The 72,089-nt window shown below is 38.3% G+C and overlaps 1 protein-coding gene across 1 annotated transcript; it reads right to left on the bottom strand.

Annotated features, from left to right (window-relative positions):
* Positions 1–27,788: 27,788 nt before the first annotated feature.
* Positions 27,789–68,279, bottom strand: LOC139122385 (RYamide receptor-like). Its single transcript, XM_070687767.1, has 5 exons — positions 67,435–68,279; positions 43,917–44,318; positions 30,984–31,199; positions 30,182–30,428; positions 27,789–29,372 (listed from the first exon to the last, which is right to left on the bottom strand). Exons 1-3 carry the CDS (start codon positions 67,891–67,893, stop codon positions 31,068–31,070), a joined length of 993 nt encoding a protein of 330 aa, XP_070543868.1. The 5' UTR covers positions 67,894–68,279; the 3' UTR covers positions 27,789–29,372; positions 30,182–30,428; positions 30,984–31,067.
* Positions 68,280–72,089: the final 3,810 nt, after the last annotated feature.

Genomic DNA, 72,089 nt, shown 5'->3' with positions numbered 1-72,089 from the left:
CAAGCCGGGTATCTAAAACGCCGACCAGAGGGAAGTGTGTCTAACTCTGCTGATAAAATGTGATCACTAGACAAAAGAATTGAGCGGGCTTTCCTGAGTACTTGCTGATTATGAAACGTAGAAAGACTTCTCTGGGGTATACCAAATTAGTTTTGAGCTAAGTGAAACAATTCTATCAAGTAAAGTTCTGTTTTTAACAGACAGATTTTGATACCAACAAATGAATGAAAATGAGATAACGCTTTCAATGTAAGATTTATAAAAAAGAGATGAAATTTGTCTATCAACCATGAATGAACGCAGTTTCCTTAAAAAGTACAATCTTTGCTGCCCCTTCTTCAGTATAGCATCGGTGTTATGATCCCATTTCAATTTGTTGTCAAATATTGAACCAAGGTATGTATACTTTGAAACGATCTCGACTTCTTGATCGTGAACAATGGACGTAGGAGGGTTGCGTTCTTGCCTCCTAAAATCAATTATCATTTCCTTAGTTTTATTAACATTTAAGTTTAGATACGAATTATCATACCACTCATTCAACAAACTCACTAAGAGCGGGACCATGATGACATTCTGATCCCTGTAGAAGTGTAAGCAGAGCACTATCGTCAGCAAACTTAACAAGATGGCTACCTTCATGTGTACTTCTACAATCGTCAGTATAAAGGATGTACAACAGAGGAGACAGAACGCAACCCTGAGGAGAACCTGTATTTGTTTGAATGATACTGGACAAAATACCATTGACAAACACCCTTTGTGATCTATTTGTAAGAAAATCAATAATCCAAAGAACAAGTTGATTGCTATAATTAAATTTTAAGAGTTTTTCTGCAAGGAATATACATCACTTATTCATTGAAAAGGAATCAAAATGATTTGTCGCTAAAGAATTGAGAAAGCATTTGAACGCAAGAGTGCACACTGTCAGTTTTCTGTGCAGGTCGAAACAAATCGCCAGTTGGCGTGCTGAAGATCAAACTACCCGGTCAGGTCCATGTTACCAACGATGCCATAATGAACGTTGTCTGATGGATGTGGACTATAGCAGTGGTGAAATGTCATGAATGAAAAGAATCGCCCGATAACATATAACTTCTGAAAATAGTTGTAATTATACTTGTTCGCATGCGCCACGACGCAACATAGCAGTAATGTACAAACGTGAACCCTAACATTCGCGAAATTACAAGTAAAACTTGCACAAAGTGCATGAATACTTTGTTCCAACGCTTTCGGGAAAACACTTCGAAATGTTTTTATCATATTTTTGAAATATAAGAATGCGCTGCCACTTTAAGAATGCAACACGTACATGGAGGATTGTATTGTAATATCATATATATACTGTGACTCTTACGCCTAGCCGAGAGAAATGTAATGATGGCAACTTAACAAAGGCAAATAATGTTTTATTACAGGACTCGTAGAGGACGATATCTTTTACAAATAGTGAAAAAATAGACGTCTAGAATGCTAAGTGATGTATTGACGATATATGGGACACTTAGGGCAAAGTGCCTGTTGAAAATAGTCGAGACAAAGATGTGCAGAATGTTCAAAGATGTTGTATCGTTCGCCCAGTTAAAGCGATGTATTCATTGCTTCGCTTCGATAAAGTTTGTGTGTGTGATGTGTGATAGTGAGCGTACGTGCCTGAGTTCTTCACGAACTCTACAACGTGTGGAGCGGTCACAGTCAGAAAAATGTAACAACTTAGCCGGCTATTGAACCACTCTTTTTTGAGAGTGGGGATTTAGCCGAACGGTTCTCTCTTTTTCCTCTCCGCTAGGCGACTGATGCCGTATGTTGTGGGTTCGAACGTTCGAACCCGATTGAAAACTCGCCGTATTTCATACAATTTGTCTTTCAAGATACAAAGTATATCCGGACTAATTTGTCTTTCAAGGTTTAATGAAAGGGTTGGATGAAAAGTTTCGAGCCTAACTATGAAGTCTTCCTGGAATGAGTTTCTATGCTATTTATTTTTCAACATAGTCCCCCTTACGCTCCCAACACTTCTACCAGCGCTGCTGCAGCGCTTGGATCCCTGCTTTGTAAAAAGATTTCATTTTGGTAGTCAGAAAGCCCTGAACGACGAATATGACGTCTGTGTCATCGTCAAAATGCTTACTAGGTAACCTTTTCTTGATGTTTGGGAAGAGATGAAAGCCTGAGGGTGGTAGGTCAGGAGAGTATGGTGGATGAAGAACGAGTTTGAAGCCGCAGTAAGGCACTGTTGCCATGGCAATAACTCACTTGTTGGGTGGAACATTGTCCTGATGGAACAAAACACCTTTTCTCAACTTTCCTCGTTGTTTTTTTATAGCCTCCCGTAATTGCCTTGATCAGTAGTCAAATAAATACACAGCGAACTGAAAATAAACCAGTTAGCGAGTCATCAGAAGAGCTGAACTAAATGCAAACCAAACTTCATTGATCTGGCATCACTACTTCGTATAGCTAGGCTCAAAACTTTTCACCCAACCCTCGTATATTGGAAAAGTACCTTTGAGCAAACTTTGTCCGGTGATACTATGTCATATTTACTTTATGTGGTTCTTTTGAATTTTAATAGATGTAAAAAATGGTCAAAATTTAACTTTAATATGTACAAGCCTTTGAAAACTCAAGACCCATCAAAGTATTTTGTAGTTTTTGTCTTGCATTTTCAGTTGATCGCTTGCAAACAATAATACGTGAATAATGACCATTTATCAGCACAATATGTGTGTTACTCTGAAATTTAGTTTCTGAACACAAACCTCAAACGTGATCACATTCATTCTATCATTTATAAATATCATTTATAAATTAAGCGATATCGGCACCCTTTGAAAAAATCTGATCTTGATATAGCAAAACGGTTTCAAAGAATTTAAATAAAGAATTTAAAGCTAAATTTAAATTAAAGTTTAGCAACAAGCTTCCTACATTATTTACAAAAGACATACCATATACATATTCATTCATCCTTGCAAGACGGTACGCATGTCAAGATAACCTACCCTGTTTTCCGACCTGAAGAGATTCTTTATACTTCAGAAAGCAGAAGGTGACAATACATACTAATGCAGTTTATTGCTGTTATGTTTATTTGTAAGTGATTCGAGTAGCAGATACCGACAAACTTGCAATATACAGTGTATTCAGAATATTATCCTGATCAGTTAAGTGCTATCCAATGTGACGAGTAAAGCTAAACACAGTTCAAGTGATATCTTGAACAGTGCTATTTTCAAAGCTTTTTATTATGCAAGCTATATATCTATTGTCGATGAGAGCGTGTCTAGGGAAAGGGGATATTTCGTGACCTGAATTGATGGCAAGTCACTAACGTTATACACTTAGTGAGTACTAATGCATACGATTTACTTTAATAATAATTCCTGTCGTTTAAACTTCACACATAATCGCCACATATGACATTGTATTTTATGCCGAGGTGTGCATTTGTTTTTATTCTCCTTATATACGGACTCCATACTTTATTTAGGGCTCAGCTAAATAAAAGTCTGCTTAAAAATTGTTTTGGAACTTGATAAATGCTTTAACTTGTACACGATACTGCAACTGTATGATTCTTTTACCATATTCAGCGAATTCTATACAACACAGCTACGATAGATATAGAGCAATTTCCATACCTCACTCTCCGTTCCTAAAGCCTTCACACCTTCTGAAGAAACATAGTATGCAAGCTAAAAACAGTAGGATACGGATTCTTACGTGAAAATTCTGAACAACATTTAAAGAGTACGTAAACAAGCAATATTTTCAATCTATAATTGAGAGTATTCTTGTTGTAGATTGAACCTTAGCAAATTGCTTATAAGGCAAGTTCACTTTGTGTGAGAACCAGCACCTAAAGATGACACCAAATGAGTGATATTTTCATTTTTATAATGCAGATAGTTTGCATTATTCGAGATTCTGCATCCAGTTGGAAATGTGTTCAAGTATCTGCGGCTTGGTACTTATACTTCGTACGTGACTGTTTGAAGTAAACTTTTCTCCCTCTCCGTCGACGTCATTTACGAAAGTTACCACTGTGGCTTATAATTTTCACATTTAGGGATAACATACTTTTAGAAAGCAACAGGAATTAAGCTTAAGCATACGTGGTTTGCGATAAAATTGTCAGATGAAAGCGCTTATTTTGCCCCTTCTCTCTTAATCTTCGTGCCCAATTTTCTCGACAAATTTGTCGCCAAGACCATTAACGCGATCGAGTCGTTACACAAATTTGCCGCATTTACATAATTATAACCATATGATTTATTACAGATTTGCGATTTGACATTTAAATTTCCGACTTAGTGGTCATCCCCTTACAATAAGCAATGCAATTTATCCCTTTTAAGCTTTCGAGAGAGCATGCATAATGCCAATATTTATTTTCTTTTCCATGGTAACCTACTTTGAGTGAGGTTGTCCTTTCATTTTTTATTTTACCATCTATAATCAATAGCACTAAAGCAAATCCTACGCAAATTTGGAAAGAATTAGCCATTTTAGAATGTACCAATATTTGACGATGGCTAAATATGTTTAAATAAATAGTTTACCGCCAATATCAAGAAAAAAACACTGGTACTTTGCAAATAACGATACTTTGAGATGTTATCATCAATATTGAAGTTCGCTGTAGCCGATCACTTATAGTATTAAAAGTGTTAAATAGAAAAATACACATCAATTTTGAACAACTGTATATGTAAATCCATACAACTGAGAAAGAAATATTGTACTATTCAGATTCAGATAATAAGGTTATTTAAAATATAGGAAGTTTTGCAACTGAAGCACAAAGGAGGCTTGACGAGGTTCAGACGCCCTTTTAGTTTATTATATGGCCGTGGCTGAAAAACTTACTCGTACATTTCATCGGCAGCTTGTATTTTTACACAATTTCTGTCACCTTAGTCAATGATTTTTTTCTCAGACAAAATTCATTTATCGGCTTTGGCATTTGGTTGACGGGTACATAAGGATTACCCCATCCGATGTATTGAAATTTTGATTTGATTATGTACAACTTTGTAACAAGCACGCTCAGTTACTAAATCACCATCTTTTCATGTGTAGATTTGGCTGTTTGGCGTCCCTGCTCATTGAAGTGAAAGCGGCCAAGCACGATTGACAAGGCTATAACAACGTTGACTGCCTTCATGTTTTAGATGGTTTTTGTCTTGGTCTAACTGTAATTTACGTAAGGCACCATAATGTCTGTTGACTATCAGCGATGAACCAATCTTTTCTTTATCGTATTTAATTTAGGAATTTCTTTCCAAGACTATTAGTAATCTTAATCCACTAAATCGTTATTCAGTCCTTTGTCCAAGTGCGGCTCCTCGCTAAGAAAGGTCGAGTTACAAAGTGTACTGGCTCGCAATCGCGAGAGTTTAAGAGGCTTCGCAAATTACGCAGATCTTTAATCGCTTACGCAAAGCTTGATGAAATCGGAAAGCATCAAATCAAAATTCTCTCCACGGCTTGGTTGGTGATTGAAAACCAGAAAGAAAAAGAACTAAAAGCATGTTTCGTGTTACAATTTAAACATACTTCTGGCACATTACCTTGGTCAGTGCACAATGTAGTCATATCTTCACAGATTTGTTGGCGTATTTTATCGGAAAGCATTCAAACGTTAAAAGCCAAGCGAGTGACTTTTAACGAAAATGCCTACATTCACCAGCGGCGCGCTGTCATGGAGATTCACGAATGGGGTAGCTCACATTGCTTGCACATACGGTAAATTGAATAAATCCTGAAGGCATTTCCGACAGGATTGGAATGTTTTTAAGATTTAATTCACCTCTCTCTCACGATTCTTCTTCTTAGGCTTCACTTTCAGAGGGCGTTTCTGACAGAACACTATTCATTCGCTTTACGATATAACCAAGTGATTAAGAAAGTTATCACATGTTGTATCTTGTTCACTGTCTAAATAGAGGCACCCTTGTATTTCTTATCTTCTGCGGTGATATCTATATGTGCTAAGATCTTGAGTTGCCAGCTATTAGACACGCTTGTTGAATACCAGGGCTAGCTAAGCTTTGCTGAGTGTTTTTGATGTTAAGTACGAAAATTTCTCCCGGCGGTATGCATAGACGGAGATTATCACGGAATGGGTCAAGGGTGGTGAATATTGATACCGTTTTAAACTTTGTCAGCGTTGAAGCCCTGTCATTGAAGTCCTCAGGCTACATTAATTCATGAAGTTTTAATTTCTGCTGGATTGTTCTTTCGAAAACAATTCCCTCTCACTTTTAGATGTCATTATCTTTTTGAAGTGCTGTAATGTACTAAGTACTTATTTCCCATGTGCAACTGTAAAAACATTTAAGAGACTTAAGGGTAGGAGAAGAGCATGGTGTGGCCGAGGGACGAGACATTTTTCTCATAAACCTATTACATTTAATTTATCAAAGCTTCGGGGACTGGTGTCCGACGTTTTAACTAGGTAGAAGTAGATAACATTAAAATCAAAATATACTCCGTGGTGTGTTTTTTAATCAAAAACTAGAAGAAAAAGGTAAAAGATTGTTTTATGTTTCTTTGACAAAACGGGCACAATTCAAAAAATATCTATGCAACATAACCTTGCACAGTTAGATAACGGATTTTGTTAGAAAATGTTTGGACTTGTAAAGACAGAAAGTCACCTTGGTGAATATGTCTATATTCACCAACGATGTGTGCTTTCAAGGAGATTGTGGCGCATGATGTAGCCTACATGATGATTTCGCACATGAAAAGGTCCGTGAATAAAGGATGGTGTTTTAGATGGCGGCTAGGCTGTGATTTCATTGAAAGATTGAACAAAGAAACTGTCGGAAGATCTTCATTTGCCACAATACAAGGTGAGGCAAAACTTCTTCCCTTTGGTATGCACGAATGAACCAAATGAATGAAATAAACAAAAACATGACTGTTGATTAAACTTTAAGTTTCAAGGACATTTTCAAGGAAATCCTGTTTATAGTGATCCAAACAGATAGAAACTATTTCAGTGACGCGAGCGTAAATTTGCTTTCATGGCTTGAGGCGAGACATATATGCGTCAGACTCTGCCGGTCGCCATAGTTACCATAGCAGTATAAAATGACGCGGTCGTTTGTCTTTTTTTGCTTAACTTAGAACATCAGCAACTATAGAAGCTATTGGTCATTTAACAAAAGTATTAATAAACGATATTATATCTCTATGTCCTTTGTAAGACATCACACTAAAACTATAGACATTTATTATCCCCAATATCCTCCCTTATCCAGGTACAGTTCCTGTACCTGACTATTACCGACATTAGGGAATATTGCAATGGGCAAACATTTGTCAACAGCTCTCATATTAATCCAAAGCTTTGTCTCAACGGCTGGAAGGAAATGTACGAACCGTTAACTTGTGTGAAATGCTGTCCGATGTGTACATTTATCTTGTCCTACGAGATCAGCAGTCGGAACTACTTTTTCGAAATAAAGCTGATAAAGTACTTCCGGAAATCTCATGTGAAAAGACGAGAATAGGAAGACGACAGCAAATCACGAAATTTGGCATGGCTCGTTTTAACAGCTTTATAACATGACATTCATTTCACAGCAGTACCGGGCGCTGCTGCATAGCAATCAAACTGACGTCAACGGGAGCAAGAATGGCAAAATTAAACATTTGAGGCAACCATCAGACTTAAGGGCGCCATCGTTCTTTGAAGCAATCTTTCGAATGAACTTTGTAATTGAGCGAAAAAGCATTTTTGGTGTAAGATGTAGAAAGTGATCGCGCAGCAATTACAGTCGTGCCACATGTTTGGTCATGATTGCTTTCATAATTTTTTATAGAATCCATAATCATTCAAAATTGCAGAATAAGTTCTTGCAACTTGAAGGCAAATGTCTCATTACGCTGCACTTCCTATAAGCTATCGACGAAACATTCCGTACAATGGGCCATAAATAATATCGCAACGGAAAAGTAGCTTGACTATTTATTTAGGACTTATTACATGAGTTGTGACATCATTCGAACGATCAGTGGCATATATTCAGGCGTGCGTTTTGTTACACTGTTTTAATCAGTCCAAACACCGTCGGGCACCGCTTTCCATGTATTCGTCAAGTACCAACTTTCAGTCGAGATTGTATAAAATCGTCAAGTTCATGAGTGACAATGTTTTGTGTAATTGGTGCCAAAAGCCAGTCGAGTTGACCCTTTTTGCATTGGAATTAGCCTCCCTGTTATGTCATCGCTTCGATCCGTCGATCGTCTGCTCCTTCAACGTCGGCCATGATGGAAATTATTGACAGCTAAAAGTCGCTTAAAAATGGATGTGAAATATCTCTATGCGCCTAGCGGCAAAGGTATGCTTAAAACAAAACCACGTTATTTTTTTATTATTTGCTGTCATAAGCGGTAGACGGAAACGTATAATATTTTACTCCATGAATATCAAACTGTACTGGCCGATTAAAGGTATGAAATCAAAATATTATCGGCTGATACGTTAGTAGTAAAGAAAGCGTGGACAACTGGGATGAAGTAAGAATTTTACACCCCATTTTATTCATTTATCTACATGAAGCGAAGGAAAAATTAACCATCCATGTAACTAAAGTATAACCCTGACCTATATACGAACTCACGCGCAGCAGCTTGCGCAGCAGTGCATTGTCCTGAACTAAGCGGGGAAATTCCCTGCTGAGCATGTTTATACACGTTCCGAAGGTGTACGGGAAATTCCGTGTGAGTCATCACCATCAAACTAGCCTATATAAAGGAGCCCCGTTGTCAGTCCGGCCGGCCGGTCGCGGAGTCTAGCTGATGTTGAACACGAAGTTCCTATCGGTACGAACTAACTTTCATATCCATTCAATCCATAATATCGTAGATATCGCTCCAGAGGTGGACTAAATCCTTCTTGTTTTTGAATTTCTAGCGCCTGATGAAATATGTCCTGAATAAGTTCTGACCCCGGAGCCTCCTCGTTCCGAAGGGTTGCACCTTTTTCTTGTATTTGTGTAAGCAGCTGTTTATATTGAACATAATAATGTTTATATTTCTCTCGTCTCTTTGCTACACCCGTTTTCCCTTGTATTACATCAATAACGACGCCAGGTATAGGAGTTAAGGCTAACAGTACCGGAACTGTTGGAATTGCTGCTATTACAGCAGAGCTTACAAGAATTCCCTTAGTAATATTGAGAGCCATATCAATTCGACCCATTAATTTATAACTTCGTCGATATGCAGCACTTGTTCTTTCTATGTAATCAGCCAATTGTTCAACGCTTTCAACAACTGAGATGTGCATTTTTACTGTATATGTAAGGGATGATAAAAAATAATTGTAGTAATATAGAAATACAATATGGCAGAAGGAGGAGAAGATATACCACTCCAGGATTTCGATGATGCAAATTTAAATGATGATGACGCTACTGAAACATTCTATATAGACGATAATGCCCTTGCAGAAGCTGATCCTTTCCTTGCTAGCTCAAGCGCGCGGAGCCCGCAGGTAGATCCTTCGACTAGATATAGAGTAACAATTGAAATACAAATGGCTGAACAATTCTTAGATGAGAATAATATTACCGATGAAGCAGCACGAATTGAATTGATTACTAATGCAAAGATTAGGGACGGAAAGCTGTATTATAAAAACCTCAGGCTATCAAAAACTACAGGACGTGGATTTAGATCACTCGAGACAGTAAAAAGAGAAGAAGGAGGATATGAATTTGTAAGTAAAGTATACAGTTTGAGGGGGAGCAGCGCAGAGCCCGAATTTGTTAGTTCAACATTGTATTCTGAAGATGTGAAAAATGATAAAATACCGGCTGAGAAGATGACGCCAGAAGACATGGGTATATACAAAGATGAACTGACATTCTTACGACAAGATGCTTCCGGTAATGCAGACAAAATACAAGCTTTTGAAAATAAAATCGAACAATGGAACAATCTAAACCCTGAATATAGAGCTATTAATGATGAATTAGGATTGCAATATGCGTATTAGCGACCTTAACAATGAAAAAGTTAAAATAAGGCTAGAGAAAAGAGAAGTTGAAAAACAGTTAAAGGAAATTCCTAAAGATCACACCCAAGGAAAAGAAAAAGCTGAGAAACTACTAGCTGAACTCATAACAAGAGAAGCTAAAATTGTTGATCGAATTGAATACGAAAATGGTAAGATTAGCGGGGCACGTGAAAGTCTGGCTACGACTAGGTCTCTTCGTGATGTAATTTCCGATCCAGAATTGTCACTCAGGCTGAAGCTGACAGAGTTATTTAAACGAAATGGTATTACAATAGCTGCAATACTGACTGCCCTTGGAATGGCAATATCAACAATTGCCCTGGCTGTGACTAAAGTAGGAGGAGGAGGGGGAGCAGGAACTGGAGCAAACACAGGTGGTTCAGGTCCGCCCAAGTATATACAAAAGCGAAAGAAATTGTAAAGCAATTTGGCGAATGGTTAAAAACATTGGCTGCAAAAAGTGCTGCTGCAATACCAGGTTTAATCGGTTCACTCGTCAGTTTTCTATTAAAAACAGCAGGATCGGTGTTGGATTTGTTGGAGAACAGCTATGGATATTTTTAACTGGATTAACATTAGTCATTATAAATAAAATTATGTATTAATATATCACACCCCTACGGCATCGACATGTTTGGTGAAAAGAATATTGCAAAGTTTCTTTCTAAAAATAAAGACCTGTTTGGTTTCTCCGTCGAATTGGAATGGTGCAAACTCCGGCAGGTAAATCGACATATCCTTCGAGCAAATCCAGGTGTCCGACTCAAAGATGATAATCTATATCATAACATTTTAGCTTTCGTGAAGGAATGTCAAAAGACTAACTTCTTTAAGCGACTAGAATTCATAGCTGTATTCCAGGATACTGAGGATGACCAAGAGGCTCATCATCTCCAAGAATATTGGGTTCTTCGATTGATTCGCGACACAGGCAATCGATTTATCTTTCAGGCAGACGGAAATATTTACGTAAAGATGTGATTTGAATTTTTCTTCTAAGTCATTATATACACGAAGTGAAACTTAATTTTCTTTATAACATGTAATTTCTTTTTTTTCTTCTACTATATACATTACACGAAAAATGGGGTACGATAGAACATTATCACCGACTTTCACCAACCGAATACCGAATGGAACGAAGTCAGAAAGAACTCATCACGTGATTGCTCATAATCCAAGTGAGGCAGATCCAGGCCAGACACTTATCATACGATGTCCGAAGTTAGAAAGCGGAGTACTCTTAGTTCCAGATACTTTCGACCTGGTTTTTGATCTTGAAGTAATGGGAGGTGGAACTACCCGTGTAGTACAAAATGTTGCAAAAAATTTGGTGGAGAGTATGAAACTCACATTTGAGGGCCAGGCACTTTCCGATTTGAGTAAATATAACCTCATTGAATGCTATCGTGATCTCTTCAAACATAAAAAGGAGAGATCGAACATGACACTGTACGGAATTCAGAACGAAAATCTAAGAAAATTGAGAAGTGGCGCGGCCGATGCAGATGCCGCCGTCGTGGGCGATAATTTACTTTTTGACACATATAAAACAAAATATGCTATTCGTCTCACTCATCCCCTCATAACAGGCCATGGAGTTGCATATCCATCAGCGTTAGGGAGTCATATTGAATGGGAAATTACGTTGGCACCCGCCCCCCAATTACTTGTCAGTAATAAACTGATTACAACCAATTATAAATTAAAAAACATTCAAATGGAATACGAGACAATTTCTGACCTCAATCTCGCGAGGTCAACTGCTGGTTATTACAACGGTGGAAAAAGTTACCTTTACGAGCATATACATTATTTTAGAAAAATCCATTCAAAGAATCGGACACGGTTATCATGAAAATATAAATGTACCACGACGTAGCATTAGAGGTATCGCTATACTCTTCACTAAAAATCAGAATCAGTCAGAACTGAACAGTGAACTTTTCTTTAACCCATCCATTGAATCTGTGTCTGTAATGATTGAAGGCATTGCAAATAAAGTGTACGCTCAGAAGATGATACCAAGACAATTTTGGCGAGAGGTGCGACGGTATTTTGCTGAAGATAAAGATTGGTGTGAAATTGATATAGATGAGGCCGATTATTTGAAGAATAAATTCTGTCTGTTTATCGATCTGCGTAGCTTTAAAGATATTGAGTTTCATGGAAATGGTTAAAAGTAATGAACACAAAGGACGGAATTCAACTTGAGATCCTGAAGAAAGATACCGCGTGGGGTGGCGATGACGCTCACAATGATAATATATTTGCCCACATTTATGTTATCAGTGATGCCCTGGTCTCTATTGAAAATAGTAGATTAAAGTCTTTACAATTTTAAACCCGTCGTCCGTCCTATCGGCCATGTTTCTGCCAGCCATTCGCCTGTGTCTGGATTGTATAACTGCACACGTTTGATATCATTTGGCGCCATCATGATTTTACTACGCTTTTCACTACGGATTTCTCCAGCCTTTTTCCGTACAAACTGTACAAACTGTGCCGGCTCCGGCTTCTTCCCAGTTTCAAATAGATCTTTATAATCTTCAAAGTTCAAATGTTTTCTAACACAAACATCTTTCACCCCTTTATTTTTTTTCGTCTCCGAAGTTGAGTTCGAAAAGCATACACTTTCGAGCGTATGCCAACAAAATCAAGAATAGGTTCACCATTCAACTCATCTTTAAATTTACCTATCACTTTTTATTAATCTTCGGAAAGTTGGGTCCGGAACTCATCCCACTAGTATCATATATAGACTCATTACCATTCTTTTCAACATCTTCTCGGACTATATCATTGAAAGTTACGTCCGGTCCGGGGAGGGTATCGTACACTGTAAACAAAACTATCAGTATCCATGTAGGCTAATCGTATTCCAGGGAACTTGACCCGAAAGTAATTGTAATGCGTCTCATACATAAGCAGCTTAGAAAGTTCCAGTACTGCGGCGCCGATGAAAACTGGTTTTACATATCTATGCTCATCCGTTTTCAGTTCCAGTAGGGCACTGTCGCAGGAATCGCCATCCTCTTCGGAAGTTATGAAAGTTATATGTTTCATCTTTGGATTATACTTCTGAATCTTTTTACGTCCACTATCCGTGCCGTTCCAGTCCGAAACAAATTTAAAGTCTCTGTACTTTCGAACATCCTCTATTGTCTTACCGAACATTGCATTATTCATCAGCTTATAGAAATTCTTTTCGAAATCTGTCCTCCCCTTTGCCCTCATTTTAGTGTAAAGTCAATATATTTCGCGAGACATGGAGCTTCATCGAAAGCAAGCACCCGATAAATCTTTTTCAATCTCATTCCCATCCGAAGATAGAATTCCAGCAACTTGTAGTGTAAGACATAGGACTCTCTATCCATCACACTTGTAATCAGTCGACCGCCCTGCCTCGGAAATTCATAGTGATGCGGTGCTAATGGCAAATCGCTGTGTTCTTCATGTAATTCGGCTGGGTATTCTAAGTCTACTTCTAGAAAACTTGGTGGAAAGGTGGAACCAGGTCCCCACCCTCCGGCTCGGCCCCCCGCTCCGCCTCGGGCCCCTTCTTCCCATTCCTCCCACTCTTCCATCGTCATCCAATGAAGTCCGCCCGTAGGCATTGCCTGACTCATTGCCCAGCCGTAGAGATTGTTTGCATCGAGATATTTTATTTCGGTCACCGGCTTCTCTGGATCGTAATTCCCGTAAGCAGGATGATTTGTCTGTAAATAATGAATATTACACTGGCTGATACCTCCTCGTATTCCCCGTTGTACGAAAGTCATCTGCTCAGCATCTTGAATGAGTTTCAAACTTATTACCCATGTAAAGTAACATAGCATCCCATGTCAAGCCAGGCGCTGACATGTAATGGGCCGGATCTAACTTATATGCTTCTAAACATGTGTCGCGAAAATTTTCGAATATATTAGCAAGAAGTAGAACATCCGTCTCACAATAGAATTCCATATAATCACGAATCGTTTTACATCCAACTTCGTCCCATACTCTTAATGCATGTTCGTAATCGGACTCCGAAATCCCCTCTTCCGTTAATTCGCTATAAATTTGCCCCTCTCCGGGAGCTGGTTCTCTCCCAGTCTGTCAACCGAGTCTAAATATTCGTAGGGAAGAAACCTTTCGCCCTTTGAATGTCCGGGTACGTAAGTGGTACTGCCGTCCATCCGTGGTCCGGCACAGTCGTTGCCAACTTCGCCAATGACCCCATCATCACTGAGCACTGTCCATAAACTTTATAGAAAAGAAACGTCTCTTTATCTCCCTCTTCCCTCCGGAAACACATTGAGGCGTGAAAAATAAATGTTTTCGAGAGACCCATAATTCCTCCATTGCTCGTCTTAGCTATAATTTTAGGCTCTGGTCCCCCCTCCGGCGTCGATTTCATGTAATTCTTTCAAAATAAAAGAACCATCGTATCCCTTGAGGTTGTGAAAGTAGATAGGAATGGTTCTCGACGGCCGGCATCCTTCGCAATAGAAGGTCGCCTCCTCCTTCACTACTCGGTATCCTGCCGGCTCTCCACATGCAATACAGACTGGATCACATCCGTCGCGCCGGTAATTAGAAGGATCCCTCATCGGTATTATTTTCCAATAATACGATTTCGAATAATACTCGGCCCGTTCTTTCATATCCTTTAGAAAGTCTGTAACACAGGAGAGACCTGTGAATGTTCTTTTACCATAAACAGTGGGTCGGCCCGGGCCTCGTTCCGAAGGATTCGATCCTCCCCACCCCCGTTCCACCATAACATACGAAAGACAAATTGGAATGTGCCGGCCGGTCCCCTTCTCAATAATTGCCTCAGTATCTGCATAGACGACGTAGGGAGAAGGAACCTTCTTCCGATGTCCTTCAAATTGACACACTTCCTTAGGAAAATCTGGCTGGGCAGTGTCTGTTCCACAGTATACCTGATGTTTTTCTAATTCTTCTGTTGACTTAAAACCTCTTTTACAAACCATACAAATACACTTCCGTCTGCGCTCATTCTTTCGATTAGTACGAGAATTACGAAGGCGATTTTCCGCAGTAATTGGTACGAAGTGAGAACGGCCGCCGTCTTCGCCAACTATCAGTAAGATATTTGCTATTTGATTCCTATCACCTTCGGAACGGGCTTCACCTTCCCCTATCGGAACGGTTCCGTCAGGGGCTCCGCCAGGGGCACTATATAACACAGTTATGTCGGACGGGGGAGCGGGATCATTTCGTAGATCTGAAATACTTGAAGTTTGACGCTCGGATTTTGCTGCTCGAAGCGCCTGAATACAGTCATATCGGCGGGCGTGGGCGTGGGTATTCCCTCCCAACAGTAGTCAGCCATAAATGGGGCGTACGTATTCCATTTTCTCCTTACCTGACCACATTTCTTTTCACGAAACTCGGGGTCGGCCAACTTTAAACTTGCTACGATGGCGTATTGAAAACAGTTCTCGCTGCCCGAAGGTAGCACCAGATCGCTCACACAATGCTTATTTTTTAACCATCTGGGAAGTTGGACTGCGCCAGCCCCCGTCCGCAGCGAGTAAAACTTCTACTAGAATTACTTCAAAATTAAGTATCTCCTCGAGAACGAGACCAGAACCCTCAACATTTTCAATTGTATCAAGCATACGATCGTAGCGATCTATTAATTGTTGCCCCACATCCGATCCCGATCCTCTTACATCTTTTGTGTATGTATCTTTTAATTTAACAGGCAATGTACGATTTTGTGTATTACCAGTTTTCGGATCCGATAATTTGACTTCCATTTCAGTATAAACAGAGTACATCTTTCGTTCCGAATGGACCATACCTTCAATATCCACCAGCTCCCCGATATCCTTGACTCGCTTGACTTCAGGAAATTCTTTTCGTAAAACTGCTCCCTTGAATGCTGTATGTAATCGACGGGCCATAATAATCTTTATGATATATACTATCCTAAAATTTTTAAAATGAAAAATAATTATTCTATGATAGGTCATCAAAATCCACTATAATATTTTTTGTCAGCATTTATTTGTTTATATATCTCTCCTAATCTTTCTAAGTCGACTAGTTCTTCCACATCTTGAATTTCTGGTTTATTAGGCGCAGCACAAAATAAACTCTCAACAGTGAAAGAAAGGCCACGCTTACTTAAGCGCGGTTTAAATGCTAAGAATTCTATCTTACTACCTTTCCTGATATTACGAGGTACAATAGCAGGATTTTCTCGGACTGGTAGTAACGGACTCACTGTTTTAAAACGCAGTCAATTTCTTGAACCATATCAATACATGTAGCGAAATCGTGATTTCTCCCTCTTTTAAACTGAAATTTAAAATACCTCATGCCCGGCTGTGCCTCGCTCCCTCGCTTCTGATACACTTTAGATGGATAGTAAAATCCGCAGGAATTATTCTTGGAGTGAGCGGCCAGGCTTTCAGCATAACTTTTAGCAGTTCTTGCATCGAAACTTTCACCTAAGGTACGGAATACTATTAAATCGGTAAACTTTTGAAGACTCAGTTGCCAACTGACACACACCCCATCGCATGTAGCGGATCTCCTCCCGAACCGTACTTAAATCCGATGTTGAAAACTACTTCTAGCTCACTGTCTACGTATATGAAAGGATCTACATATTCACCAAATACTAATTTGCCTCCATCATCAATTTTGATGTTTTCTCCGGTTTCAAGTATTTTTATTGCATCTGAAATAGAAAGGATTGTCATTGTCTTATCGTATATATCTTAATAAAAAAAAAAAAAAAAAAAAATTTTAAAAAAATTTCTATGATATAGTATCCCAAAATGTCATACATATTCATAAATGGACCAACTGGAAGTGGTAAGAGTTACGATGCAATAAATTTGGATCCGTATCACGTACCAGAATTTGACACTAGTTTTTCCAGCAACATTGCCGACTTTTATAATGGGCGCCACGTTTCGATTGTCGATTTTCAGAACCAGTTTATAGAACATACGCTTAGTTTACAATGTCAGGCTGGAGGAGGAGGAGGGAGGAGGAAACCTCCCCCCTCCCTTCAGAACAATACATTATTTGTGACTCTTCCATAATTCAACATCTGACTTTTTCTCGAATCCGGGGCGTTTCCACGGAGTGGGAAGAAAAAAAGATTGTTTCTAGAGCATTTGACCATTTACCCAGTTTCATTATCATATTCAAAGATATGCCTTGGGATTATTGCAGGCGGAATGTGTTGACTCGAGCCAGGTCGTACGAAATCACCGGTACCGCCTTAGAAGAACTAGAAGAGATTCACAATAAGTTCAAACAGACTTTCTTAGAAATTTGCCACGACTACAGACTTCCATGTTTGGTAATTCGGAACGCTCTTACCCCCCTCGTTCTCAAGAATATACTTAATCCAACAATTGATACCGAGACAGTCGGACCAGTAGAATATCCACGAGCTTTTGACTTTGGAATTGCATGGAGCGGCGGCCCTTCGGCACGCGATAGCTGTAGCCAGGGATTTTTAATAGACGGTTTCAAGGAGGAGGAACTTGAAAAAGCGTACTTCCCACCTGGTCAAGAACACTAGAACAACCTCGAGTCTCACTAAAGAACCTACACAAACTTCTAACGCTTGTGAATCTGTGTGTGCTTATAATGCTTCGTTTGACCTACGAGCACTTGACATTATGAAACCCTACGGTTCTGTAACACCGGACTTTGAAGTTACTTGTCTATGGCTCATGTCAGTTGTGTACATTATACTTCAACCAGAACTTATAGATAAAGCTGAAAAAGGGGGACTCGAAAGAACGGACTGTGGTAACATGAGAAGTCGTTTTGAAGATCTTGCAAACTTAATATGTGCCTCCGGAGGAACTGAGGGGGTACCACCTCATCCACATACGGCCGAAAAAGATGCAGTAAGTGAACATTACTTACGACAGTACATGATAAATACTTGGCCAGGTGGGGGGTGGAAGTGGGGTGGTAAACTGACACTTTCGGCTTTCAAGAAATTAAGACTTTTTCCATGGTACTTATTGAATAACTTTCGTAAATACTTACGTTAGTACTTACGTAGTACTTGACAAGTACCATGGACAGGAACTTACGTAGTACCAGCACAGGAACTTACGAAGTACTTACGTAGTACTAATAACATTTTCCTCCGGCTCCCAACTATTGAAACTTTCTGGATAACCTTTCCATTTTATCAGATAATATTTCTTTCCTCTAATTTTTTTCGTCTTCAAAATTCGTTCTACTCTGTACAGCTCGTCGCGTTCTGAAGGTGCGCTCTGAAGTTCATCAGAATAGAAAGTGCCGAGTATTTCCTCTCCATTCAGATCTTTTATTTTGTAAACTGGTGGCGTTCCTAGTCCAGCTGCGTACACAACTTTTGAAACTACGAAAATCTCCTCTGTCCAATTTGGTAAATATCCTTTCTTAAAAGTGGTCTTGTATTTTGTAATTCGGACTCGTTCTCCCGGCTTGAATTCAGGGTTGGCTCCCCCGGCTGCCAACTCAGGACCGAATAGTGTATAAAATGCCTGCCAATCGTTCTCCTCTGTTACGTCCCTGGGTTTCATTTTGATACTTCCTGAACGGTGTTGTTGTAATTCTCGAGAAGTTGTGGTAGAATGGGGAGCCAGGAACGTGTCTGTTTATATGTAAAGTATTTCCACATCATCGTCTTGAGGGTCCGATTAAAACGTTCAACGACGCTAGCTTTTTTGTCACTGTAGGTGTGAAACCAGTGAATTCCTGCCTCCTGGAGCCACCCCTGCATTTTTCGATTAGTAAATTCCCGCCCCTCATCTGTCTGAAGTTTGTCGGGCCTTCTCCCAGATTTCTTAATCACGTCTTGTAGCGCCTGTAACGTATCATCAGCCGTTTTTGACTGTATCGGCCTGGCCCATGCATATTTACTGAGTACATCGATTACTGTTAGCATGTATCGAATGTTATGATTCTCTTTTGCGAACGGGGGAGGGAATTCCACGAGATCCGCTTGCCATTGAGAGTCTATCGATGTTACAAAAACGCGTCGGCCGCCCCGGAAGGCACCCCCACGAGAACGAGGTACCGGTTTATGTAGATTATAAGTTAGCTGAGTTTTTAACCAGTCCTGCACCTCTTTCTTAGTAACGTGTAGTCCGCTGGCCCGTGCTGCGTCATACAATTTTTGTACACCTCCAAAACCAGTTTTCGGGTTGTAATATAATTCTCTAAGAGTGCCTTCGGGGGTGCCTTCGGCTTCAGCTTCCATAATTGCTATATTATACGAATAATTTTATGTCGTACGGAGGGCATCTATATAGTACCAAAATCGGCGGCCACCGGACCCTCTATAAATCTCATACTATACGGATGCCGTAAACGAAATACTAGTTTAACTGAATGGCCTACTTTTCAATTGCTTGATTAGGCCCACGGCTTCCCGTTCTGACACTCCATTCCATATTCTTTTATAATAGTTTTGTTGTCTATCTTGTTCGGTGTGTAAAATAGTACTAACATCTGTATGTTTTCCCTGAATGGTTTACTAATACTAGTATATTGTTGAGTCAGAACCCAGACAGATAATCCGTCGTGCCTTGCGCTGAAACCAAGTTGGACTAAAACGTTACTGCGCTTCTTCATATCTTTGGACGAGGCGCAGTCGTCGAGGATTATTAAAGTGTTCGTTCCAGCCCATCTTTATGCACGTAGGTTAATGTATCATCCACTGCATCGAGTCCGACTGGAAATAAAACACATTATCATCGGTGAAAATGAATCTTCTATTATACGCTTATTATTCATGAATGTTGGGCAAATGAATATCACATATTCGAATTTCCTTAAGTACGGACCGGTGAGGAGGTCCAACATAAATTCTGTTTTGCCAGAATATGTCGGTCCAGTTATAATCATGTTGAATGGTGGGGTTACGTATATTGACATTTCCTCTGGATCTATATACTGTAAATTAATGAATCTCTTCTAGTTCTTTTAAGTTACTGGTTCGAGTTAGATGAAACAATCAGTCACATCGACAGCATCTGAATGAACTATATAGTTAGTGACTTTATTCCAGTACCTACAATAGTAATGAATATTGCTAAAGATAACAAACCAATTTTACCATATTCGTGAATAGGGTCTACGCTGGTCGTAGATGCTGCCCGTTCCGGGGAGGGGAGGGGAGGGGACCGAATCCGAGTCGTGTCATTGTGAGATGGTGGTGATCCTCCGGGCTCGTCCTGCCACTTCACAGGATCCGCCTCCCCCTCCATCTCGTGTACAGCACTTTCTCGAACTTCCGTGTTTATATCACCGTTCACCCCGAAGACCATAGATTCTGTTGCGTATTGCAATTCATTATTATAACCTGAGATTGCCGGGCCTGAAAGAATGACCATCTCAGACGGTAAGAGAAGTAAATTGGGCGAAACTGCCATATCAAGTTTGACACCAGTATTCATTATTGTGTCTTGATATCGCCTATAACTGATTACTTTGTCGGTATTGCGAATTTCATCTTCGAGGAGAACGCCGAATTCTTTTCGGACTTGCTGTGCACTGCCAGTATCGCCCACTATGGTACTACGAAATATTGCTTGTGCGCCAAGTATGCAATATACGTAGGCTTCAAGGCTTTCATTGAGGCGGGCGAGACCGGCCTTTGTTAGTCCCGAGTCTCCCTTCAGAGGAATGAAACTATTGTATTGTCCCTCCGATCCATCATTTCGGAAGAAATAATAGTGTGGTCTGTCTTTGTCGGGCAGTACATGTTTTTTCTTTCCAAAAATGGTATGTGTATAGAAAACGCCTCCGTCGGCGGAGAGGAAAAAGTCATGACCGTTGTATATCGCTTTTGGCTGTCGAACGGGACCACGATTAGTGTAATATTCATAACCATAACCAAGACCTTTATTTTGACCTTTTCGATAACGAAAGTCGGACTTCGTTGGACTTATATTTCCAAATTCTGTACATAGAAGTTCATATTGGACGAGATTGTACGGATTGTCGCCCGCTTTGAAGGTGGGGGTATCGTCTGGAAGTGCAACGCCCATTTCGTGAAGGATCCTACGTATTGTAAAATATACATGGAAACGGCAGAATGATCGTATTTGGGGCGGAAATTTCCCTTCGGAACCAAAGAGATGGGCGAATGATATACCACAACCAGTAGTGCTGCACCATACGGCGAAATTTAATTGCTGGTCCCAGTATTTCATGTGCGGGCCGCCCAGCCAGACATTACTTTCTTTCGCTGATCGATGAGTGATTACGTTATCTTTGAACACATCCCGAGGATGAAAAGTAAATTTATCTGTCGGCGTTACATATATTTCTAAGTCCATGAGAATAGGTTTTATTCCCCGGTTCGGTTTGGAAGGGGGGGTATCAGCATGCTGTACTGTCGGTACGCTCGTCTTATTCAATTGAAAAGCAACTGGGAATAAGTCTGTACTCATTATTCGTGTTTCTATATACATATAGATTTAAATGGAGGAGAATTTTCCCGGAATCCCTGTCGGAATCCCTAGTCGGTACGGTTCTGTTAGGGGTACTAACATTCCAGACTATGTTATATTATATTTCGGATTCAGGTTTAAACGAATTTTTTATTTTTTACTAAGAATAGATAACATACTGCAAACAATGGAGAATTTAATAAAGTCATCGGCAGCGGCAAATATGGCAGCGCATTCCGAAGGGCTTCGGCGCCTTCGGACAATAATCGATCCATAATAGAGACTAAACGTGAAAAAATACTCTGTGTCATCGCAAGTGGTCAAAGTAAGTTATTTTTTGGTAAGGAGATTTCAGTTAGAGAAGTGGAAACGTGGAACGATGAATTCATAACACGAGCCTTTAAAGTCTATGAAGCGAAATACAGTTCTCTTATAAGTGATACCATCACTCAAAGTTTCATAGATCTAGGAGCCCGCGCAATCAGTCAGGTAGTTCCAATCGATGATCGAGATAACTATGCCACTGATCTTAAAAGGATTTTATTCTAAACAGTGAAATAAAACGATTATCAGGACGGATAGCCTACACTGGGGGCCCCTGATTGCTCTAATTTCCACCGGTTTAATTACGGGTAAACATTTAAATTTTAAAAAAATCGGTTTTAATATAGTACCTGAAATAAATGGATTCAACTTCGCCGACTCAGCAAACGGCTCCGCCAGGACTCCGTCAGGGACGATCCTACCACCAACACCGGCACCTCCGACACAGCGCAACATAGAGAAAATGACGTTACCCGCCGAAGCATCCAGGGAGAGTTGCTTCAGGGAAGCGACTAGCGGAATGGAACAGGCAAAACAGGGAGAAGAAACTAAAAGCAATGGAGGGGGGGAGGAGGGGGGGAGGGGATGATGCGGTAGCGACAAACTGTATAAGCCTACCGCCTACAATGAAAGAACAGTGTGATAATAATTCACGCTGGTATAATAAATGTTATCTTGTTTTAGGAATTGTGGGAGTTTCATTGACTGCATTAGGGCTATATTGGGGGCGTGCTCGGCATATTTGTCCCGTTAATCGATCGAGTCCAGATCGGAAAGATCCTCCCCAAAATAAGAAAGCGAAAAAAACAGAGCACGTAGCAGCTCCCTCCAGAACAGTTCCGACGGGAGGGGAGGGGGAGGGGGAGGGAGGAGGTTTCCAGCTCCTCTACATTGTATGAGATGGATTAACTCCCCATATTTTTTATTTTTATTTTTTATTTTATATACTAGTCAGCAATCATGGATATTAAAACAGTTGTAAACACAATGTACGATGGTATTGTAATCGCAGGACTTGCGATGGGATATCTTATGATCTCCAGCAAATTTCTGAAAATAGAGGTTGGCGATCCAAGTCGACCAAATTTAACTCGATTGGCAAAATTAGGCGGTGCGACTGCTGCTGCGGTTGCGACCAAAGATCTCCTTGAACAGAAAATATTATTCCTGCAGAACCTTATACTGTAATGGGCACCTTCGGAATAATATAATATTCATCGAACATTTATACTTAGTAATATATACAGCGCACAACAATGATCATTTGGATTGAAAGCCAAACAGGTGAACCAGTCACTGTTAATTTTTACCCTTGCATTGACACGACACAGTTTACGAAGATAAGACTGCTAGAGTGCGGACTATATAATTCATGGCATAACATAACATCGACGAATAATGTAATAAAATATCAAGAAGGTGACCAACCGAAGAAGACTAAATCAATACGTCCAGGTAACTACAATATCGATACGTTAAACAAAGCAATCGGGTTGAAGCAAAAAATTAATTTTGAAAAACATCTGCCGACAAACCACGTTCTTCTAACTTTGGCTAAAGATGTTAAAGTTTATTTCAATGCTACAGGTAGCTTCGCCAACGTCGTTGGCTTTTCAGATAAGCCAGAGGACAACCCAGTTATAAAAAGTACTATGAGTCCGAAGAAAGTGGATTTCTTAACAGTCACTAAATATATAGTTCATTCAGATGTAGTCGATGTTACTGGAAATTATGTTTCATTTGGTTCGGGTGCCTCCGGAGGATACATACAGGGGAAAGTATCGAACTGTTACAAATACTTCCCATCCGGGATACGAGAGAAATAAGTGAAAAGGTTACTTACGATTTTAAAAACGGAGCAATTTCTATGCCATTGAGAAAAGGGGGAGATTACATGAATTCAATGCGTATCTGGATAACAGATCAGGATGGGAACATGATCGATTTCAATAACTGGCCAATTAGCTTTTGTATTGAATTGCTGTAGTAGTCCCGAAGCGGGGCCGGTGTAACCCTATCGGAAGATAAACCATCCCACGACCAATCCTCCAGCAATATAAATCATTTCATATTTCTTTTGCTCAGGACTGGGTGATAATAATCTGAGAATTGCGCTAACGCTTGCGCTGGACGTAGAGTTGCTTTGCACCGCTTCTGCTTCTTCCAGGATTTCTGCATCTGTATCTCTTAATTCTGCCGCAGCATGTGCGTCCTTTGCCTGATTTTCTCTTTCCCAGTCAGCCTGTAGTAATCTTTTTTCTGACCAGACGTTGCGATCATGTTCAAATTTTTCTAATGCTTTATCATGTCGGACTTTCTCTTCAATAAGAGCATCACCATTACCAGAAAGCTTTTGTCCGATAATATTTCCTCCTGTGAATGCCGTTGCATTTAATACAGCACCGAGAACTGTCATTCCTATAGCTGAAGCCATGACTGTGTATTGTATATTACAAGGTATTATTTAATTTTCACTGTATATAGGTCCCTACGGAGTATGTCTGATCCAAGTGGCTTCGGTCTAGGTACAATTCGTATGCAAAATCTTGAGCTTGAAGATCTGAGTGATGTTAAAGTTAACAATAATACTAAGATGGCTGCTAATCATAATAAGGATTACGTCCTTCGTTATAAAGACCGCGAAAATATTTCGTTTTAGCCAATGCCGCGGCGCCACCCCACGAGCATGCTGTAGAATTTTCCGAACTTAAAGACATTGATGAAACTGTAATTGACGCCACAAAGGCTTCGAATGATCCTACTCCTTTTGCTCTGACATGGGATTCGGATAGTCAGAAATTCATGCCTTATAATGTGCCGCGTAACATCTTAGATATATTGGATAGTGAAATTGCAGGAGGTGTTGCTGAACCACCAGGAACTCCGAATGTGATTTATTTTGATAGCAATGTAAACAAATATAAATTGTTAGATTTTCGTAGTTGGCTTACTCCTACGAATCCATACATTGCACTTCTTGGTATACCAGATTCATCTTAAAATTAGTCCTCTTAATACAATAATGAAGGCAGATAATACACTAAGAAGGTGGATAAACGAGGGGGGAGAATTATTGCTCGTATACAGCTAGCGGAGTTCCAGTAAGATTATTTTGGGACACAACTTTAAAGAAACTGGGTCTTAAAAGTGTCGGTGATGAGGCAGCTGTTCTCACTTTACAGACAGTAAATCAACAGATGACTGATAATATGAAAATACTTCAACATGGTACAGTTCTCATTAGATGTGTAAAGTTAGCTACTGGAGATGAATTTGACGATTTTGGTTGGATATTATGCTATGAAAACAGATAACAGAACAACTTGTGATATTATCATAAGTATTGATAAAGATCGGGGAGGGGAAATGAGTATTGAATGTTTTGTTGGTGGGAATAGAATAGAGAACGACTTAGGAACTACATTTGTACGTAGAGATAAAAGAGTGAACACTTTAGATATCAGTACCATTCATCTGAAACGTCTCATATTATTTGAAGTAATGGTCTTCCGTCACATTTTAAGTTCAGAGGAAATTACTAAAATTTTATCTATCAGGTGAACAAGTTCGCCCCGATAGGAACTTCGTGTTCAACATCAGCTAGACTCCGCGACCGGCCGGCCGGACTGACAACGGGGCTCCTTTATATAGGCTAGTTTGATGGTGATGACTCACACGGAATTTCCCGTACATGTTTATACATGTTATGTATTTAGGTCAGACAGAACGAGTTTCTACATGTCACGGATCACTACCAGCATCAGTGGTTCCCAGTGAGTGTATTGCGCAAGTCCACGCCTGACTCAGCAGGGAAATTCCCTGCTTAGTTCAGGACAATGCACTGCTGCGCAAGCTGCTGCGCGTGAGTTCATATATAGGTCAGGGTCATACTTTAGTTACATGGATGGTTAATTTTTCCTTCGCTTCATGTAGATAAATGAATAAAATGGGTGTAAAATTCTTACTTCATCCCAGTTGTCCACGCTTTCTTTACTACTTACGTTATAGACCCTCGCAGCAGAAGACGTCGGCCAAATGACCTTATATGCCAAATATATCATATACAGATATACATTCGTTTAGATAACACATCATGAATGTCATTATCGATGAAAGCCGTGACAAAAACTTTTGCTCTTCCCTGTTGTCACAAGTTAGAAATACGAGTATTATGGCCAAAAGTATATGGCATGTTATTAAAACACGTCGATGTGTTGATATGATTAGTGGAAGAAATTTGGGCAATAAAAAGGTATAAAATATCTGGAATGGGAGAATAATATAAGTTCTCTCACATATTGGCGAATGACAGCTCGAATTACACAATTATGCCAGTGGTGGCGCGCTACCATTTTCGTCCTTCACTGAAAAACTTGCTAAAACATTGATTCACAGAATTCCAGTGAAATAAGTAAGACTGCTCTGGTATTTTATAGCGTTGCAAACAATATTCCAGTATAAGTTGCCGACATCGAAGAGAAATCAAGAACATTATGTTTCAGGCAGTCATATGCCATTTTTCATTAAAAAATGTGGACCTACGTTTTTAGCTCGAGTATTTACAAACGTGAGCTAATGCCTCCGCGATGTCTGTCTGTCTGTGCGTCTCACTGCATGAAACTCAAAATACTTACTGTATTAGCATGTATAAGTGCCTTTATTTTAGCTGAATAGTGCATATACAGATGAAAACAGCCAATAATCCATTGCTTGTATTCAGCAAGCCTGTATTCATGTGGATTCACGTGAATTCACTCTTATTATTCTATGATACAGGCAACTCATTAACGTGAAAGTATCTGTATTATTGTGTTTTGATGCAGTGTCTGTCTGTCTGTCTGTCTGTCTGTCTGTCTGTGGGCAAAATATCTTAAGAACGGCTTATCGGATAAGAATCAAATCTGGTACATTGATTCTATTTGAGAATGGCAAGAACTGATAGGGTTTTGGTGGATGTGGCTTGCATGCCCATTAGCTTAAATAATTATTTCAGGAAAAAAGCAGACATAAAAAGAGCACAGCTGCACAGAATTGTATGAGATTTGCTACAAACATTGATCACACAAGAAATTTATCTGCCACGAAAGACATAAAGGGAGGACATGAAAGTTAATTGCTAATTTGCATATCTGATGGACTTTCCTAATTAGAGATATACATCTTGATTAACTTGATCAAAAATTGACGAAATTCGGTATGTATATTAAAGATACCATGATTTAATAATACTGAAATTCGCTACGCTTTTTGGTTCATACGATTCCTATTTTGCATGTCTAATGAACTTTCCTAATTAGGGTTATATATCTTGATTGACTTGACCGAACAATGAAACGTGCTATGTACATTGAAGATAGTATATATTATGATGTAACAGTATTGAAAGTTACATGGTATTTTTTATTTTTAGCCAATTCTTATTTTGCATATTGAATGGACTTTCCTAATTAGGGATATATATCTGAATGAACTTGACCAAACTTAATGAAACGTGCTATGTACATTGAAGATACTATGATATTACATGATGCAACATAATTAAAGGTTATTAAGCAGTTTTTACCTCAGCCAATTCCTTATTTGCATATTTAATGAACTTTCTTGTAAGGAATATACATTGATTGACTCCATCAAAGTTTAGAAAGTTGCTCCGTACATTGAATATACACTGATACAACATTATTGAAAGTCATAACGCGTTTTTACTGCAGCCAATTCCTAATTGGCATATTTAATGAACTTTCCTAATCAGGCATATATACCTGGATTTGCTTGATCAGAGTTGTACATTGATGGTATTAGGTGATAATAATATTGTAAGTCATTTCGCATTTTCATGTCAGCTTATCTATAATGTGCATATCTAATGAGCTTTCACAGTTTGGCATATATAGCTTGAAGGACTTGACCAAATTACACTTGCGATATAAAGTCGTGATACAATGACTGCAGTCAAAGATAATTTAATATTTTTATTTCAGCTAATTAAATATTTATATACTTAATGACTTTTGTAATAAATCTGTGGTGAATATTATTCATTATGTTGATCATAGCACTTTTAGTGAAGTTGCAAACTTGTGGCAAAAGTTTAAATTTACATACAACTGCAATATATAAAAATACGTGAGCGTTTTCAGTTATATCTGGTTTATGTGATGTATCTCAATGTTTACAAGATGATGTTAGGTGGAACGAGAGGACAATCATACAGTCTTCAACACCGCTTGATTCAGTTAGTTCTCGTTCATACAAAAAAGGTGACACTTCCTCAGAGTAACGGTACGTCAGATATTATTTCTCAAAGTATGGATTATAACAGACCGCCAATATTGGGAACGATCAAGGTTACGTTTAGGTACGTTTAGGTATTTGTAATTTTAAACGTAGGTGCATAAATAAACTATAACTTCACTTTAAGAAATACTCAATATGTGATGTGTGAACTTGTTAACACGTGCAGTAATGATTGGTACATGTAAAGTTTTTTCAGACAATTTCAAAGTTGCTTACAGTGACGTGCGGCAATACAGGAATACTTGTACCATGGAATACAGCTTAAGTAACTTCAGGACGTTTGTTCACCTAGTTATCGTAACTGACGTAACTGACAAAATAAAATAACTACATTACAAAGAGACCCCCCTTCTCTTTCTCTCTCTCTCTCTCTCTCTCTCTCTCTCTCTCTCTCTATATATATATATATATATATACATACAAAGCTACAAGCATTGATTCATAGCTATGACACAAAATCGGAGCTGCCAATAAAGTGGCATTAGTTAATGCATTCCGTTAAGGGTTTCTCATGCGATAATGTCCCTTATAGGTGATGAAAATATCTGAAAGTAATAAAAAAGTGACAGTACTTTTAATGTCACTATAAAGTGCAGTATTTTCCGTACAGAGAAATCCAAGAAACGGTTATGTCTGTGCATACATGATAACATGGTAATTCGATAATTGTATACAAAAGTATACACAAGTCAAGAAACGGTTATGTCTTTGCATACATGATAACATGGTAATTCAATAATTGTATACAAAAGTATACACAAGTATACATAATGCAGAAGGTAAGTGAAGTCATTTCTTAGTACCATGTAATTCAAACGTGAATATTTCACCCTTTATTGTGGAAAGATACAGTGAAAACTAATGCAAATCATTCCTCAAGTCTTTGAAGTTTAATGTAATTTCCCTCTGCGTCCTCTGATTTGAAACACTCACAGACTGCGACACATCTATTAATGATATGTGCGGGCGCAAAATGTGAACCTGTGAATGTCATCTGATTGCAGGGAAGATTAAAAGGTTCTGATATTCGTATCTTCGTCGAACGGCGTTTACATGATTACTTGTTCACTTTTGCTCCTTCTTCAGTCATCTCTGTGAAGTGTCACGTAAAATCTTCGTGCAAACTGTCAGCAACGACTGCCTTAATGCCGAAGAATTTTGGTTGTCTTCCATCGCTGACTTCTTAATGAAATGGCTGTGTTGTTTAGAGATTGCTTTTCTCTTGATTTTCCACTCTTTTCGGAGTATAAGCGTCAGGGCTCATTCTGAAAAGATACGAAGACAGATATGATGTAATTGTATGATCTTCTCCATCAGATTTGTTCAAAAAGAGCACATACCTGCAAACAGTTCACGGTAAGGGTAATTCGCGGCTCGAAAGATTTTTAAAAATTTGCTCTAATTTTGCTTACTGAAACTTCAACCCGGTTCTGCCAAAACCAAGAATATAAATGTGGAGTCACCTTGCAAACAAATTAAAAACATACATGTCCTGAAATTTATCAATACTTGAAATTCAGAACGGGAACCTTATGCTTCTGTTGGAAAAAGTGAAGTGTCCATTTTCATGAAAACAAGACGATGAAAGCTGCATTTGCTAGACGTACTAAAAAGTCAGTCTTCAAGTCAATAAACTAGTAAAGTAAGCATGTCAATATATCAGTCCGCAAAGCTCCGTCGAGGGTACTTCAATAGGAAATCAAAGCAATTTGTTAGCTTCCATATTAGAGCTCAATCAACGTAAGCGAAGTCGGCATATATCCATCAGATTCATAATACGTTTAACCAACCGAAAAAAAAAACAAATAGCACAGAAAGTTCGGTATATTTTCGAGCTTCCTTTTACGGGAACAAGTAGCCCTCAGGAAGACCGTAGTAGTTGACAATGCATAAAGCAGCTTTAAGCTACGCAGCGACTCATGTGTGACTTTCTTTTTGCTTCGTCTGAGGAAGAAAGGTAAAAAAAGGACAATCCTTTGGGATGCTTGTACATTATTGCGTTATATACATTTTACTAGAAAAGCATACATCCTAGAACAATTGTTAATTATTACAAACGAGTCAAGTACTTTACCGTGTCATCCAACTGTACGGGACTCTCACGTATTCTCAGTACCCATCGGTTTCGTCTGCATCTTTGAACCGGCACTGTTGGTTTTCTGGTTAGACAAACGTAACAAATAGTTTGAAGAGTTTCGACTCGAACTCAAGCGTGTCGTTGACGTGAACATGGATCGTTTTCTGGATACCCATGATACATTTCGATGTCTTGACAGACGTCCACACATGACAAACCGATGAAAAAGTCCTCTCATGTCGGTCTGCATTAAATAATACAGATATAATTATATCTATATAGTATGTCATTGATGCGGTATAGGCTTTATCTGTTTAGTCGTTTTTTCGTATAATTGTTTGAAATCAAAAGCAGCTTTGGTAAATACGCTTAAAGCTTACCGAAAAATGACAACATGATGTTTAACAAACACTGGCGACGAACGCAAAGATTTTAGCTCTAGCAACTTAATAATTTCTGACTTGAAGGCACGGTGTCATGGTCGCCGCGAGTGGGTACACAAATACTGTAAACAAAGGACTGAATTCGTCGCAAAAGATTGAAATAATACGTAGATTTTCAAAGATATAATTGCTTTGTTATGCGAATCGAAAACATCTTTCCGAAGATTTGATACCTTTTTCGTGGCGAGGACAATGTAAATATAAAAGATACAGCTATGGGGGCTTTAGTTACGAATTACGGTCACACTAACTGTATGTAGCATCTGTATACCACACATTTGAAATAGTGACAGTTCAGAAGCTAAAGCTTCAAAATGCCTTGATCTAGAATTTTCTTCCATTCATAACTACTTTACCTTAAATCCATCGTTCAGGAAACTGTAGATGATTGGATTCATAAAACTGTTTGACATCGCCAGCCATAGGACAGAGGCATTAATCTATCTCAGCATGTCCTGACGTGATGGGTCGTCAAAAATGTACGGCATAAACTTGACAATCAAGTTAAACAGTTGTAGAGGCAGCCAACATATGCTGAACATAAGAACTACCACGATTAGCATCTTTATTACCTATGAGGGAATTCAAAGTAAATATTACGTCAATACGAGTCAATCAACGTGATTTTGATGCGTCTTTAGTTTTCAAATCTGGAGGCCGTTTAACTTAAGGTAGTAAGCGCCTCGGAAGTCAAAGACAAATTTTCCTGGATGAAACTTTCAATGATACTCTAACCAAATCAAGAATAAACTCGGGGGAGGTGGGCATGCAACGTTTGATGTTAGAGAAACAAATTACCTGACATTTATCGATACTTCAGGTTCAAAATGGCCACCATCCCCGTGTTTACTCTATGGGGCACTAGGCACAATGCTTAATATACAACAACACACAGATATACTGACTCTCAACCTATGTCAAATACGTTAAGTATACACGTACGTATACTAATAAAATGCACAAGTACAGTGTACACTTGGTGTGAGAAGATCTGCTGGAATTACGTATAACCGGATCTGCTCGAATTACGGATAGCCGGATCTGCTGGAATTACGGATATTGAACCACTTTTTTGGGGGAGTGGAAATTTAGCCGAGCGGTTCTCTCTGTGGCCTCTCCGCTAAACGACTGATGCCGTATGTTGTGGGTTCGAACCCGATTGAAAACTAGCCGTATCTTCATATAGATATACGCTCCGTATATCAACGTATTGATATGTTCCATATCCAAAGATATACGTAACATGTACAACTAATTTTGTGTTCCATATTCGTCAATATACGTAAATATACTGAACGTACATCAAGCATTTTTCCCAGTGGGGGAAAATGAAAATTTTGATTTTCAAATAACTAAGACGGTAAAAGTTTTTCACAGTCCAAGAGCTTTAATATGAGTCTCCACTGGTAATAGATTAGAAAAGAATTGTAACAATTTGAGAGTCTGAAATTCTCTCCCCGGGGCGTATTCTGCCTTAACACACATCGCCAAACTGACAAAACGCAAACACATCGAAACATGGCCGATTTTAGGGTCTTCTTAAGTGTACATGTGTATTTTACCGAATAACAACGGGAAAAGTCGGCGGTAAGTGTGCTTTGCCCTATGATTTACATTTTTAAAATTTGAATCCAATAATAATTAAATAATCAATTTCCTCTTTGCCAAAATCCTGATGGATGTGCGACTGAAAATAATTTCACGCCTTTTTAAACATTAAAGTGGTATTCAGCCGTGTTAATTTATGAAAGTAAAGGCAGAGTTAAGTTGTTTCCATAAATTAAACGGCTAAGTCACGATATCAAAGCAATGTCTTCTCCAGTTGTCAAATCGACTGTGTGTTTTTGCATGGCCTAGATAATTTGTTGACGCGGACAGCATTTTATACCAATCACTGGTAATCTAGGGCGTTGTCAGGGTTAGGGACGGGGTCCGCAGATAGTGACCCGTAGAAAGTCATTTTAGTCAGTCTGCAAAGGTTTGTGTCCATTGGTCGTCACGTATGCCAACTGTACATGTCCAATCATATTTTGTAACGTACAATCACTCAAGGTCAAGTAATACAGTTTGTGGGCAAAAAGAAATTCCAAAGAAGTGAAGGAGCATACTTAGAGAAACCAAGAATATTATCCTGTAAACACTCACATCTACGCAAGAGGAGGCAAACAGAGTGACGTGAATGTATGTTTTTCTTAATTTGGATGGGGCTGACATTTCTAGTTTACATGAATGACTGCCCGGACAGAGACATCGTTTTTGCTCAAACAATGTTGTGATACCTAACATAAAGGAGCACGACTTTTGTGCATATTATATCGCGCGTCACAAGGACTGAGTAATTTATTCATATGCCAACCATTGCCCTAAAAAGAAACAAACAAAGGAATAGTTCATTTTTCGTCAGTGTCAGAACACGTATCCAGGTTGTCAATGCACAAAAAAGGCGTCATAAACAAGTCAACTCCATCAGTATGTGGACTGCATAAAATTAGTCTATCATGCTAATCAAGGCCAAGTGCAAGGTTTCAAACTGCACATTAAAATATAAAGTAATTCAATTGATTTGAAAGTGATAATTAAAACATAGACAAGTATAACTGTTTGGTACGCCATTATATCAATTATTCCAATATTCTAAATCATCATTCTTAGACTGTGAATTTTAACATTTACTGTGAAAGTTGCTGTCAATTGTGGGACAGTTGTATCCATTTCGGTTGGCACAGTTGGGGTTTTACATGATCCGCACAAATCGAGCAGTAACTTCAAAAATCAAATTACTACCATTCAGAGCTGATGAAAAGACTTAACAGTGGTAGCTGTGATGGGATATTCACAGTTGTTGTACACCCATATTCATTGAATATGCATCAGTGTCCTCCACTTTCTTCTTTCAATTCATGCTTACGAATCGGTTTTATGCTTGTCACCATTAAAAGACCAGGCAGCTGAAAGTTACTTTTCACTGGTTTTATTTTATGAGCAAAAGTAATTTCTCCTACATGTCTAAGAGTTGTAAAATGTTAAAACGTTGCAAACCATGGAACTAAACGTCACCCTTCATTGCAAATCGTTTAACCATGTTATCATATCAACACGCGCATAAGTGAAGATAATGTTGATGATGATGTTTGTGTACGTCGAAATCGTGCATATGCATATTTAGGCCAACGATGTTGGTTTGAGCATAGTTGGATTGGTACTGTAATATGTTGAACACTTAAGATACATTTCACTTCAATTTCAGAAGTTGGCAGAATTCGAATCAAGTTTCAACATGTTACGGCATATGTTGAGAATGCATTATTGAGGTTCAATACTTGCCACAAATTCGACATGTCACATACAATACTGTGTAAGGGAGGGTACGTCAAGAGATGCATAAATGACGGGATATGACACTTGCCCTAGAGTCGAAATTGAAACACTTAAAGTTTTGCTCTGACTTTCCACAACGGAGCATTCAACCATTCTCTTAACAAAGAACAATGAAAGTCAGGGGTGACCGTGCAAAGTTTTGTAACAGAGAAAGAAATTATCTAATGTTCCCCCATATTTGAAATTCAAAATGGCTACAATCCCTGTGTTTACTCCGTTAGGAAATATCATACCTTTTTTTGCACATAAAAAGATGGCTGAAACTTTATTCACTCCAAGAGCTCCAAAATGAGCTCCCAAAAGAGGTAGACCATAAAAGAGTTGTGAAAACTTTTGAGGCCGAGTAAGAAAGAATTTCTAAAAATTTTGCGTGGATTCGGATTCAATTTCTTGAACTTTATACAATCCAAGAAAAGTGTCCTGGAAAATGAATGATACACGAACTCCTTGAGTAGATTCTCATTCTTCGTTTCTCAATGGTGCACGTATACCAATGCGCGCTTAGATAACTAACATTTAATGTAGGAAACTGATGGGTCTACAGCCGTCTGCACGCTTTGAAAATTCCTAGGGTTACCTTTCAAGTGACAGTGTACAATTTCATTTTGTATCTTATCCAGACAACACCCAACACTCGCTATTCTAAAAAGAAAGCTTCACACAAAATGATACTGAAGATTTGATACTTGATCGACTGGAGAAATAAGACACTTACAATTGAATACTGAACAGAAAAATGCATTAATAGCTGAAAATCATGAAAATTTAATCAGAAACAGACACACTCAAGGGAAGGTGGAAAACAAATAACCATTACTAAGTCAATCAGTCGTGTACGATTTTCAGTGCACATTAACAACAAAATGAATCCACACAGGCCTATGTTATCTGACATGAGTATGACGTTAAAACAAACCCAATAATTTGATCATACAAGGTAATAAAATTACCGAGTCGCATAAACACAAAAATGGCAATTTCAGGAAGGGTCATCTTGAACCCTGAATATTATGTGTGCTAATTCTCATATGGTCAGCGTTCCTTTTTGCTGACGATAGATAGTATCAACAATGCATGTCGTCTGCTTGCTGAGTACAGTAACGACATCATGAACAGCGTGTAAGTCCCTTTGACTCGTGGCATATGCCACCTTTAACTCACAAAAATTTTATCTTCATCATCGCTTTACAAACATTTTACATATCAAACAACTCAATATGTTGTCAACCCCAAAGCTAACGAATTCTAAATCTGTCAGCAATATTGCGGTATTTTCGATTTCGACCAACGAATTACCAAACACGGACAAATAAGTGCCGAATCTGTCTTATAAAACAGTAAACGCACAAAACAATTTACCCCGGCCACGGTCCCTCCACAAAACGGTCAAGAAACGCTTTTGTTCAAAGGTGCTAATCACCTACACAGTTGCAACAGTCCGCGTTGCGGTGGACGCAGGAAGCGAATGACGTCATAGGCAAGTTAGCGTCTTGTTTCAGTGGCGTCTTGTGACACGGTCCCGCTCTGGTATCCTACGATTTTCAGTCAATCAAGCTACTTTATTTTCATCTTTCTACACTGTTTCGCATGTATTTGAAGACTGGTGAGAAGATGAGTAAAACAGTTTCTTAAAGATCTACGTCACTATCGAGAAATCTTGGATGATATTTTATGGCTGAGTTCAGCCATGAGGTGATCTTGACCGACGCCATGAATTTCGGAAACACTGTGAATTTTACTGCCCCTTTTGTTTTTTCACCTTTCATCAAAAAAGTAAGTCATGCACCTCCTAAAAAGGCAAAGACTTCGAAAAAATAGGGAATCGTGTTGTGTTGTTATTTTGAAACATAATTCGACAAGAAAACTAGTCTTTTTTGCCGCGTTTATATTTTCAACGGAAAACAAAATGGCGTCGCTTGGGATCGACGAGTCGTATCTGCATTACATGGGAAAATCCTAAAATGTCTTCCTTAACTCCCTTTTGATATCGATTTAACATGATAATTCCTCAGTTCCAAACTTTGAGAGTTCGATTTGAAATTTTTAATCCTTTTCAACAAAATTCAATGCACGAAATCAAGGAACTCTTACGATGACCTTGTTTTTGCAAGGTGCTCCCGTCGACCGTGCGTCGACCAATTGAGAGTTGGCGTTATGGTAATAGTACAACTTTTTCCCCCCTTTTGTTCTCCTTTATCGATCGTTCAGAGGTGTCAAGTGCGTCCCTATCGATTGTTCAGTCTTCTAAAAAGTAGGCAATCAGGTTCATGACGGAATCTGTTCTTTCTTCTAGACACAAATTACTGCCGAACCCAATGTTTTGATTTTGTCGACCTTTCGAATTCTCAGACCGCCAAATTTAATCTAGAAACCCTACAAGTGTCGCGACGTTTTGGTGACATGACCTCCCCAAGCCTGGGCGCCCAACTCTCCGCCATGGATTTTCCTGATTGAGGATCAAGTGAGATACAAATCATGTCGTGTATGGGTTTCGTATGTTACCCACGAGAGACCGTGGTCAGCCCATCGATGGGTATTTATATACAAACTGATTGTATCGGTTGCTACACTGTGGACATTGGAAGACCACGCAAGGCTTAGGTTTTGCAGCAATACGAGTCGACGCAGGATTTTTATCTTCCAAAATGAAGTCCCAATCAACATGGGAGTCGTCAAAATTGACGAAATCGTCTCCGAACTTGTACATAGTTCACGCTGCGTGACTCCACGATGATCTCTCTTGGAAGACAGGCAGGCAGATGTAAACAAACTTTGACTTTAGACGCATGCGCAGACAATAATCAGAATGCATTCTGGGAGAAATAAGTTTCTGCTTACGATAATTTTATGCACGTAACTGTTAACACCTTCCGCCGCGTGAGTGATAATCCAGGATTATCCCCATCAGTAAAATCAACAGAAAGCCCAATCGAAACCCGGACTATAACAAAAGAAACTGGTGGCGTTTCTTGACCGTTTTGTGGAGGGACCGTGCCCCGGCATAAAAGGAAGGACGTTTACCCAAACACTACCACTGGTGAACAATCCCAGGGGATCAGCTAGGGAAACATTTGAAAATGGTATGTCTAATGATACCCTGGCTGAGCTATCCCTCGGGATCAGCCACAACAATCTGACAGTGCAAATGACATCAAGCTAAAGGGAATCTAACACATATACATTTAGTTAGATTTCGACAACTTCTTCAAGAGAGATCTAAGTGAGATAAGATATTCCAAGGTGGTATTAAGTGTGTTCGCCTACTTTTCATAAGGCTAAGCACATCTTTTATAGGTGCATTTTGGGAAATCTAAACGTTGTCGAGACATAAATGACATATAAATGTCATTTAAAATTTAAAGCTCGGTGATTACTGTTTTCTGCAAACATCCACGCCATATTATCAAAGCATACAAGGCGTAAGGTTTTCGAGTCTGAAGTTGCAAACAATTATTGTACCCTTCCAAGCGATGAATTGTCCTCAAACAACTGAGCTTGTAACTCCGTTAAAGTGTATATTTTCTGAAAGCATAGATATTGCCAAATGCTGTCCCATGTATATAGTAACCAGAGCACACACAAGGATCACGTGATAGTACATTTGAACACTAGTAACTTTAACACAACCTTCCCTGTGCAAAACCTGCAGTGTTTCTGGTCAAAATTGGCGTAATCAAAAAGTGTTGTACCAATCTTGCAAACTGTGTTTGCAATTTTTGCCAGAGGCTCTAGACCTAGAATATTCCGATTATACGACTACCGTTAGCCGTTGGCCCAGCCAGCGATATTTGGACCACAGATTGAACCACGTGTAATTCACCTGAAACGCATGTTTAAAGCATATGCTTTGCACATTTCACATACAATTTTATATCCCCGTTGTATACTTGCAGAACATATGTAATTGGAAAGGTCAGTATTTATGTGCTCAGATATACTTCCCTAATATTCTTCGTTCAGCGAAGGAAGAAAAATATTATTAAATTTGTTGTCCTGGCCAAGGACCAGATAGGTTCTTGAAGTACTACCTTCTTGGTCTTCACCAGATTTTGTCTTTGTGTGATTGTATTATTATTGTCATTTTTATGATGCTGATATTGTATATGTTTCAGATTTGCATTATTTTCTTTTTTCTGGTGTTAAAGGTATACAGTCACCTGTAATCTAAGTATGCCCATATATGGTCAAAGGGGCGTTCCTTGGTATTCAAAATACCCATATTAGGGCGCTGCTTTTAAGAAGCGGCCATCCGCTTAAAATATGTGATTGGTTAGATTTTTTTCTTTCCATGATTACTGTGGCAAATTTGGAACAGGTGACAGTATACCTTTAATATTGTTTTGTATCTTTTGCATCATTTACATCATTTTTTGTGGTTAAATAAATATTAAGCACATAAAATAGAGAAAAAAACGAGTGACGTAGTGACCGTGACACCAGGAGTCGAAGACGAGTGGTAGCACTGTTATTATGTCACGAGTATTTTTCGAGCTGAACGAAGAAAAATAAAAGGGAATTATATGCTTATCACATGCACAGACCAAGAATTCATGATTTTTTGCAAAAAAAGTAGTTTTCCTCAACAAATCCACGTTCAAACTATTGAACTACGTTTTGGAAATATCAATACGCCATAGGCGTTATACATGATTTCAAAAATAGCAAAGGCCTAGAAATTTAACTCAAAAAAATTACGATATATTTCGAGAACAAAAATCGACTGAACCGAAACGGCGCTTACACTGTGCAACGTCGCGCCCAACCGTACTCTCATTGCACAGCAAGAACCAACCCACGGTAATGCGACCGGCTTCGACTTTCGTTGTTTCTAGTAATTATTATCATAATTCCTTAGGAATATACAAGCGTAACACTCGTAGTCTTTGAAAATATTGATTTCATTGGGCACTTTTTTGAGGCTCAGCGTACAGCTTGATAATTAATGAGTACTTGCATTCCCTTGTTGTTGCTCAGGAGTACTCTGTGCGTAGAAAGTTCTGGCGGCGATGGGGTCTGTACTTCCATATTGGCGACAATACTAAAACAGAAGGACTCAAAATTTGCTAAGTGGATGTATTTTGTCAGACTCTAAAAACTGATTTTACAAATTTTGATCGCCACAAAATACGGGCCGCCATATTGTTTGTTTACTTTGACAAGCACATCGAAGATCGACGCAAAAAATTCCCGACACACCAAAATTGATGACAGTCGTAAAACGACCAGAGAATAATCCCGGTATTTTCTGTTTAGAGACGACAAACGTGGCTTGTGCAAAGGGATAAAGATCGAAATACCTCGACAGTGCAAAGTGCAAGCGCAATGTACTAATGTTCTGTCTCAGATAGTCGAAGAAGAGCAAAAAGTAAAAATCTATTGTGTAAGGATATGGTTTGAAAGGTTAAGCCGATTAGTGAACGTTACTCTTGCACTTATATTGGAAGTTAGCATGATTAGCTTTGAAGCAAACTTTGCAATCTACTGCAAGACCTGAGTAAAGTCTACTCAGTACCGATGTGTAGCTCGAACATTATATATATATATATATATATATATATATATATATATATATATATATTATATATATTTATATTTATATATATATCTATATATATATATATATATATATATATATATATATAAATATATTAATTTTGTAACCCCTTTTTATGCTAATATATCAGGTCCAAAGCTTAAGCTTTAATATGCTATTCTAGAATCTCCTTGCTTTTATCCTTGTTCATGCCAGTTCTAGTCACACTGACTGTTGAATAATGACGATGAAATCGTATTATTTTCTTCATCTGTTGCGTAACCATAGAATAAGAAAATATAAAAAAGCATTGTCAAAAGTGACGAACAATACCAATCGAAATTTTTTCTACAATAAATATTTTGTTTAAAACTAAATTTCAACCATTGTTTCGATAAGTTGATTACGTCATGTAATTATATGTGAGATGGTATTCGATAGCTGTTTCCGTTACCTTTTTATTGTATCCGCTATCAGACATCAACATGTTGCAATTTTGAACTTTCGTTTAGTGGAAGACAATGGGTTTTTGCAGTACGTGAATGAATCTCATTCCCCGAGTGTAGGCGACAGCCAAAGACTGTCCCCTAAATTTATGATACTTATGCTACTTATCATTCTTATATTTATAATTGAAACTCATATCAATATTTCTTAAATTCATGTGTGGGTGTTATTATTAAAATACTGATGTTACAGGTATAAGACTGCAGGGTGATTGGCTTTGGCAGTAGTAAAGCTGATAGCATTGCTTTTTTTTTCGTTATGGAATTTGATTATTATTGCTTTTAGTGGAAAAAGTTAACCCAATTGGGAGTTTAACGTTCTCTCGTCAACAAATTGCTTTTTATAACGAGGGAAAAACTAACTTTTGATAGATTTGTTGATTTAAAGTCAAAGTTGGTAAAATGAAAAACGAGGAGTGTCTCATTCTGAGTCGATTGTCACAGTATCACTGCTAGATGTTTGCAGTACAGCAGGCATTTTCAAAAAAAACACAAATACACTAAAATTTTATAGAGCATAGTCTTATCGATGATACCGGGGACAATCAATGCCGGATTATTGCCTCTGTCGCACACCTATATAGAATCACATAGTTATATAAAAACATAGCGATGTTAGACATTCAACAACTGTATCTAAAAGGAACACATCCCTCATAAAGCTCCCATGGGATGTTGATGGAATTGTGAATAGATAATATTAGGTGTTAGGAAATCAATAACGGTTATGTCTGTTTCGTTCATCAATAGAGCATCGTTTCTCATCCTCAGAATGAATATCTTGCATGCGAAATGAGTCAACATTCGTCTCAATGGGGTTTCGTGGCCATGTAGACATTAGCGACAAAACCCTCATCTATATGTAACTTCGAAATCAATTCACAAGACGCCGCTAAATGAATTTCAAATATAAATGTTTCATATCAAGACTCGAGCATGGTGTTATGCCTTTAAGCAAGGTACCTTAATCCTCATTTTTTTCATTACAGAATGGGTAGTGGGTACTTAATTCTGTAATTGTGTGTTCGGCTTTTATATGATGAATTGAATTCAAAATGCTATATTCACTACTAGGTATATTCATGCAACAAGGTGCGCATCTATTTTTAAATAGAATTTACTTATAAAATCAGTGTCCCTAAAATACTAACGCAGAGCGACATTATTCTGTGAATCAGGTGTACCACAATTACGTGAATTGAATTGATCAACATTCCGGTCAACACTTGTTGAGCTACAAAAAGTATGTATATTGATCACGGATGAAAATGTCTTTGCCAAGTACCTTTTCGTTTGCTTTCTTAAGGTAGTTCGCGCCTCGAAAATGAAAGATTTAAAATGTCGCTCAAACTTTGCTAAAACAAACTTATAACCGTTCCCTTTTAAAATCAAGAATAATAGTAAAATCTGGGGGTCACTGTCAAAATTAGATTCAATCTAGAGAAACGAATTACCCAATTCACAGCGATATTTAAAATTCAAAATGGCCACTTTCCCTCTGCTATATCTATGGGAATAAAACGAAATTCCCGATGTTTACAAAACTGAGCTGCTGATAACTTTCTTTCCTCCATAATCTTCAAAATGAGCCACACACAGCTGAAAGAATATTGTAAAATTTGAGAGTTCGAATATTGTCCCCGAGGTGCATTCTGTCTTAAACATTTCCCATGACGTTGTTTCCTGTTTCTGCTACAAGACATCAATCTGTAAAAGTATCATTCCTAGCAGCCGATCTTCTGTCGACATTTGACAATATTGCACATAAATCAATAACCTGGTTGACCTTCCACCTTTAAGATGGAAATTTTCCTCGGCGATTTGCTTTATGTATACGGAAACTGTTACAATGATTAGCTGTTCTGCCACTTGAGTAGCCTCACTAAAACATTTTGGGTATGTAGAGATTCTACAGAATTAATTTTTTCTTGTGAAAAGCGAATATCTTTATCTTTACCGCCATATAATTTCAAAACAGAGCAAAGCGGCTATTTTTGAATTTTAAATGTTGGTTAATGTTAGTTCATGTGTTTGAATATACCAAGGTTTACACGATAGACCTTGATATCCATGAGTAATTTAAAATTTCGCATGGAAAATTTTATCAAAAGTCTAAAATTTCCAATTACTAGATAAATGTGTCCTTCTATGCCAATGGAGGCAACTCGTCATCGCCTTATGTCCCATCCGGAATGAAGAGGACTGAGAGAGTCTATGCCAATGAGGTTTAATACTTTGTAATTTTTTTTTCCCAAAATATCTTGAAAATGCCTAAAATGTTATTCAAAACCTAACTATTCATCAATATAGTAATTAACTGTGAAACAGCAATCTTTATTTTTGAAAAAAAATGAGCGAGTTGTAGTTTTCACCCTATTTTAATTTTCTTCATCGCAAAAGAAAACACATAATACAACTTCACAGTGCAGTATACCCAGTGCAATTTGTTCTGATAGGACTTTTAAACAAAACAATGTCAAAAGGCGTGCTTCCCAATATATTGTAGACGAGATTGATTTTGCTGCGAGAAGCAAAGTCACTCTCAAAACTTGATGAAATATAAACTTCCTTCAACACAAAGAACCCCTTTAAAACTAAATTCGCTTTCTCGACAAGCAATTTTCTACCTTTTAAGGTAACTCTCTCCTGAATATACAGCAGAAAAAGTTCAATATCTGTTATACGAGGAAAGCACAAGGTTTCTTCCAAATCTAACGAGTCAAAAAACCCTTTTCTGTCATCTTGGCTTATTAAAATGAAAACCGATACCTTTGTAGGTGTGTAGGTACCTTAAATTGCGAGTTCATATCTTGTAGAAAATTACTTGAACTTCTCTGGAGATATCTTTGAGTACATAGTCATTAAATGTTCATTGGGTATTTCAAACCAATGTAATTGATAGCAAAGAAAGTCACCTTTTAGAGGCGCGGAGAGCTGCAGTCCCCAAGAGGGACCTCTGCAATAGAGTAAAAGAAGCGTGGGTTGTGTAATGTGATACGTACAGGCGGCGAACGAACAAAGTGGCTTAAAATTGATAACGTCTTCGTTAAAGCAATTATTTCTTATTCTGAGCAACAAGTACAGATGATCACATCACTCTGAAAAACTCCAATTTAAAGGTTACATGCTCGATTTTAAAGTAGATGTAGGAAGTCTGGGGATCGGTTAACACTTGTCCAATTATATTTTCGACCACGAACGCGCCCTAGTGACCGGTGTATCTATGGTTACCAGATCAGCATAGCCAATTGTAAGGAGTCTCGGCTAGTCGAATGGTAAACCTATACGATGGAGGTAGAAAAGAGTCTCGTTTCTACCTCAGCGCCTACATGGGGGTTCGTAAGGTTTTAGGATGTTTTACTACATATATAGCAATTTTTGGTAAAATGTCTTCGCAACATGCAAAGAACAGCTGATAGATTTTGTCCTGGCAATTACAGTACATTTTATACATGTAATTTTGCAAATTGTCAAAACTATTAACACCTCGACTAGGGTAAACTACATACTTCCTGAGAAAACCGGCTCAACTAACACTTAGCACAAATATTTGTAATTGCCAGCAAAGTCTGGAAAAATCTACCTTACTGTTTCTCAAAGAAAAGATTAACATTCGTTTATAATGTAAGTGATATGATGAAATTGGTGTCTTCCTAAAAAGGTCATTGAGACTACCAAGTAATGAGAAGGAAACAGGAGGAACAAGAAAATCACTCTTTCTTCGATGAATCTTTCTGTGAACAGCACCTGTCTAGTTTTAGCTTCCCTTTGGCCGATTTCATAACAATCGACTAAATCAAATCGTTATCTCCTTCGTTGGCTTTGTCCGTACAATATACTAACTTGTCAATCATTTGTGAACAAACACTTACCTTTTTCTTGGAATTTGCACACGATTTGTCTCGTTGTTCGTCCGCGTTTCCGGGAAGTTTCCGTCCCCACAGCTTTATACCGATCCTAAGGTATGTGAAGAGCAAAGCAATCAGTGGCAGAAAGTAGGAAATGAGGATCACGAACATTTCATGGACAGTGGCCGCCGTCTCGGAGGGCCACCACTCCGTGCAGAGGTAAATATCCCTCCTAGCCCATACGAACGGCTTTGCCCTGGCAAACACAGCCTGTACGATGGATAGTGACACTGACATCAGCCATATCAATGCAATCAGTATTTTGCCTTTGGTCTTCGTTATTCGTATCTTCAAGGGATGCATGACGGCGAAATAACGATCAACGCCGATCGCAGTGAGTGTGTATATACTCACGAAGACAGAAACCTGGTGGGTAAAGATGAACGAATACAGGTTTGAGATTAAGGAATATATATACCAAATATGCACAAGACATTACCCATTCATCAGTTCGGTCACATGCAGCGATAGGAAAACAGATATTTATAAAACATTATGGATCCTACTTATGAATCAAATCATGATTTAAACTCAAATATTACTAGAGAGGAAATTGAAAAGGTTCTAAATAGAACAAAATCAGGTAAAAGTGCAGGTATTGACGGAATCCCTTACGAAGTTTTGAAAAACCGCAATTCAGTTGATCTGTTAGTTAATCTTTTACAGTTATGTTTTGATACTGGTTTTATCCCTACAGCTTGGAAGACATCAGTCATCATTCCAATTCCCAAAAACTGGTCAGATGATCCTCGCATACCATTGAATTACCGAGGTATTAGCCTTCAAAGTGCTATTTCAAAAATATATAGCTCTGTTTTGAACATGAGACTTATTGTTTTTTTGAGAGTTATAATATTTTTGCCGAGGAACAAAATGGTTTCAGAAAAGATAGGTCTTGCCAGGACCACATTTATGTTCTGACATCGATTGTGCGTAACCGTCTAAATGAGCATTTACCTACATTTGCCTCGTTTATTGATCTGCGCAAAGCATTTGACTTTGTTGATAGGGATTCTCTTATATATAAATTGCTCATAAATGGTGTAGATGGCAAGATGTATTGGTCAATTAAATCTCTGTACACAAAAACTAATGCCAGACTTTGTCTTAACGGTAATTTAACGGCTTCATTTGACACTACCAGTGGTGTAAGACAAGGAGATAACCTATCGCCAACTCTTTTTTCACTTTTTATAAATGACTTAGTTACCGAGTTGTGTGCTTTAAATTGTGGTATCACCATAGGAGGAACTAACTATTGTATGTTACTTTACGCAGATGATATTGTACTCTTTTCTGATTCGGAAGCTAATCTTCAGAAAATGTTAGATCAATTTAGTATTTAGTGTAAAAAATGGAGATTGTCTGTAAATGCTTTGAAATCAAAAGTTGTTCATTTTCGATAAAATAACGACGAACGCAGTCGTCACGGTTTTAAAGTAGGTGATTATATTCTAGATTATGCATCAAAATTAATATTTAGGAATTGTTTTCGACGAACATCTTGATTTTTCAGTAACTGCCACTGCTCTGGCTGATGCAGCTAACAGGGCCCTAGGTGCTCTGATAGCAAAATTTAAATTTTTGAATAATATGGGTTTTAAGACATATACTAAAATATATGAAACTTCGATTGTACCAATCTTAGACTATTGTTCAGGGGTCTGGGCTTACGAAAAGTACAATGTCTGTGAATCTGTTCAGATAAGAGCATTAAGGTTTTTCCTTTGGATACACAAATTTGCCCCTACGTTGGCTATCAAAGGAGATACTGGATGGAAATCTTGTGTTTCAAGGCATTGGGCAAATAAAGCACGCCTGTGGAATCGGTTGTGTAATTTAAATGAAAATAGATTAACTAAGAAAATATTTTTATGGGATAATTCGTTAAATAGTAATAACTGGGCATCAGAAATGTATAATATTTTCGATAATTTAGAAATAGACGACATCTATCCTTGTAATGTACAAGATATTCAAGAAATGAAACAAAACAAATGTAACGAGCATTGGTATACTTATGTGTTAAATAAGCCAAAATTACGTACGTTTACTAAATTCAAGACGGAGTTTTGCGAGGAAAAATATCTGTCACTGGACATGTCAAGGTCTGAAAGATCCTTTTTTGTTCAGCTACGTTTTGGAATTCTTCCTTTACGAATCGAAACGGGGCGATATCGAAATGAGATTATAGAAAGACGTATTTGTAGATTGTGTGATTTAAATGCAATCGAGGATGAGCTGCATTTTATGTTTCACTGTCCTATGTATAATGATCATCGTCAACACTTGTATCACGAGGTTGAGTTAACAAATCAGGGTTTTTCCTCTTTTGATGATATGCAAAAATTATGTTATCTTATGCTGAATAATGCCAGATTAACGGCAAAATATATCAAGAAAGCGTTTCAGAAAAGACGCAACACTTTATTCAATTAGTTGACGCAGTGTATGCTGCAAATATTTCTTTCCTAAGTTTGTCACGAATGAGATGTTGATTTACATTATTTATTAGTTTTAACTCTAGTTCATTATTGTCTTCGTCCTGAGACCCTCTATAGTCCTTAATTTTGCTTTATAGTGACTTGTAAGCCCGTTGGGCTGGATGACCTCTCATAATGTATGACTTGTAATCAGTTCTTTGTATTAGTGATGTCATAAGTCACTATAATAAATATAACTACTACTACTAACTACTACTATAAGAGCAACGTATCACTTCTCAGCCACCATTTAGTGACTGGGTTGAGCATCTACGAAGCCCCAGTGAAACTTTAGTCTACCTGCCTTACAGCATGGAAGCTGTAGTCTACTTCCATGGTCAAAGTGGCCAAAAGTTACCATATTTCAGTTTAAGGTAGAGTGGATATCCTTTGATTGCACTGCGAAAGATTTTTTGGAAAAAGAAGATATTGCATGCCTCTGCACCTATAAAATGATTCTAGTCTGTGGTCAACAGTCCGCTTTGGCTTGTTTGATATTTGAACTGTTGTCAATGTCCTGTTTTACAAAGGATTTTATTTGAAATACTTTTTTCAGCATTAGACCATGGAGAGACTGTCATTATTCAACAATGAACAACTTTTCCGTAAGTGTCTTCAAAATCGTTTCGACTACTCCAATTCAGACATCTCAGAACCCAACGTTCTGAACCTACACTCAAAATTTACACGTGAAATTTTAAATCATTCTATCTCAATATCTACAATAAATTTTCGGGGTCACCAACCAAAGGTGTGTACTGCAGCATAAATTAAATAAATTTTCTTATTTTGAGATGCAAGATGGTCGTCATACCCTATGTTAACTGCCTTGGGGAAATTTCATAGAAAACAAAAACAAAACGTCATATCCGTCACCAGATTCAAAATGAGTCCGTACAAGTAGTGGACCAGGGAAGTAATGTGTGAATGTTAGAGTCCGAATGCCTGTCCCCGAGGTGCATTATACTTTATGTTTGCAAAGGTGGATCATAAAAACAATAACGACATTACACCATGAATTTTAAGACTGTTTGTCCAAAACTTAAAAGATTATGTTGTCCGCTACGGTGACAATCAACAAGTCATCAAATGGTAGGCTGTACGTTAGTTATACCGGAAATCAAGCCAAATTATCAAACTCACGCATGCATATACTTCTCAAGTTTTCTGGTCTAGCCCTTTGCCGAATATAATCTTTGAAGAAATCAACCAATTCAGACCAGCCATTATACTTGTTGCAGGCAACATGTGAAATTTAAACTACATAAAGTGATAATGCTGCACTACTTCTTCTGTGAATTCTGTCTCTCCTTCGGAGAGTCAGCTCTCCTATCCTGTACATGTGATGGAATCAATTTGCTGATTCAACTTTTTGCAAAAGTTAAATTGAGGCACTTTTTGCACTTAATCTGTTCGAAGTACATCATTATGTCCATCGTAAAGGATTTCAATAGACAGAACGTGCTGGATTTTTCCCTTTATTGACAAATAGTTTTAGTGCTCATGAATGTCATGTGAGTCGTTCAAAAGACATTTTCCGCAGCGAAGCATTTATTTGAAACCTAAGAAAGTATGCCGTGCGTTTGTCGCCATGGCTCTATTATCCTGATTAGCTGTAAAACGCGAACTTGAATTGTAAATCGGCCTATTTGTAGTCGATCACGATCTCATTTTGTGATGAGTATTTTCTTGAAAATAGTTTCTTGAAAATTACAAATATACCGTGAAGACCGCCAATATGGCGACCACGCGGTGGTTTGCGAGTTATCGTGTGGAAATTGCGCTCGACCCCGTCGAATCCAAAATGACTAAGGGACTCCTTGTCCTCAAACGTCGAGAGGAAGTTGACCTTTCCTTTCGACTACAAAATCTCTTCTAGTGACAATTCTATGTGATAAATGGATATAAATATGTTGTTTATTCAATGTTGTAAAATCCTTAGAGTACTTTTGTCGATCTTCTTGGTCAATTTTTAGCATATGTCTTATTCCATGTAGAGTAGAGTTGTGCAGTTAAGCTAAAGATAAATGAAGATAATTCGATTCCTACAAAAGAGAATCCTGAAAACAATGAGTAGTTATTTGATATCAGGTATTTGATAGCCTTGCGACATATCCACATCATTCCAAAGACTGTCTATTCGCACAGAATGATTCATATGGTTCAATGAGATATAAAGTGTATTTTTCATTTAATTAACTTATATATATATATATATATATATATATATATATATATATATATATATATATATATATATATATATATATATTTATATATATATATTGGGTTTTAAATACAAATTGATCAATATAATTCAGATTCGTCGAACAAATAAGGCACAAAAATAATTATACTGCTTCTGAACATGGATTTGAAATTGTATGTGGGAACAATGTGTGAGTGAATAGACACAGTACTTCGTCAAACTATACATTTCAATAAGGGTTAGTGTTGAGGCAATATGCACCTCGAAAGTGAAAAACTAAAACTTTTGCTCAAACTTTTCTTGAGGAATCTTTTTTAACTAACTCTTTTAAAATCAAGAATAAAAATCGGGGGAAGGGGTCCACCTTGAATGTTTTGGTACCGGAAAAACAAATTACCTAAGATTTGAAATTTAGAATAACCGCCATACCTGTGTTATCTCTATCGACACAAAATAAAAACTATTGTCGAAAAACTAAGAGGTCAAAAACTTTTCCTACGCTAAGAGCTTTAAATTGAGACCCTACTAGTGATTGATCAGAAAAGAACGGTAAAAGTTTCAGACACAAAATATGTCTCCAAGGCTCACTGTACCTTAAAGAAAGATTATCCATTCATGTTCGACCCAATACAACAAGCAATAATAGTGACATGCACATTAAAATATTTAATGCACTTAAGTCTTATCCGTAGTTTTTGTTCAAACTTTGGTAAATTAAAAAAATTTGGTTCTCAAGGACAACCGTTCTTGATAGGGACATTTTAGGGCTTGACGTTATATAAGAAAATTAATTTTTATCCTTATGGTCAGTAAAAGATATGGAATGGCCTAAAATATGCAAAGTAAAGGAGTGTATTATTAAAAATCCGCAGCGACGCCGTTTCTTTTTAACTGCTCGGTTGAGCGGGGATTTGAAGGGAAATCAAATTGACGAAGAACATTAAAGAAGTTATTTTTCTTCCGTTTCCTGTGACCGAACGATTGATGCCTGAGATAATTGAGCAATTAGAATCAATAAAATTAGAATGCTCCTCGAGGATAGATATACGGAGCCACTTTCAGGTCCACTCTCAGGTTTTTTACGATGCCTTTCTCACTGACGCTCGTGTAGATCATTTTGAAGCTCTTTGAGTAATGACAGTTCACGCCGTCTTAGTTTTCTTAAAATAGTAGATGTAATTTTCTTTTCCTATAGAGTTAGCACAGGGGCGGCGGCCGTTCTGAATTTGAAATATCGGTAAATGTTGGATAATTATTTCTCTAGTTTTCACATAATTGGCCCTGTAACCCTCGATTTTGATTCTCGATTCCGTAAGAGCATGCTTAAAAGTTCTCTAGGGAAAAAATTGAAAAAAGTCTGAATCCTTCAGTTTCCAGGGGCGCACTACCCTATAAAATGAAAATTTCCCTCCACAATTCTGCCCATACTCCGTTTCGAGTTTTCTATCGCTTTGGATTTTTCGTGGTTGAGTATTTACATAGCGGATAAACATGGTACTAAATCAGATGTTAATTCAGGTCAAAAAAGATTATATACATATATACATCTCTGCATGTTAAAAAGATGTGCGAATAGTCATGTGCGCGGTCCTTAGTTTTTATGAAAAAATTCTGAATTATAGACCGAAATTGCTCTCGGAACAAAAGACATTTTGTAACGCTTTGTATTTGTTCGTGGTATTCTCAGTCGTCCACTCCTGTCAATACGTTCATTGTCAAAGTCATTGTACAGGGGATGAGTCGTGTCAGATAATATCTGTCTTACTTTATCAGCAAGTCGTCTGCTATACAGGTCTTGAATGGATGCCTGGTTTTCCCCTATTATTCTACTGGCTTTCTTAACGATTTTCTCCAACCTGCTCTTGTCATGACCAGAAATCACATCACCCCAACAGACGATATTTACTGACTATATTTACGAGCCAACATCTCGCGAATGTATAAGTGTCTGTTAGAGAAGTCTGAACCCATCTGTGCCCAATGTGCTATGTAAGTTCGTTATGTAAAAAGGTTCACGAACTTTTGCCTTTTATTTTGACAAGAAATTCGTTTTCGATTCAATAGATGTTTCGACAATAAACTATGTTTACTGAGATGCACGTAAAATATCAGGTGAAAGGTCAAATGGTATATGTGCCTGCATGGCACACAATAACGGCAAATGGCTACCCGCTCTAATGTTCATAGCCCCATAGATATAGATTAGGCGATATTTCAAAATTGGGTGGGTCCCTTAAAATACTTTTCAAAAATAGGGTAGGCATATATTGTGAATGTGATGTGAATTCTTAATTCTTCAGTATTACATTTGTACAAAACATGTACCATTACCAAAAGCTTATGTGCGTATTTTCTCATGGGCTCATGTTAGCCTGCTGCGATGTACTAGACATCTTCACACGAGACGTTCGGAGTTCGTTGATACTTCATAGACTTTATTTCTCGGTGGACAAGCTTGACAGGTGCCATCGCCCACGATACGCTTCTCCCGTGGTCTAAATGCCTTCATTCCGCTGTATTCCTCCCTAATATTGTTTTAGAATTGGGTTTTAAATGTTATATTTAAGGCGTGGCTTTGATCATACTTTGGATCTGAATTAAAGATAAAGTAATGCATCATAAACATCAATACAAGTCTTTATCTTAAATTTACATGTCACAATAAATATTCAAACGTCACTGTCACACGTTGGAAACCCTTCACGTGCCTTCATTAAGTGTTGAGTACCTTCATAATTCTTAATATCATTCAAATATATTCTTGTTTATCCAGACGTCCGTAAATACCCTCGTAAAACGTTATTAGCATTATTGTGCATATGGTTTGAATTCATATCGACTGATGTAGTCGATATCTTGATATTTTAGTCGATAATTTAACTGTTATCAATAACCGCTTGGCGCACTATCCTTTGTGTGAGATAAACTATCTCCGTTACACTCTTCATATTTCAAGCTATGCATCCTGCCTTCTAATTTATAAGCCAGTGATATTTGGAAAGTCTAAAGAAAGGAAAAAAATACCTATACAACAACTTATACTGACTGGAAGTAATCCCACACAAAAGGTTATTCCTTGTTTCGATATAGTTTTCAATTGCATATACTTAAATGGCCATCCTCGCGAACTCTGAAGAAAACAAGTGCAATTTTGTTTCCTTTTCCTTCTTCATCATGACGTCATCTTCCCATTATTACAATTTCATTGATTTTTATATTCAAACTTAAATATTTTCTGACAACTTAATAGCACATATTCGTCATTATGAGAGGCAGAGTGGGATAATCGCCGAGTTCTCATATTAGTTTCCGAGATTGACGGCTTTAATATTCCCATCCTTTCGCCTCACGTGGCTCCCTTTTGGAGGCTTAATAATCATAAATTTTCGTACAGCCGTTTCTCTCCCTTTTTTGTTGAACATCTAAAAAACAAAGAATAAAGGGACACCAGGAAAGAATTTCGTGAGCTTGGTTATGCAAAAAAGAATAGGCAACTTGAATCACAACGTCGTAATATGCATTCACTTTTCTTTATAAATGATGCCCAGATCAAGAGAGTCTAATCTTACACCGATGCTCCAACAAAGGCATCGTCAACTGACACATATAAAATAATAGGTACCATGTAAAGTTTTCACACAATTTCGGACATAAAAAGTCACCTTTCTTCATCTTGACTATGTTAAAATGTCAGAAAATGTCTCAATTCTTAAAATTTCGGCTTCTACATATACAAAAATAAAGCAAGACATTTTGATTTTCTTCACGTATTGTCTACACAGACAATGTATCGTTTACTGAGGTACGACTGAAACCCTAGAATGATTTTACAAAAAAGTATGTTACATCGGGATAAATGATCGTATGGTGAAACGGAGGTTATTTTCTACTCGCCATACCATTTGGCACCAATCGGCTGCTACAAATATGTATCTTAATAATTCAACTGGTAGGATTTCCATCATAGACACACTCATTTACACTTAAGGCCTCATTACATTTATGCTCGCAATCAGTCATGTAAGTCTTTACCATGAAAAATCAGAGGATAAATTTTTTATTTGTTTTGTCAGCGACCATTGTTTCATTTAAGTTTGAATGTGCGATGTGTGATAATGGGTGTACGAGCGTGAGTGCTTTAGAACTCTACAACGTGTGGAGCGGTCGCAGTCCAAAAAATGTAACAACTTAGCCCGGTTATTAAACCACTCTTTTTGAGAGTGGGGATTTGGCCGGGTGGTTCTGTCTGTTGCCTCTCCGCTAGGCGACTGGATGCCGCAGGTTTTGAATTCAAATCCCATTGAAAATTAGCCGTATTGCTTATACGCTCGCTGTATGATAGAAGGGAATGTGAAGTGAACAGTCAAACAACACTCCATTGATAGGATGTAAGATTTTGAAAAAATAAACAAGACTACAAGCAATTCTTCGTCGAATTCCAATTCTTCCCATGCAATTAGCTAAAGTCTAAAATAATTAGATATTTTTCCATAATATTTTTCTTAGTTCAGCGAAGGAAAGTACAAGTGACGTAATGACCGTGTCACCACTCGTCTTCGACTCGTGGTGACACGGTCATTACGTCAACCGTATAATATACTTATCACAATGCACAAGCCGATTTTGCAAAATGAAATGATTTCGTTAAAACTTCTAAAATACCTTTGAAATAATATCAATACGCCGTGGGCGAGCTGTCAATCATTTCTAGTCGTCGGCGAGTAAGCGAGGCGCGAGGAACACGGCGGTACGTTTGTATATGGAGCAAATGCCAGGCAGCTCACACAACAGGCACCTACCGCGAAGTTTATACACGATTTCAGAGGTAGCATAGGCTTAGAAATTAAACTCAAACAAAGTTACGTTATTTTTCTCGAGAATAAAAATCGCCTGAATCCCAACAACATGCACATTTTGTAACGTCGCGCTCGCCAGTACGTGTACTCTGTGCGTCAAAGGTTCAGGGTGGGGTTGTGTCTATACAAAATACGAGCCCCCATATTGGTAACAAAACTAAAACTGAAGGGCTCAAAATTTGCAAAGTGGATGGTTTTTGTCAGGCTTCCAAAAAAAATAGCTGATTTTTACAATTTTTCACCTCCAGAGCCATAACTCAGACTTATTTCCATCAATATCATTCAAAGCTGGTACAATGACATTGACCTATGTCATATGCACATTAATTTGTTTTACGACATGTAGCAGTACGGGCCGCCATATCGTTTGTGAACAATGAGGAGCACATCGCGATGTATCGAAGATCCAAGCAAAAAAGATCTAACGCATCAAAATGAATGACGTAGACGCGATTTGTAGTGATGTAGAACGACCAGAGTATAAATGCTGGTATTTCTGTTCAGAGACGACAAACTTGGCGTGTTCATGTGATAGTAATTTTTGTCTTACATGTCATTAATCTCTATCCAATATTTTACCTAATGAAAAGATTGAAGTCGACTTGAATAAGTACCCGCTCACCGTAAGCCACTTTAACAAAACAGTTAAATAATGTTCATTGTTGGATCCTACTCAGCCCTAGAGTTCATTGAAAGTTCTTAGGTAATTAGAGTTCAGCAGTCCGTTTATTCAAAGATAAATCGTATTGGTTCATATCATAGTGTTACTCACTGAGTCGAATTCTAAGTATCATTTTGTCCTATTCAGTTCTTCTTGTCGCCATCGTTGTCGGTTACTTCCTCTCTGTCTTCGTGCGGTTTGCTAGGTTCCCGGATTCTCCACCATGCTACTAGCGGCTGTGGTTATGTTCTCATGGGCTCGTCTTGGCCGAACTTGAGGTGGTACTTGGAATCATTACAGTGTTGGCTACACAAACGTTCAGCGTTCATTTATACCACACAGGCTTTATTTCTCGGTAGACATGTTTGACAGGTGCCATCGCCCAAAGTGCGCTTCTCCTATGGTCTAAATGTCGTGGGTCAACTGCATTCCTCCCTCGGATTATTTCAGAATGGGGTCTAAAAGTTATCTTTAAGGCTTGGCTTTGATCACACAATAGATATGAATTAATGATAAAATGATACATCCCATTTCCCTAAATACCCTCGTAAAATGTAATAAGCATTATTTTGCTTTTGTTGCAAATTTGATTCTTTATTCATATCGACTTGTGTAGTTGAGATCTTGTTATTTTAATTAATAATTTTATTGTTGTCGATGACCACTGGGCGCATAAACCCTTGTGTGAGATAACTATCTCCGTAGTAACTGTGGCGGCCACTACACGTCTTCAGATTGGATACTTTGTTACTTCACAATACACAACAGCGTATATATAAACAGTGAACTGACTCATCACATTACAATGGTTTTACTTTTAAGATCGAAGAAACTAATTATTGTGTTAAAGTAATGCATTACTGAAGTTGTCATTTTTTCATGTCAAACATATTGTGCGATCATAAGTTCAAGTTCACTGGCTTGCCACTTATGTTTTAAAATCCTTGATCATTTGATCTGAAATACAACTATTAACTCTCTATATTATCTTGAATATTTTGATGAAAGAACTTCAAACATCCTGATTTAGTTCGATGAATGATAAGTTACTCAATATTGTGTCTTGTCAGCCGAAATAGGGCAAATTATAGCGAAAAATACACGCGATTCTTTAAAAACTGGAAATTAGTTTACGGTTTTGCCAGTAGTTTCAATGTTACAATGTTTTCAAGCTTTAGCCATTAAAGTCGCTCAAAAATATTTTATGTTCAAGTTCTTTGTACTTTCACCAACATTCAACTTTGATATTTATAAACTGCACTGCAAACCACAATCAAGCAACATCACTCCAACGCGTAATCAATAGAAAGACCTGGTAGACGTTCCTCTAAAGTGTGTTCGAAAGTCCGCTTGAAATTGACAGAGACCTACAAAACGACTTTCTCGTCTTCTAGGTGTATTTGCTAAATGAAATGGAGTGCACGATATGGACATTGCTGTCTGCAATTTTGCTTTTTTTTAGCGTGTAACAATGAATCACGATGCATTTCTTATTGATGTCCCACTCGATTTGTATATTTCGCCCTTCTTCATGATTTCTTATTTTTTAAGTTCAGCCTTTCCGTATGGCACTCAAAAGTTGAGGATCGGCGGCTCATAATTAGGGCAGGTCGGGTAACCAAAACCACACTATTTTGCTGCTCTGCATAATAGCAAATAGAAGAATGTTTCGATACCTCCGGTAGTAATTCAATTAGAAAATAACAAAGAGCAGAATGATAAAACCTCATGAACTGAAACAGATGGCACTTAGGGGGCGTAATGACATGAAATTTAATCGCCTCATTGATGAAATACGGTAGCAATCATTGACACAATATGGCAAATTAGACGGGGGAATTCATCGATCGGATTTATTATGGATTTGTCTTTACAAATGCACATACCTGCCGGCTACACTGCAAACAAGTATGGTTTTTTGACATGTTATTAAGAGTTTGACGTTTTTCATAATTCAATGCAGAACCAAATCCGTGCGTAAATATTTCTTAACTTTAAAGTAGACGTGCACGTTAGGGAGGCCTGGGTCGACATTGCAACAGATGAGTAAGAAATAATGAATCAACCTTTTGGTTATTCTTCCTCCTTTTCTTATGGTTGCTGCGTGGAATATTGCTTGAAGGTCTTGGTAATTCGATCGGCCACAAAAGGTAAGTAAAGTGTAATTTTGTAAAGGTGTTAGTACTCGTGTCAGTGCATCTTCAGTGGCCGAGCAGTGTTCCTTCGAGCAAAAGATCCCATGGCTGAATAGGCCTACAAATGGTGCAATTGCTAAGAGCCTTCACGAGGTAGTCATTGGCCAATAAGTTGCCATTTACAAAAGCCCTCAGTGCTGCCGTGAAAACGTCAATATTTTTTCGTACATAGGCTAACTAGTGCGGGCTTACGAGCGACCTTCAAATAGGTCAACTGGATTATACTGGGCAGAAATGTCTTGTTTAAGGGCAGAACAAGATGTGGCAAGCCCTTCTGCGTCACCTAAACTACCCCAATATGGCTTAATTTGTATCGTCACTACTGATTTGCCTCGCAGAATATTATTGATGCTGTTGGCAAAAGGCAGCAAATGATTATAAGGGTTTTCACGCACGGCTTGGTTAGGGAGACAGTACCGTACCGACTAAATTAGCCGTGCGGATCGGTTGTTGATTTTATTATCAGATCGGGGAATCATGCATGCATTTTACCCATCAGACTGCAACTCGATTAGGCTTTATCCTTTGTCTACGTTTTCACTATCTTGCAGACGATGTTTCCGACACTTTTTATCATGACTGGCTCGTGATACCCTAGACCCTGAAAGGCGAGAAAATTTGAAAGGACACACAAAGTAAGACACGGAAGCACAATGTGGGAAAAAGAGTCGGAAATGTCAAGAGTGAACGACAAAGGCACGATATGCATTAATGGGTGACTTGGCGACATCATTGGGATTAGCAAAATTGCATTTGCAGCGGCGTAGTAGATTAGCAGGAAGAATATAAATCACGTTACTAACTAATAATGGCGAACAGCCAGGCGAAAACTAGACGACAAGACGTCATTTAATTGACAAAATTACACAGCGATGTCTGAGAAATGTTCGTTACGGAAACTCGTGGACATCATGGAGTTAAAAGACTGTTGCTTTTTTAAATTTACCTTTGCTTCCCTAAACTTTGTTACCTGGAGTCATTTACCTATCGAAAAGTGAAAAAAAGTCGATGCAACACGACGCACTATCTAATAAACGTCCATTCAAAACACTCAAATACTTCACGAGCCAAAGGATTATACACAAACAACATGGGCAAAAATGAGCTGTTACAACGTAGACCTGTGATTTCCTTTCTTATTTGGATTCTCAGATCTTTACAATACTTTCCTGGCCTACCGCTTGTGCATGCTCGTTTTGAAGCTCCTGAAGTAAATAAAAAGTGAAAATTTAATCCCAACTCTTAATAGTGTTAACACAAAGATGGCGGTCATTTTGAATTTCATGTGTTGCTAAATGTTCGATACTTTGCTTGTCTTCTGCCAAATATGCTTTTTAACTCCCGCGGTGTTCAGAGACTCAAGCCAGTTTTGCGAAATTGGTTTGAGTTTTTCTTCTGCTTCTTCTTCCACCATATGCATTTCTTTATTTGAGCTTTGTTCTGGGAAAACCACGGCATGTATGCACCTCAAACTTGGCACAGGACGGAGAGCCTATGTTGATCTTTTCATTACGACTGACCACGAGGCCTTGTGTCGAAGTCGGATTATCCGAAAATGTTAAAATGTTTTCCTCTCGAGAACCAGAGCGCAAGTTAACTCGAAATCTGGCATGTATTCTTGCAAGCCCCCGCACTCTTTAAAGTTTGCCCACGAAAAGTGATCGGTCACGTGCCTTAACGGCAGTATTGGATTGGTGGAAAACTCCCATTCTATTTCCAAACCAGGGGGCTATTCATATTGATGTGAGTACTTGCAAGTATGTAGAGGGCGTATAATGCATACGTCACTTGGATATAGCAAGATTTGAAAATCAGTGTGCCATGATATTGAGTACCTGTTCAACTTAAAAACTGAAACACAGATTTCTCAGAAATCATCGTACATTTGATAATAAACAAATCTCACAGAGTTAAACCACTTGGATCATCAATACTCAATATAACCTGAAATTTGCACCCGAAAGGCGCGCCGAAAATGGAAATGGCAGGAAATGAAAATGCCAGAAGGTATTTGGTAAATATATACCACAGCCTGTCCAATCCAAACACAGTCTGAGCTACTGGGACGACGACGGAACTTACAGACTGTCTACAATCAACCCCTGTTTACCTGTCACAAATTCCAGAAAATTGCGTAATGGCTACAGTTTTAATATCTGAGCTACGATTTTTGGAACCCCTTATTCAAGTAGAGCATCACTGTGTCATACCATAAATAGAACACTGTGAATATGTCGATTTTTCACGCACAGATAATCATGAACGAGGCCTTTACGAAAGTTGTCCATCTTTCTGAACGCAGTATCCGATATGGCTGAAGTACTGTAGCTCGAAGGTTTGCTGGGGTATATGTGTCGGACGAAAACTCGACCCAAATACCCAGGTAAAAGAGCATTTGTAGTTCATATCTGTGTCATACCATAAATAGAACACAGTAAATATGTCGATTTTTCACGCAGAGTTACTCATGGACGCGGCCTTTACAAAAGTTGTCCATCTTTCTGAACGTAGTGTCCAATAGAGCTGAAGTACTGTAGCTCGAAGTTTTGCCTGGGTATATGAGTCGGACGAAAATCCAACCCAAATAGGCAAAACCGCAACCTAAAGTACTGCAGCTATATCCGATATTGCTCTTAGCATATTGTATGCGTAAATGCCAATTTTTGTTGCAGCAAACTTTCAGTCATGGAAAGAGCCATTTCTAAAACTAAGTAAATAGTCAATAATGCCATGGAAATACTGTTATATATCTTCGATTGAGAATAACAGTAACAGTTTAGCAAGACATATTTTGCTTTACCTTGGACATCCTTGAAATATCAGTCAATCAAACTTTTTACCAACTCTTTCTGACCAACTCGGAACGTTTGTTTAAAAGGTTGGACTTATCTGCATTGATTATGAATAGCGTTCCGAGTTAGTCTCCAAGTGCCGACACGAAAACAAATTTTACTTGTCAAATTTCAATCCAACCCACCACAACAAATGAATTGACCCAACCTGATCTTACATCTGACGACAGCGTGTATGCGTGAAAAAGCTCAGTTGATAGAGCAACCGAAATGTATTCGGGGGTGCACCGTGGGTTCGAGTCCCGCATGGATCACTTTTCATTCGTCAAGGTATTTCTTAAAAATATCGTCTGGTGAGTCAATTCACACTTAACCTTCTTTGGCTTCTTTGGCTGTGCATCATTCATGTGATTGATCCTAAACTAAAAAAAACGACTCCTAAGTTATAGCGATGAAATTCGTTTCTTCGCCTCGATAAAGTTTGTATGTGCGATGTGTGATAGTGAGCATGCATGAGTGAGTGCTTCACAAACTCTACAACGTGTGGAGCGGTCTCAGTCAGAAAAATGTAACAACTTAGCCGGCTATTGAACCACTCTTTTTGAGAGTGGGGATTTAGTCGAGCGGTTCTCTCTGTGGCCTCTCCGCTAGGCGACTGATGCCGTATGTTGTGGGTTCGAACCCGATTGAAAACTAGCCGTATTTTCTATCCTCGGTTGATAGCTCTGCTGGTGGACAGAATTGTCCCCGAGGTTATAGTTCGCCCAGTTATAGCGATGAAATTCGTTTCTTCGCCTCGATAAAGTTTGTATGTGCGATGTGTGATAGTGAGCATGCGTGAGTGAGTGCTTCACGAACTCCAGAACGTGTGGAGCGGTCTCAGTCAGAAAAATGTAACAACTTAGCCGGCTATTGAACCACTCTTTTTGAGAGTGGGGATTTAGTCGAGCGGTTCTCTCTGTGGCCTCTCCGCTAGGCGACTGATGCCGTATGTTGTGGGTTCGAACCCGATTGAAAACTAGCCGTATTTTCTATCCTCGGTTGATAGCTCTGCTGGTGGACAGAATTGTCCCCGAGGTTATAGTTCGCCCAGTTATAGCGATGAAATTCGTTTCTTCGCCTCGATAAAGTTTGTATGTGCGATGTGTGATAGTGAGCATGCGTGAGTGAGTGCTTCACGAACTCTACAACGTGTGGAGTGGTCTCAGTCAGAAAAATGTAACAACTTAGCCGGCTATTGAACCACTCTTTTTGAGAGTGGGGATTTAGTCGAGCGGTTCTCTCTGTGGCCTCTCCGCTAGGCGACTGATGCCGTATGTTGTGGGTTCGAACCCGATTGAAAACTAGCCGTAATTGGTATCTTGTGCGCGAGACCCTGTTGAATCCAGTACTGGATGATGAGTTTAGCCGTCGTACTCACCATTCACGCACAACAGAATGAAGAGTTGCCCCATCTAAGAGACAGGACCGCCCACATTGAGCCGTCTGATCCATTAGCTAAGTTGGCTGAGCAAAAGAAATGTATTTGGGGAGGGGGAGTGTGGGTTCGAGTCCCGCATGGGTCACTTTTCATTCGTATATATATATATATATATATATATATATATATAGATAGATAGAGAGAGAGATAGAGAGAGAGAGAGAGAGAGAGATAGAGATAGATAGATAGATAGATAGATAGATAGATAGATATCCTGTCCATCAATTATGTACCATGCTAATCACTCTGTGGAGTCAATGTGACCAGAGGTGGAAATCTTATGTATCCAGTTCTACTAACGCCAAGGTTGCATCTATGGTTTTAAGTATGCAGATGAACGGTTGATTTTCAGTACAATCCCCGTTCCAAAACGAAGCTCTGCATAACCCTGTCAAAGCTTATGTCTTCCTTCTCCTGTCAACACAATTTGTGCAAGGGATGATTGCAAAACAATTGAGTCTACAATTTTTGATAATTATTGTGACTTACCCGACATCACATAGCATCCCATCCCCAAATGTGATATTTACATTTGATTTTTATTCGTAATATTTACTTTTATATTGTTTGCTTCTTTATATAGGTCTAAGACCAGATCAAATTTACTATTCGTCCATGCATGTTTCTCCCTCGACCCGGCTACTCAGGCTTGACCTTTCTTTTGGAAGGAAGCCTCTCGATATCTTGTCTATGCATACACATGCTAACGTGTGACCAATAAGATCCTCCCTTTATAAAATATTTGATAATATACAGCCATAAACCAGAATACTATTTTGAAATTCATTTCTTTTCGTTATCTACATTCGTGAAGCAATGCCGAAAGTCTATACGATAGAGATCAAGGTAACAAATGGTTTTTTTCCGCTAGAAATTAACAGCATCGATAGCAGAAAATCTTGCCGTCAGAACGCATGCTAAGCATGTGATAATATCCCTGATGCGATATGCTGTTAATGTTTTTCGATTTTACAGAGTGAGCATATGCCTTGGCTGCTGACACTGCAAGGGCGAATGGTTTATATAAATTCACAATATGGTGATTTTGAAACGATAAACTATTTAATCGAAATTTATTGTTTGAATAAATTCAGTGAATACATACGTGATTCATTAGTTTGAAATTGTAATGCCGTCAATAACATTGTCTTTACTTACTCCCCTACCCCCTACAGTTTTATGTGACGAGATGTTTTATATTATTTTCAATGCTCCGGGTTTTCTTCTTACTTCTTGTATAACAACCACGTAATACAAGAGACAACAAAAGCGCCGTCATTTTCCCCTTCTTCTAGTCATGTAATTCAGTGCTTTTAGTTTGCTTCAAAAAAGTTCACCCCTCGTAGTTCACGCCTCGAAAATGAAAGATTTAAACTTTTGCTCAACCTTTCCTCAAGCTACATGAAAGATTTAAACATTTGCCCAAACTTTCCTCAAGCGAACTATTTACCTTTCTCTTTCACAATCAAGAATACCCAGATATGAACTGAAACTGTGTTTCAGTATATTGCAGTCGTCTGTAAATTTAAACTTTTGCCATACGTTTGCAACTTCATTGAAAGTGTTATGATCAACATCATGAACAATATTCACCACAGATCAATTACCAAAGTAATTAAGAATATAAATATGTAATTAGCTGAAATAAAAATACTAAATTTCTTTGACTGCTGTCATTGTGTCACAACTTTATATAGCAAGTGAAATTGTTTTTGGTCAAGTCCTTTAAGCTATTTATGTCAAGTTTTAAAAGCTCATTAGATATACAAAATATAAATTAGCTGAAATGAAAATGCTAAATATCTTTCACTAATACAACATAATTGTCTCGTCAATATACTTAGCAAGTTTCATAAACTTTTTAAAAGTCCTTCCAGTCTGATATCCCTTAAGTCATTTAAGTTAGTTAAGTATGCAAATTAGTAAATCGCTGATGTAAAAATGCTAAATAACTTTCATTTATATTTTATCACATTTCTTTAATGAACATAGCAGGTTCCATCGACCCTGAATCAAGTCACTAAAAATATATCCCTCATTAGAAAACATCGTTACATATGCAAATTAGTTATAAGATTTTTTAAAACTTAAAAACTGACTTTTGGTAATATAATGTCATAGTATCTACAACGTGCATGGCAAGTTTCATCAACTTACGAAACTTCATTAAAACGCAAATTAGTAATTAACTGCAGTACAAGTGCTAAATGACTTCCATAATGGTTTATCTTAGTATCTTCAACATACCTAGCACGTATTGTCAACTTTAATTACACAAAGCCAGATAAACTTCCCTTATTAGGAAATTTCGTCGAATATGCAAATAAATAATTAATTGTTCTAAAAAGTCTAAACCGAGTTTTGCTCATTATAGTTTCTTCAAGCAAGTTTCGTCAATTTTGAATGTATGTCTGTTTTTCTAAAATCATTAACTATGCAAATGAGTATGAAATATGTAAGCCACACCCACTAAAATCTAATAACTTTGTAGCATTATCCGATAAGCCGCTCTTGAGATATCGCGCCGACAGAGAGAAAGACAGACAGACAGACAGACAGACAGACAGACATCTCTGCGACATTAGTTCTAGAGAAACGAATTGCCAAATATTCCGATATTTGAAATTAAAAATGGAAGCTATAACCAGGTTATCTCTATAGGGAAAATAAAATTCCCGATTTTCACAAAATTAAGCAGGAGAGAACTTTATCTACTCCATAAGCTTCAAATTGAGTCCCGAAAAGAATATTGCAAAAGTTCAAGTGTCTGAATATCTGTCTCCGAGGCACATTCTATTTTAAACACGGTCCGGAATCAAGTTAATAGTAATGCTGCCATCGTATCCATGAAAATATTCTCGTATTTTTTACTGACTGCAACAATATACTCAATTTTCTACATTTGTCAGCATAGCAGTTACGGCAGAAAATGGGGCCCTGGGTATTTGTTACAGCTATTCAACTTAATGGACTATGTTATTTTTCGCCCAGCTGCACCCGGTCATTAATGAGCGACTGCTAAGAAGAAATCTTAGACAGGCTTTCTCTGTAACTGCCATTCTTCTCGTGTGACTCAAAGGTTTTATGCGAGAGAGAGTTTGTTATGAAACATAGGTGATTCTAAATGCTAAATAATGCTCTTATCTTTCAAAGTAAGCTGCCTTTGTTTAAATATGTCTCTCTCATCTACCGTTTATGTAGTTTTCTTTGACATTGTGCTATTTGAATGTTTACCCAACGCATCCACCTGGCTTTTCACTCTCTGTGCTGTGAAAATCATTCGGTTCCCATGCATATCTTTCGCGCTGCGATAAACTTTCTTCATGACCTTTCTTCGATGTTTAAGACATTACTCTATTTCGCACAGGTAGTGACGGAAAACAGCGCAAAGGTACGCCCCGTGGCGGGCATGCCCGCGGGCAAGAAACAAATAATTATGCTTGTTAGCCAAATGAAGCCAAGTCTGTCGACTTGAATAGCTAATGAGTTTTGACTGGAAAAATATATTTAGTATGTCTATGATGATATCGTCTTTTGTCTGATCACAGACAAATAGAAACACACTGGCAACGGGTATTGTTCAAAGCGTGAAGCGGTTACGTAAGTCATCCATGTTTGCCTTGCCTCAGGCAGCTCTCGCCTCGCTTTTCCGAAGAGTGCCGACCATGCACATTTCGGTAGTTTCAGGATTTTCGCCAATTTTAAAGCGAAAGTATGTTCGGCAAAGTTTGTGTTATTGTTGTCATGTGGTGCTGAGTGGAATCGGCATGGTGGCGAAAACGGGAGCTTCGGAAAAGTGAGTATTACCATTTTGAAAATTCCTCTCACATTTTTATGAATATGTAAAAAGTGTGTTTCAACTAAATTTGAAAATCTTTTATCGATACTGTCTGTTTTTTACTCAATTCTTTAGGGTCAGTCATATCGTCTATTAAAAGTTGGTCATTGAAGGACGTGTTTATGAAACTGCGGGCGTGTTATGTTTTGATTGGCGTGAAGCAGTGTTTCTGCCCTGAGAGTTCACAAAGTAAGTATGGTTGCTACGCGACTGGCAGCACGATGCCATCTCGTCTGTACTTTTTGCATAATCTCGTGCAATTATCAACCACGAACAAAGGTCTTAAAAAATATAACACCTGTGAAGCTAATTTTGATATGAAAAGGCCATAGTCTACCGAGACGACCACGGAACAAAAGCCATGCCACGTTGCTAGTCTGTTTCTTCTACTTGTCTGTGATCTGATGTACAGATGAGCGTGTATCGGGTCGGATTAGTTGGTTTCCGGAGGTTGCTGGAGGGACTGATTACGATGATGTAGGACTAGAAAGAAAATATATATAATTCAGGGCCGCGACATTTAGAAAATAAGAGGCGATTTTCCTTGTAGGGCCAATAAAATGTGTATATTTCTGTAACCCTGTATCCCCTATTATACCCCTCTGACACATTTTTTAAAATCACGTACATGTACGATTATTGTCAAATTTAGCGCATGTAGATGGGTCGCACCCCATTAAAAAAGAGAAAAAAGTTCCTTAAAGGCATGTGACAGAAATACACACACGTTTTTTCTCAATTCCTGTATTTTCTGTCTGAAGCACTGCAATATGATAATATCAAGGTGATGGCGTTTTTTCCCAGCGACTTCAAGTAATTCATCAACGCCTGAGACTAGGGAATGCCACATATCGTGTCTATTGACTCCATCGGTGAGATATTCCGTGTAATTCCACAGCTAGCTAAGGATTTTGCTGAATACACGCCTACAGAGGAAGAATACATGATTTAAATGTCTTGAATAGCAGCGAAATATGACCAGAGACACGTCAGGCCTTTTCTATAACAAAGTAGTTTGTGAAATATCACTGCCAGTAAATCAATTTTTAATTTATCTGTTTAGCACAAAAAGCAAAACAAGACTTCAAAATAAGAAAGACAAACAAACTAACCAGGAATACTTACAAAAAAAAGGAAAATCACATTTCTTTGGTAACATACGAGTTAAAAATTATCTCCACCATGATCCCAAGACAAGTATTTAAATGATAGCAGACTCAATGTTCAAGATCCACATACTAATTTACAGATTTAATTTAAGAGAAAACTATTTAACACTCTGTTTCATAAAATCGTATTAGTGAATTTTCCCTCTTAAGAGGTCTACTATTCATATGTGCAAATACGTCAGAGTATAGAAAAATCATGCGAAGAAGGGATAAGAAATATTAATTTGATGTTCGTACAGTGTGTGCTTGCTCTTTTTCCTGAATATTAGGGTTTCATAGATTTAACCAGGCCATTTCAAGATATCTGTCTTCCGTACCGTCCTTACTTGATTGGATTACACGAAAGTATGATAAATTTTCACGTGTCTAGGCATATTACAACATGTTTTGCGTCAAAGCCTTATACTGATTATGCTTCTTGTTGAAGTAATAATCGCATTGACGTGTTGTACTTTAAAATCGGTGATTAAATCACAAAAATTGAGGATACACAACCACGGAATAAATTCTGATTTCAATAAATATCTATAATACAATAGTAATTTAAATTTTCAGACATTTAATAATAACGTTGATATGTATATCACGAATAGTTATCGCCTTGTCCACATAGCTCTACATACGTTTTCGAATAAATATCAAACACTGTCAATTTTCACTTTAACTGTTGAATCTCCAGTACTGAGGCTACCAAAGTTTTCTCCCTAAGTTTTTAGCCATCTCTGAATGGACGATGAGGGTATGTTGAAACTGCATATGGCAGAGCAAAACGATAGGCTTTATTATTAAGCTACTCATTGTTATGCTTTAAAAGATTAAATGTCTCTTTTGACTAAATGGTGTGATCAATCTCTTGACATCAAAAGGATGCGCTTGTACCCGGACCCGGATCAATTGCCTTTTTAAACTAAGTGTTGTGATCAAACTTGTGGTGTCAAAAGGATACGCTGACCGCTAAACCTAGTTGGAAATGGAGGAATTTACAATACTAAGGCGATGCGGGTCGTTGCCTGTCGGTGGCCAAATCAAAAAGTGCGCGCTGATGAAGGCTTCTTTCGCTCACACAAAACAAACAAGAACTTCGGTTTGCAAATGCAAACCTTTTGTATTTTTTATGCTTTATCCATTGTCCAAAGGCGTACATGTATTTCCTATTACAGGATCCTGTATCTTATGTCCATGACCGAGTGAAGCAACGATGAATAAAGTGCCTTGCTGTAGGGTACGAGATAATGCACGCGTCACAATCTTATCATCCTGAGTCTGCTACTCTTGACTTTCCCTGGCCTCGAAAATCATTACCCTAAGATATGGAGTCCACTACCCGACCAAGTGGCCCATATTGCCTTCTTTTTCAGGTTCTTTCCGGAATCGGCCGCTCGTCTACTCAATCAATTCACTCACAGATAAGTGTAAAGCGAGTTGTATTAGAAAATCGTAATTATTTAAACTATTGGCTTTCAGCCAAGATGAACTCATAAGTGGTTAGAAGCTGGTATCAATTGGCAACGGATTATCTAACCATATTACACATCAATAATTTAATCGATCCCAGCGTAGGAAACAACAAATATTATATTGGAAAGTTAAAAACGACTAAACTGATACATTTATACAGCAATAACAGACAATCAAGACTATGCCAAATATGAGAACATGAGCAATCAAATACACGTTCATGGAGAGAGAGAGAGAGAGAGAGAGAGAGAGAGAGAGAGAGAGAGAGAGAGAGAGAGAGAGAGAGAGAGAGAAGAGAGAGAGAGAGAGAGAGAGAGAGAGAGAGAGAGAGATTTACTTACGTGCTGTAGGAATATTACTGTCGGGCACATCCCAGAGCTGAATATCCAACGACCGTACATGATGGTAGGAAAAGTGAACGGCATACAGAATATGGCCATCGTCGAATCAGCCAATGCAAGGTTTATCAGAAACCTGTTTAAGACTGTTTTGGCTCGACCAAGGAGCAGTACTACGATGACTCCGATGTTTCCAATGATCGAGAGTGCAATATTAATACTAAAAGCGCAAATTAAGGCTGTTCTCCCCTCAAAGGGAAGTGACATCTCCTCGTAATCCATGAATTCTTCAGTCACATTGTCACTTACTGTGTCGTTCTCGACAGCCATTGCCATTGCCGCCCGCTGTCGAGAGCGGGTAATTTTAGCCAGTAACAGTGCTGTGAGTTCGAGCAGTTGCCAGGAAGGTACTGTAAAGTTGGCGTCGGTAAAGTTGGTTTCGTAATTATAATAGTAATCCATATCTTGGCGTCGATGTAGCCTGTGTGAATATGAGAGAATCTTGTGATACCGTTCAATACTCGAAAATTCACGGGCGATTCTTGAATACCTCTATTTGTTGCTGATCATGCGACTGATTCAGACGACTATTCTATTTCGGTGGACTGGGACCAAATCTGATAAATACAATCTGATGATAGGTCATACAGCTGAATTGTCTTTTTTACTGGTTCCAATACGTATACAAGTAGTCAGTAAACAATTTACCTTACTGAAATAACTGGGTGCCGTAGCGAGCTTCTAGTTTTCGTCAACGATGGATTCTTGCGCTGTGAAAATAGAATACCGTTGTAATATCCGTCGGAGGAATACTATCAAATATCGATTGCCCAGAGCTGCATGTATGTCATTGCTATTTATGTAAAATTGGTCCACGTTCTGCAGGGCTCCGCGTGACGTCTGTGAAGCCTGTTTGTCCCGCGCATGCTCATCTTCAGGTCCACATTCCCTTAAGATAGTAAGCTAGCGGACCACCTACCGAGTGTATAACTTGTCACATGCAAAACAAGCGAGACGCACCCCTCTTCGATACCAGCCGCATCCCAATGGCATTGAAAGATCTAGGTGCTTGCTACTGCAAAGCTTCTTATCAGAAAATGAATAAAGATCACAGTGGGACTATGTCCAATGAGTCATGACAGATGTGAGGGCATGCGCTGTCGTTTGTGATCGGCATCGAAACCATATTATTTATTTTTATTGTTGACTTAGTATCATTCTTAATCTTAACAAGTAAGGTTTAACGATGACTTTAATATATTTTAATGGGTGTGCTAGTTTCAATCATATCTGCCGGTGTGACAGCCATATTTAACATTCGAGCACGTACAAACTGATCCCTCATACTTTGATCATGATTCAGATGGGCACATGTCTATCTCATGGTTGTGAAATGTTGCGCCCTCTATCATCAAATGTTTAGCAGCCTGAGGCATTTAGTAAAAATAATTTATTTTGAAATGAAATGTAACTGAATATATGCATACTTGCCAGCTGCTAGTGTAGGTTGCTTCTCATACGGAGATCCTCGGATTTACAAGAACTATTTGCAGAAATTGTTAGACTGCGCCTCAGCCCTACTAAACAAACACAACCGTGAACTTTCGGACGCTACAGGCCGCAAGTCAAGATACTAAAGCAAGTAACATGCTGCACGCTGATCTACGGGAGATTCGCGGGTTTTTAAATTTTGCTGTCAACAGTACTATCGTACATCAAAACATGCAGGCTTTGTTGACTAGCTGCTGAGACTAGTTGGACTCTAATTATTTATACACAGTGTTCGGATCAAAACTACAACAAATGCTTTGAGTATATATAATGCACGCCTTCTGACTCTTGTAATACATACGGCGGAACGAAAATGACATGAAGATCTTTGATTTAGTCTCAAAAGAGTAGTCTATCCGAACCGAGAATTATGCAAATTACGCTTTGTTAATCAAGCAATCAAACAATACCTTACCTATAGGAATCCCTTTCTGCTGTACAATTGCTACTTTCCAAACAGTCAAACCTTTCAAACTTGGAAAATAGGAAACGCAAAACATAGGCACCGCGTCTGTCGTACAGAAAGTCGTAATGCTTTTCTCCTGCCTTGTGGTGGCGGTATTTGACACTAGCTAGCAGTCCAGAGATATCACAGTGTGCAGCGAAAGACTGTTTTCCTAATAAACAGCCATATCGCGTTCATTCTCCCAATATTCTATCAAGAAAACCACTAACACGTAACAGGTTTCACCTGAGAGTCAGGGCTGTGTACTTTATTGACGAGAGAGGCAATAAAGACATATAATACTGTTAATTATATTATAGCTTTGTCAATACCAGTGAAATTTGAGACGTCATCCTGCCGGATTATCCTCGATAATGGCCCGAGATGTTTTTTACATTTACAAATCCAACCCCTCCTGGCCGACAATAGACTCTGGTAAACTTGACCCTCCATAATGCACTCAGATTCGCCACGCATATTACGTCGCGCAAAGTTTGCTTTCGTCCATTATGGATAGGGAGGGGTACATTAACACTTCATTAATGCAATAATTTTTAGGATTTCTGACCTCATCTAAAGTATTCAGAAACAGCAGGGTAAAGACATTTCTCAGATGCTGAGATGACTTTGTTACTGCTAGGAAGAACAAGCTCCTGCTGCAAAAGTCGCTTTAACGACAAATTTCCACTTCAGTCTAATCGGTATGCCAACTAGTATCACTCGCCGATGCTTCGATATCCTTGCGTACGACTCACTCGACTTTACAGAGTTGCTATTAGTGTTTGCACGCTTCTTCAGCAAGGAAAAGCAACCATTTTTGAAACCATTTTCCGTGGGCAACATTTTCATGGCGGCAAGACTGTGATAAGTTGATCCAAAATTGCGAGGACTCGACACTACTGATAACTACTCGCTGTGAGTTAAAAACCTGGGCGTCTCTAATAAAATGAAGTGTTGTATATGTTTTTACAAATACGCTCGTAGTACCGAAACGCATAAGGCACGCCTTTGCTCAGCCAAGCGCACAGATCTTTGAAAAGCATGCTTTACTCTGAAAGCTATGTCGAGAAATGCTTTTCCTCTCAAAATCTCAAGAAACCATAGCAATTTGTGATATGCTATGACAAATCAGTGTACGGCGACGTTTTCAAAACCAGGAGAGCGATTAAAGCAGACTGACAGCCTTCTGAAGTATAAGTGGGAAAGCTGAGTGTACTTAGTGCAGTGATTCAGGAAAGCCCCCTTCCCCATATTATAAATATACAATAAATCACCTTAAGGCGGCTGGTTTAGAAGTAGAATGTAGTACAATATACTCAACATGACCAAAATAAGGGCCAGTAGAAAATGATGTATGCAAGACACTGTTGTGAAGTATCAAAATCTCTTGCGAATTCGATTAATGTCGACTAAGCTTTGGTAAGACAATTAATTTAAGCTCGGAGCAATGATTTTCCAAAAAAACATCAGACTCAAGGATGTTATGAAATTTTAGATATTTTTCACGGCCCGTTCAAGTTATAGTAATTTTTGTATTCAACATCTTAAAAACACAAAATCGAGAAATATTTAAAAACAATTGGTTTTCACGTGACACGTAATGTCTGGGAAACATATGTCTGTAAATTCACATTCACTAGCATTCCCTAGGGTGTTTTTTGTGATTCTTTGCGAGTGCACGTATGCCTAACAGCGTACATTTATCGAGGGCTTTCACTCCACTGTATCAACACTCCTGATTTTAAATGCATCGCATGACGTTCATTTATCATGACACAATAATAAATGGCGAATCCGTAAGAGGTCGAGAGGGAAAGGTATTTCTAGACATACATGTAGCTTTAGGCAAACATGCTTTTTTACAGGATCTGTGCGCTTGGCTGAGCAGACTCTGAAGTATTTTGGTGTTTGCGGACTCTGCCATCGTCAGAGTTATCAAAGTAACTGTTTTGTTATCGATATGTTTGCGATTTAAATGTGAAACAAGCATTAACGAATTCACTGGATCTGAAACGTCCACGGCAATATACCACTGGAGTGTATGCATATATTTTTCGGTCTCTTTACCGTTAATGTTCAGAGAGAGAGAGAGAGAGAGAGAGAGAGAGAGAGAGAGAGAGAGAGAGAGAGAGAGAGAGAGAGAGAGAGAGAGAGACGTTAAAAGTTACAATATCGACTGGCAAAAAGTTCGCGGCAAAAGTATATTTTGTCGAAGTTTGTTAAACATACGTATCTTGGTAAAGTATGAATTTGCCCACATTATATTTGATGGTGATTACAAACGAAATGGAAGATAAATCTTTGATTACTATTTTCTCTGGGCGATAAAAAGACTTTGGAAAAAGGATGCGCCTCGAAAAAGAACGACTTATAAGCTTTCGCCCAAATTTCCTAAAATAAACTTAACACATTTCTCTCACCAAACCCAAAAGAAAAATCAGGGGTCACCACCAATAGAAACACATTACTTACCATTTTATTTCCTGATATTTGAAATTCAAAATGGCTACAATGTCTGTTTTACCCTTTAGGGAAAAAGCAATTATCGATTCTCGAAAAACTAACACGGACATAATTTTCCCTACTCCAAATTCTTTAAAATGAGTCCCCACAAGTGGTAGTTCAAAAAGAATTGTAAAAAGTGTGTGGGAGTCCAAATATC

This window comes from Ptychodera flava, chromosome 22 (genome assembly GCF_041260155.1).
Source record: "Ptychodera flava strain L36383 chromosome 22, AS_Pfla_20210202, whole genome shotgun sequence".
NCBI lineage: Eukaryota > Metazoa > Hemichordata > Enteropneusta > Ptychoderidae > Ptychodera > Ptychodera flava.
The sequence above is the reverse complement of the archived record's forward strand: the minus strand, read 5'-3'. Positions and strand labels throughout refer to the sequence as shown.

What these genes read in the sequence shown, in the direction of transcription:
- LOC139122385 (XM_070687767.1), bottom strand. Translation starts at nt 67,893, where the DNA reads ATGGATTACTATTATAATTACGAAACCAACTTTACCGACGCCAACTTT. An exon ending in CAGTAATATTCCTACAGCAC is followed by an intron (nt 44,319 to 67,434) that starts GTAAGTAAATCT and finishes TTTACCCACCAG; the next exon opens with GTTTCTGTCTTCGTGAGTAT. An exon ending in GTGCAAATTCCAAGAAAAAG is followed by an intron (nt 31,200 to 43,916) that starts GTAAGTGTTTGT and finishes ATTCCCTCATAG; the next exon opens with GTAATAAAGATGCTAATCGT.